At 45.9% G+C, this 72,089-nt stretch overlaps 2 protein-coding genes across 2 annotated transcripts; one reads left to right on the forward strand and one right to left on the reverse strand.

Annotated features, from left to right (window-relative positions):
- The first annotated feature begins 13,612 nt into the window (after positions 1 to 13,612).
- LOC109739304 (reticulon-like protein B6) lies at positions 13,613 to 16,350 on the forward strand. The gene is made up of 5 exons (XM_020298387.4): positions 13,613 to 14,022; positions 15,201 to 15,381; positions 15,484 to 15,625; positions 15,713 to 15,782; positions 15,877 to 16,350. The coding sequence occupies exons 1-5, from the start codon at positions 13,722 to 13,724 to the stop codon at positions 16,041 to 16,043; spliced, it is 861 nt and encodes a 286-aa protein (XP_020153976.1). The 5' UTR covers positions 13,613 to 13,721; the 3' UTR covers positions 16,044 to 16,350.
- A 571-nt stretch (positions 16,351 to 16,921) lies between these two features.
- On the reverse strand, positions 16,922 to 23,028 carry LOC109739305 (uncharacterized). The gene is made up of 14 exons (XM_020298388.4): positions 22,466 to 23,028; positions 21,677 to 21,798; positions 21,490 to 21,578; positions 21,382 to 21,417; positions 21,063 to 21,156; positions 20,354 to 20,396; positions 20,177 to 20,277; positions 19,075 to 19,636; positions 18,763 to 19,000; positions 18,103 to 18,671; positions 17,878 to 18,016; positions 17,738 to 17,806; positions 17,535 to 17,654; positions 16,922 to 17,390 (listed from the first exon to the last, which is right to left on the reverse strand). Exons 1-14 carry the CDS (start codon positions 22,678 to 22,680, stop codon positions 17,277 to 17,279), a joined length of 2,511 nt encoding a protein of 836 aa, XP_020153977.1. The 5' UTR covers positions 22,681 to 23,028; the 3' UTR covers positions 16,922 to 17,276.
- Between the last annotated feature and the right edge of the window lie 49,061 nt (positions 23,029 to 72,089).

Consider the following 72,089-nt stretch of genomic DNA (forward strand, 5'->3'; position numbering starts at 1 on the left):
TCGGAGTTGGAACATTCGCTTTGATGAGATGATCAAAGCGTTTGGGTTTATGCAGACTTATGGAGAAGCCTGTGTTTACAAGAAAGTGAGTGGGAGCTCTGTAGCGTTTCTCATATTATATGTGGATGACATACTATTGATGGGAAATGATATAGAATTCTTGGAAAGCATACAGGCCTACTTGAATAAGTGTTTTTCAATGAAGGACCTTGGAGAAGCTGCTTATATATTAGGCATCAAGATCTATAGAGATAGATCGAGACGCCTCATTGGTCTTTCACAAAGCACGTACCTTGACAAGATATTGAAGAAGTTCAATATGGATCAGTCCAAGAAGGGGTTCTTGCCTGTATTGCAAGGTGTGAGATTGAGCACGGCTCAATGTCCGACCACGGCAGAAGATAGAGAAAAGATGAGTGTCATCCCCTATGCCTCGGCCATAGGGTCTATTATGTATGCCATGCTGTGTACCAGACTTGATGTAAACCTTGCCGTAAGTTTGGTAGGAAGGTACCAAAGTAATCCCGGCATGGAACACTGGACAGCGGTCAAGAATATCCTGAAGTACCTGAAAAGGACTAAGGATATGTTTCTTGTTTATGGAGGTGACGAAGAGCTCGTCGTAAAGGGTTACGTCGACGCTAGCTTCGACACAGATCTGGATGACTCTAAGTCACAAACCGGATACGTGCATATTTTGAATGGTGGGGCAGTCAGCTGGTGCAGTTGCAAGCAAAGCGTCGTGGCGGGATCTACATGTGAAGCGGAGTACATGGCAGCCTCGGAGGCAGCGCATGAAGCAATCTGGATGAAGGAGTTCATTACCGACCTAGGAGTTATTCCCAATGTGTCGGACCCGATGACTCTCTTCTGTGACAACACTGGAGCTATTGCCCTGGCCAAGGAGCCCAGGTTTCACAAGAAGACCAGGCATATCAAGCGTCGCTTCAACTCCATTCGTGAAAATGTTCAAGATGGAGACATAGATATTTGTAAAGTGCATACGGACCTGAATGTCGCAGATCCGTTGACTAAACCTCTTCCACGAGCAAAACATGATCAACACCAAAACTCTATGGGTGTTCGATTCATCACAATGTAACTAGATTATTGACTCTAGTGCAAGTGGGAGACTGTTGGAAATATGCCCTAGAGGCAATAATAAAATGGTTATTATTATATTTCCTTGTTCATGATAATTGTCTATTGTTCATGCTATAATTCTGTTATCCGGAAATCGTAATACATGTGTGAATACATAGACCACAACATGTCCCTAGTGAGCCTCTAGTTGACTAGCTCGTTGATCAATAGATGGTTACGGTTTCCTGACCATGGACATTGGATGTCATTGATAACGGGATCACATCATTAGGAGAATGATGTGATGGACAAGACCCAATCCTAAGCATAGCACTAGATCGTGTAGTTCGTTTGCTAAAGCTTTTCTAATGTCAAGTATCATTTTCTTAGACCATGAGATCGTGCAACTATCGGATGCCGTAGGAATGCTTTGGGTGTACCAAACGTCACAACGTAACTGGGTGGCTATAAAGGTGCACTACAGGTATCTTCGAAAGTGTCTATTGGGTTGGCATGGATCGAGACTGGGATTTGTCACTCCGTATGACAGAGAGGTATCTCTGGGCCCACTCGGTAATGCATCATCATAATGAGCTCAATGTGACCAAGTAGTTGGTCACGGGATCATGCATTACGGAACGAGTAAAGTGACTTGCCGGTAACGAGATTGAACGAGGTATTGGGATACCGACGATCGAATCTCGGGCAAGTAACGTACCGATTGACAAAGGGAATTGTATACGGGATTGCTTGAATCCTCGACATCGTGGTTCATCCGATGAGATCATCATGGAACGTGTGGGAGCCAACATGGGTATCCAGATCCCGCTGTTGGTTATTGGCTAGAGAGGTGTCTTGGTCATGTCTGCATGATTCCCGAACCCGTAGGGTCTACACACTTAAGGTTCGATGACGCTAGGGTTATAAGGAAGGATTGTATGTGATTACCGAATGTTGTTCGGAGTCCCGAATGAGATCCCAGACGTCACGAGGAGTTCCGGAATGGTCCGGAGACGAAGATTTATATATGGGAAGTCCTTATTCGATCGCCGGAAGTGTTCGGGGGTATATCGGTATTGTACCGGGACCACCGAAAGGGTTCCGGGGGTCCACCGGGAGGGTCCACCTGCCCCGGAGGGCCCTATGGGCTGAATATAGAGGGGAACCAGCCCCTAGGTGGGTTGGGCGCCAAACCCCCCTAGGGCCCATGCGCCTAGGGTTTGGGGGAAACCCTGGAGGGGGCGCCCCCTTGGCTTGGGGGGCAAGCCTCCCCTCCTTGGCCGCCGCCCCCCTCTAGATCCATCTGGAGGGGGCCGACCCCCCTCTCCCTTGTCCCTATAAATAGAAGGGGGTGGGAGGGCAGCCGCACCACATCCAAGGCGCAGCCCCTCCCCTCCGCAACACCTCCTCCTCCTCCGCGTGAGCTTGGCGAAGCCCTGCCGGAGAACTGCCACTCCACCACCACCACGCTGTCGTGCTGCTGTTGGAGCCTTCTTCCTCAAACTCTCCCTCCTCCTTGCTAGATCAAGGCTCGGGAGACGTCACCGGGATGCACGTGTGTTGAACGCGGAGGCACCGTTGTTCGGTGCTTGGATCGGATTCTGCCGCGATCTGAATCGCTACGTGTACGACTCCTCCAACCGCGTTCTTGCAACGCTTCCGCATCGCGATCTTCAAAGGTATGAAGATGCACTCCCCTCTCGTTGCTAGTAAACTCCATAGATTGATCTTGGTGATGCGTAGAATTTTTTTAATTTCTGCAACGATCCCCAACAAGAGCATCATGAAGAATATGACTAGCACTTTTAAGTCTAACCCACTTCCTATGCATAGGGATTTTGTGAGCAAACAACTTGTGGGAACAATAATCAACTAGCATAGGAAGGAAAAACAAGCATAACTTTAAAACTTTAAGCACATAGAGAGGAAACTTGATATTATTGCAACTCCTACAAGCATATATTCCTCCCTCATAATAATTTTCACTAGCATCATGAATGAATTCAACAATATAACCAGCACCTAAAGCATTCTTTTCATGATCTACAAGCATAGAAATTTTATTACTCTCCACATAAACAAATTTCTTCTCATGAATAGTGGTGGGAGCAAACTCAACAAAATAACTATCATGTGAGGCATAATCCAATTGAAAATTAAAATCATGATGACAAGTTTCATGGTTATATTTATTCTTTATAGCATACGTGTCATCACAATAATCATCATAAATAGGAGGCATGCTTTCGTCATAATAAATTTGCTCATCAAAACTTGGGGGACAAAAAATATCATCTTCATCAAACATAGCATCCCCAAGCTTGTGGTTTTGCATATCATTAGCATCATGGTATTCAAAGAATTCATACTAACAACATTGCAATCATGCTCATCATTCAAATATTTAGTGCCAAACATTTTAATGCATTCTTCCTCTAGCAATTGAGCACAATTATCGGAATCCTTATTTTCACGGAAGACATTAAAAAGATGAAGCATATGAGGCAACCTCAATTCCATTTTTTGGTAGTTTTCTTTTATGGACTAAACTAGTGATAAAACAAGAAACAAAAAGATTCGATTGCAAGATCTAAAGATATACCTTCAAGCACTCACCTCCCCGGCAACGGCGCCAGAAAAGAGCTTGATGTCTACTACACAACTTTCTTCTTGTAGACGTTGTTGGGCCTCCAAGTGCAGAGGTTTGTAGGACAGTAGCAAATTTCCCTCAAGTGGATGACCTAAGGTTTATCAATCCGTGGGAGGCGTAGGTTGAAGATGGTCTCTCTCAAACAACCCTGCAACCAAATAACAAAGAGTCTCTTGTGTCCCCAACACACCCAATACAATGGTAAATTGTATAGGTGCACTAGTTCGGCGAAGAGATAGTGATACAAGTGCAATATGGATAGTAGATATAGGTTTTTGTAATCTGAAAATATAAAAACAGCAAGGTAACAAGTGATAAAAGTGAGCGTAAATGGTATTGCAATGTGTAGAAACAAGGCCTAGGGTTCATACTTTCACTAGTGCAAGTTCTCTCAACAATAATAACATAATTGGATCATATAACTATCCCTCAATATGCAACAAAGAGTCACTCCAAAGTCACTAATAGCGGAGAACAAACGAAGAGATTATGGTAGGGTACGAAACCACCTCAAAGTTATTCTTTCTGCTCGATCTATTCAAGAGTCCGTAGTAAAATAACATGAAGCTATTCTTTCCGTTCAATCTATCATAGAGTTCGTACTAGAATAACACCTTAAGACACAAATCAACCAAAACCCTAATGTCACCTAGATACTCCAATGTCACCTCAAGTATTCGTGGGTATGATTATACGATATGCATCACACAATCTCAGATTCATCTATTCAAACCAACACAAAGTACTTCAAAGAGTGCCCCAAAGTTTCTACCGGAGAGTCAAGACGAAAACGTGTGCCAACCCCTATGCATAGGTTCATGGGCGGAACCCGCAAGTTGATCACCAAAACATACATCAAGTGGATCACGTGATATCCCATTGTCACCACAGATAAGCACGGCAAGACATACATCAAGTGTTCTCAAATCCTTAAAGACTCAATCCGATAAGATAACTTCAAAGGTAAAACTCAATCCATTACAAGAGAGTAGAGGGGGAGAAGCATCATAAGATCCAACTACAATAGCAAAGCTCGCGATACATCAAGATCGTATCATCTCAAAAACACGAGAGAGAGAGAGAGAGATCAAACACATAGCTACTGGTACATACCCTCAGCCCCGAGGGTGAACTACTCCCTCCTCGTCATGGAGAGCGCCGAGATGATGAAGATGGCCACCGGTGAGGGATCCCCCCTCTGACAGGGTGCCGGAACAGGGTCCCGATTGGTTTTTGGTGGCTACAGAGGCTTGCGGCGGCGGAACTCCCAATCTATTCTGCTCCCCGATGTTTTTAGGGTATATGGATATATATAGGTGAAAGAAGTCGGTTAGGGGAGCCACGAGGGGCCCACGAGGGTGGAGGGCGCGCCCAGGGGGTGGGCGCGCCCCCCTGCCTCGTGCCTTCCTCGTTGCTTCCCTTATATACACTCCAAGTCTTCTGGATTGCTTCCGTTCCAAAAATAACTTTCCCGAAGGTTTAATTCCGTTTGGACTCCGTTTGATATTCCTTTTCTGCGAAACACTGAAACAAGGAGAAAAACATAAACTAGCACTGGGCTCTGGGTTAATAAGTTAGTCCCAAAAATCATATAAAATAGCATATAAATGCATATAAAACATCCTAGAAGGATAATATAATAGCATGAATACTTCATAGATTATAGATACGTTGGAGACGTATCAATGCATTATGGGCCTATAGAACTGCATATAAAAATCCTATGGGTATGTCTCTGTATAAAATGGTTTATGGAAAAGCATGTCACTTACCTCTCGAACTAGAACATAAGGCATATTGGGCCATTAAAGAGCTCAATTATGATTTCAAACTTGCCGGCGAGAAGAGACTATTTGACATTAGCTCACTTGATGAGTGGAGAACCCAGGCCTATGAGAATGCCAAACTGTTTAAAGAAAAAGTTAAAAGATGGCATGACAAAAGGATACAAAAGCATGAGTTTAATGTAGGTGATTATGTTTTGTTATACAACTCTCGTTTAAGATTTTTTGCAGGAAAACTCCTCTCTAAATGGGAAGGTCCTTACGTTATCGAGGAGGTCTATCGTTCCGGTGCCATAAAAATCAACAACTTCGAAGGCACAAATCCAAAGGTGGTGAACGGTCAAAGAATCAAACATTATATCTCAGGTAATCCCATAAATGTTGAAACCAATGTTATTGACACCATAACCCCGGAGGAGTACATAAGGGACACTTTCCAGAACGTTTCAGACTCCGAAAAGGAATAGGTATGTGGTACGCTAAGTAAACCGACTCCAAAACAGTTCTAATAGCAATTTTTCTTTGTTTTGGAATATTTAAAAAAATAGGAAAATAAGAAGTAGTTCGAAAGGGACACGAGGCATCCACGAGGGTGGAGGGCGCGCCCTACCCCCTGGGTGCGCCCCCTTGCCTCGTGGGCACCTCGTGTGCTCTCCGGACTCCGTTTTCTTGCACGATACTTCTTTTGGTCGGCAAAAATTCATTATATAATCTCCCGAAGGTTTTGACCACCGTACCATGACACAATCCTCTGTTTTTGTTTTGAGTTGTTTCTACAGCAGATTTAGAGCAAGATGTCTTCTCAAGAGTCAGTCGGGGAGAGTCGGGTGTCTCATCCGACACCGGGGCCAGGAGAAAACAGTGATGCTGACCACTTTGGGCCATCAATGGAGGAGGAGATGGAGGCCGACTTGAAAAGGATAGATGCCATGGAGGAGGATCAAGAAATTACCTCTCGTCTCCAAGCCAGATTCACGATGGAGAAACTTCAGAGCTCAGCAATTCCAAACTCGGTCATCCCTCCCAATGCTAGATTTCTTTCTTATGAAAATATGAAAAGAAGTGTTACTTGTTCTCCCGCGGCTATGCAACATCCATGGGTGAAAGGAGCTTTAGCCGTCACGGGTAAGCTCCGTAGGGAAATAATGGATCTCAAGCAGCAAGTCAATAAGCTCGAGGAAGAGAATCATATCCTAAGGGGCATCATCGCCAAGAATATCACATCACCACCTCCGAAGAAAGAGACATAAATACATGGGTAAGGGCACTTTTCTTGGCAACTGCCAAGCTTGGGGGAGGTGCCCGGTATCGTATCACCATCACACTTCTATCTTTACCATTTTTCTTAGTTCGATCCTTTTGGTTATATCTTGATCTAGTAGAATAAAGTTTAGTATGATCTAGCTTTGAGTTTTTGTGTTTATCCTTATCTATGTAATCGAGTTCGTGAGCTATATATAATAAAGATTAGTCTTGAGTCGAGGGCTTGGTTATCTTGCTATGATCTTGAGGGAATAAAAAGAATAAAAAGAAATAAAGAGATCATATTGATCATATGGAGAGTAATGACTTCACATATAAAGAGTATGATGAATAAAAGTTGTTGGGAGTTAAGAAACATAGTTTTGGTCATCGTTGCAATTAATAGGAAGTAATAAAGAAAGAGAGGTTTTCACATATAAATATACTATCTTGGACATCTTTTATGATTGTGAGCACTCATTAAAATATGACATGCTAAAAAGTTGATGTTGGACAAGGAAGACAACGTAATGGGTTATGTTTTCTTATATCCGAAATAAATTATATTGTCATGGATCATCCAACATGTTGAGCTTGCCTTTCCCCCTCATACTAGCCAAATTCTTTGCACCAAGTAGAGATACTACTTGTGCTTCTAAATATCCTTAAACCCAGTTTTGCCACGAGAGTCCACCATATCTACCTATGGATTGAGTAAGATCCTTCAAGTAAGTTGTCATTGTTGCAAGCAATAAAAATTTCTCTCTAAATATGTATGATCTATTAGTGTGGAGAAAATAAGCTTTATATGAGCTTGTGATATGGAAGAAATAAAAGCGACGGACTGCATAATAAAGGTCCCTATCACAAGTGGCAATATAAAGTGACGTTCTTTTGCATTAAAATTTTGTGCATCCAACCATAAAAGCACATGACAACTTCTGCTTCCCTCTGCGAAGGGCCTATCTTTTATTTTCGTCTTATACCTTATACAAGAGTCATGGTGATCTTCACCTTTCCTTTTTACACTTTATCCTGATATATATATATATCCAATTGGATGTGGGTTTTCATAAAGCATTATTGTTGATGTTACCCTTGAGGTAAAAGGTGGGAGGCAAAACTATAAGCCCCTATCTTTCTCTGTGTCCGATTAAAACTTCATACCCATAAGTATTGCGTGAGTGTTAGCAATTGTGAAAGACTAAATGATAGTTGAGTATGTGGACTTGCTGAAAAGCTCTTATATTGACTCATTCCGATGTTATGATAAATTACAATTGCTTCAATGACTGAGATTATAGTTTGTTAGTTTCCAGTGAAGTTTCTGATTCATACTTTACATTGTGAATAGATTGTTACTTTAGCATAAGAAATCATATGACAATGTGAATAGATTGTTACTTTAGCATAAGAAATCATATGACAATATATATATATATATATATGTTGCTATTCTAAGAATGATCATGATGCCCTCATGTCCGTATTTTATTTTATCGACACATCTATCTCTAAACATGTGGACATATTTTTCGATATCGGCTTACGCTTGAGGACAAGCGAGGTCTAAGCTTGGAGGAGTTGATACGTCCATTTTGCATCATGCTTTTATATTGATATTTATTGCATTATGGGCTATTACTTCACATTATGTCACAATACTTATGCCTTTTCTCTCTTATTTTACAAGGTTTACATGAAGAGGGAGAATGCCGGCGGTTGGAATTCTGGGCTGGAAAATGAGCAAATATTAGAGACCTATTCTGCACAACTCCAAAAGTCCTGAAACTCCACGAAAGTCAGTTTTGGAATATATTAAAAATATTGGGCGAAGAAAGCACCAAAGGGGGACCACCACTGTCCACGAGTGTGGAGGGCGCGCCCTACCCCACTGGGCGCGCCCCCTACGTCGTGCCACTTGGAAGCCCCCCGATGCCCACCTTCTGGTATAAGGTGTCTTTTGCCCTGAAAAAAATCAGAAGGAATCTTTCGGGACAAAGCGCCGCCGTCTCAGGGCGGAACCTTGGCGAAACCAATCTAGGGCTCCGGCGGAGCTGTTCTGCCGAGGAAACATCCCTCCGGGAGGGGGAAATCATCACCATCGATCCTCTCATCGGTAGGGGGTCAATCTCCATCAACATCTTCACCAGCACCATCTCCTCTCAAACCCTAGTTCATCTCTTGTATCCGATCCTTGTCTCAAAACCTCAGATTGGTACGTGTGGGTTGCTAGTAGTGTTGATTACTCCTTGTAGTTGATGCTAGTTGGTTTATTCGGTGGAAGATTATATGTTCAGATCCTTTATGCACATTAATACCCCTCTGATTATGAACATGAATATGATTTGTGAGTATTTATGTTTGTTCCTGAGGACATGGGAGAAGTCTTGTTATAAGTATAGTCATGTGAATTTGGTATTCGTTCGATATTTTGATGAGATGTATGTTGTCTTTCCTCTAGTGGTGTTATGTGAACATCGACTACATGACACTTCAACATTGTTTGGGCCTAGGGGAAGGCATTGGGAAGTAATAAGTAGATGATGGGTTGCTAGAGTGACAGAAGCTTAAACCCTAGTTTATGCGTTGCTTCGTAAGGGGCTGATTTGGATCCATATGTTTCATGCTATGGTTAGGTTTACCTTAATTCTTCTTTCGTAGTTGCGGATGCTTGCGAGGAGGGTTAATCATAAGTGGGATGCTTGTCCAAGGAAGGGCAGTACCCAAGCACCGGTCCACCCACATATCAAATTATCAAAGTAACGAACGCGAATCATATGAGCATGATGAAAACTAGCTTGACGATAATTCCCATGTGTCCTCGGGAGTGCTTCCTTTATATAAGAGTTTGTCCAGGCTTGTCCTTTGCTACAAAAAAGATTGGGCCACCTTGCTGCACCTTGTTTACTTTTGTTACTTGTTACCCGTTACGAATTACCTTATCATAAAACTATCTGTTACCGATAATTTCAGTGCTTGTAGAGAATACCTTACTGAAAACTGCTTGTCATTTTCTTCTACTCCTCGTTGGGTTCGACACTCTTACTTATCGAAAGGACTACGATAGATCCCCTATACTTGTGGGTCATCAACCTCGTCCTGGAAAGAATATTTAGTACGGGGAACTTTCACACCATTTGATGCAGAAGCTATATTGAGCATTCCCTTGTATAATAGGAGGGTGGAGGATTTTTGGGCTTGGAGCAGGGAAACCCGTGGAAATTTTACTGTTAGGTCTACGTACAGGATGATTCAGAAGACAAAACTACAACGTGAGAGTTGGCTGTATGAAGTAGGAGGAACTTCAAACTTGGACGAGAGCAATGGCTGGTCGTCCCTTTGGCATACATAGGTTCCCAACAAGATTCGGCTTTTCTTGTGGCGACTTGCAAGGGAGTCAATTCCTACATGTGATCTACTACACCACCGTAACATGGCGAGCTCGCCGGCGTGCATGTTGTGTGGAGCGGCCGACTCGTGGAGGCATGCGCTGCTCTAGTGTAACATGTCGAGGAGTGTCTGGGCGTTATCATCAGAGTCTCTTGTGGATCAGATGAGCATGGATGCTAATCTGTGTGCCAAGCAATGGCTTTTTAATATGCAGACACTATTATCGCATGCGGATTTTACAAAGCTGGGAGTTACACTTTGGGCAATATGGAGTTCGAGGAGGAAAGTGATACACGAGGATATACACCAGACACCATTCGCCACCGTGTCCTTTGTAAATTCTTTCATTAACGATTTGCAGACTCTCAGCAAGCCACTGAGTGAGCAAGCAAGGACGGCCCTGGTTCGGCCAGATGGGTGGAGTCCACCACCGGTGAACGTGAGCAAAATTAATGTAGATGCAGCATTAGTGAGGAACACTTCGGTTCGCTCAGTGGCAGCTATATGCAGGGATCAGAATGGACTATTCATCGTTGCATCGGCTATTACTCTCATTGGAATAGATGATCCCACAACGCTGGAAGCCTTGGCAGTACGGGAATCACTCGCTTTGGCGGAGGATCTCTATGAACGAAGTGTCTTTGTAGCGTCTGATTGCAAGATTGTCATCGACGATATTAAGAAGAGGAGTGCTGTTGTGTATGGAGCTATCATTAGGGAGATTTTAGACCGATCTAGTTCTTTTAATTGTTGTTCTTTTAGCCATGAATTTAGGAGCTCGAATTTCGAAGCTCACAAACTAGCGAAGCATACTCTCTCACTTGGGATTGGCCCCATGTTTGGTTAGGCAATCCGGGTGATCTGTCTTTTGTTCCTGTAAACATTGTGACGACTTAAATAAAGAGCTTCGTGAGTTTGTCTAAAAAAAAAGCTGTGAATTCTTCCTTGGCTCAAAAAAGAAGCTGTGCTATACTAGTACGTGTGATTCCCTTGGAACCTGTAGTTTGCGTACTCGAACGTGTTCCCGCTCGCGTAGTTTTGGCCTCGTCGTTTGCTCAGCAAAAGCGTCGCACGTCTGCGATTTCCTTCAAACGCAAAGTGCCAGGGCAGGCCAGGATTCCCGTGGTGCATCTCCACGCAAGGGTGCGCAAACAGCTGATTCCGCATGGGACCCGCGCGGCTAGAACAAATCAAAAGGGCGCAGAGATTCCGAGTGCAAGCAAATCGCGTGGCCCCAGTCCAGCAGAAAAGTGAAGGGGGTGCAGTGTGGGGTGGTGCCCGCCACGTTGATTCCACGGCCCTTTCCTGCGGCTATATCAACGGCTGGTCCTCCTCCCGTGCTCTTGTGCTAGGTGTACACCAGTCCTTCCCACGTTTTTTATTGATTAGAGAGAATCTCTCTTATACCATGGCTCTCCTATCAGATGGCAAATATATTATTTTACAAATGATGTTTTTTTCGGCGGCATTTTAGTTTAAGATAAATCACGTCACATGTTTTAATTTAACAAGAGTTTACACACATTGCATGCCTCGGATAGGCTTCTCGAGTAAAAAGAAATGGTTTGTTGTGTTTTTCTCTAAACAAGATAAACAACCGTATTATGAATTACATTCATACGACATGATGTGTTTTGAGCTATATGATCATGAAACATGGAGCACTATGTGAATCTTTTTTTTTCAAGATAACAGAAGATGATCCTCCTCAATCTCCAAACCCAATAATACAGACAAATGTCTATGAAATATACAGTTTCAAAGTAAAAAAGAAAATCCACTAGTTTAATGCATCCCAAACACTTCCTATTGAGTATCCTAGAATTTCTCGTGTCACATGCATCTAGGGTTATACACGTGTACATGTTTTTAACTTAACCTTTTTTATAAGCTCACTGCCCCTCTCTCCCTCCCTCCCTCCCTCCCTCCCTCTATCTATCTCCACACACATGCGCGCGCGCGATTGTGGGAGATCGTGATGAGTTATCAGGCTATGGATGCCCATTATGCTCCAGAAGTGTGTGGGCCGGAGGGTGTTAGCACTCGTCTCTTCGACCTGGATTGAATTGTTACGGCACGGGCAATGGAAATAAATTTAAATTAATTAGGCCTTAGGCTTATAGTTTCACTTAGAGTTTAGGCAGTATTTTTCCCTTGCGTCTGAAAAACGAGTCAAGAAACACTAATGACAACCCTTCAAGTCAATGAAATTCATAAAAGCAGGGAGGTGAATAGGATATTGTTCTCATGGCAAAGTGGACGAACGGCTTTCGCGGGACTAGCCACACACATTTTGCAAGACATCTGGGCCAATCCTATGATTGAAAACCACACACACTAGAAGAATTTTCCAACGTAACACCGTGGTGAAACAAACCCAAGCTAGATTTTGGCATAACCAAATGCAAAAAATCATCTCCACATCCAACCAACTCAAGGCTGTTGGGAATAAATGACCACTGCAAAATTATCAAAAGCCAATAACTACCCTGGTACGCACGCATACCCCTTGGCGGTTGTCCTCTAGGCCTCTAGCGTCTCGGGCGGCTAGGGTTGCTCGCCTCTTGTCGGCGCCGGCAGGTCTACTCCGTCTACTATGGCCTTAGGCCATGGAGGCGTGGTGGATCTCGGTCCTTGCAGGCGGAAGGGCTTCATTTTCTTTTCAGATATCTTTATGTGCTTGTTTAGGGTTTGTGTCATGTTCAGGAAGGAGAGACGACAGCAGCTCCCTGAAGATGGAATAATGTTCGCCCCGCCTAGCCCCCGTCCCAACGGTGCGTCTAGCCTTGTCGGAGGGCGTGTGGAGGTGTGTCTTCGGTGGATCACGTGGGATTTTGTCGACACTTGTCTTCGGTGCATCTGCTTGGATCCAGTCTTTGTTCGCCTGCAGTCTTTGTTCGCCTGCGTTTGCGTGTCTGCCGGTTGGATCCTTCCAATCTATACTTCTCTTCATCAACGGACAATGGTGGTTGTTGTTATGGTGCATTGGCCCTATGGAGCGTTAGCACAACGACTTTCGGATTGTCTGCTACAACAAGATTTGCACCTCCGGTGAGGAAGGCGTAATGAAGGCAGCGTGCCTTCGGCTGGCTACAGTGATTGTAGTCGTCACTAGGTGTAGTTTTTACTTTTAGTGCCCTCTGTACTATCTTGACAGTTGATGAATGATCGAAAGTTTTCAAGAGTAGAGAAAAAAAAGGCAATAATAACTTCCCAAAATCCATGTCCACGGTTCACCAAACCTACTGGAGTACTTGCTTGTGGATTTTGGTTTTCCTTGTGTGCTCGTGTACACGAAGCATTTTCTTCAAACTCTACCAGGGGACATGTTGGTCCGTGGCAAAAGCACCCCGCCGTCCACCCCGAGTCCTCACCCCGCCCGCTCTCCACCGTCCAATCCAAATCCAACGTCCCCGATCTTCCGATCAGACCTAAACCCCATCGCATCTATAAAACCCCACCACGCTAGAAATCCTCCTCCCCCGCATTCTCTTCCCCCTCAACTCCCACGCGCACCGGCACCACCCCTTTTCTTGCGGAGCAGCGTGAGGGTTTCGGAAAGCTAAGCTATGGCGGAGCAGCCGCACGCCGAGGACGCGGGCCACAAGCCGGAGACCCTGATGGAGAAGATCGCCGACAAGCTCCACGTCGGCGGCGGCGACCACTCCTCCTCGTCCTCCGACTCCGACAAGGAGGAGCACCCGCGCCCCTCGGCGCCGCCCGCTCCCGCCCCCGCCCCCGCCGCCTCCGAGGTCACCACCGCCTCCTTCGCCGCCTCCGCCTCCGCGGCGGCGGCCGATGCCAAGAACAAGATGTTCCGCCTCTTCGGCCGCGAGCAGCCCATCCACAAGGTCCTCGGCGGAGGCAAACGTATGGCCCCATTACCGATCTAACTGATGCTCGTTTTTTAGTGCTTTTGCTTGAAACGCGTAGATCGGATCGGAGTGGGTGGATCTGGACGGGCTTGGACCTTGGGTTTCGTACTAGATCTGGTATAAGGCACTGATTGGGCAGTGCAGGTGAGGTTTAAGCCTTCCTTTTTGGGCGGCTGGGTTTGTTCAGATCCACAGGGGCGGTGCGTCGCCAAAGCCAACGCTCCAGTAGCGACCTGATTTACGCTGGTGGTTTCGAATTTGGTCAGTGCAAGCTGTCTCCATATGAGTTTTGCCGTGGTTGTGCGATCTGATCTTTAAGATTCCCCCCTTGTATTTATGGTGCTAAAATGGACACTGTCCATATGTCTGGGCTGCTAAAATAGGATTTTAATATTCCATATGGCTGGGCATCTAAAATAGGATATTACTATTAATAGTACCATTGAGTATTACCCGCGCTTGAATGTATGTTTGTCAGTTTGTGGCAGAATCATCCTCAGGCGCTCAGTGAATTCTCTGCTGTGTCCTTGCCAAGTCGCTAGTGTATAGAAACATTGTTTCTTGTATGAGAATTATCACCATATATGTCTCTTAGGTTTGTTTTCTCTGAATTTTAAATAAAGAAACAATAAACCTTGTGGTGTTATTGCTATTTCCTCCCTTTCTCAAACTTACAGACATTTTGGAATTATTGAAGTTCAGCTTAAGATTCTCTATAGAATTACCATGATTTTGGAGGACCTATGCGCCATTAGTCGTTACACATTGCAATATAACTAATACTCATGGACTAAAGAAATAGAACTACGATGTGGTTTCTGTGTATGGTACATTTGTGTCTTTTTTTTTGCTTTGAACTTGAGCTGTTAACCATAGGCTGAAAACATGCAAATCTAGAGGGCATCCTTACTCTGTTGTGAATCCTTAACGGGTAGCAGAGGTTAAACAACTAGTTGTGTTTTTTTGCCTTCCATTGTCACTCCATAAATTTTCGCAGACCATCCTGCAACATTTTTGAACTGTTATATTCTGTTTCTACTCCTTAAGCACTGCCAAATTTTATCTCCGTCTTGTATTATATCGTGACTAAGATGTCATTTGTGAGCACATGTTATGTAATTTCACGATCTGCCAATCTTGCTGTTGTATTCACTTTGTTTCTCTATTCTGCAGCTGCTGATGTGTTTATGTGGAGGAACAAGCACATCTCTGCTGGAGTACTAGGTGGTGCAACTGCAATCTGGATCCTTTTTGAATTGCTTGGCTACCATCTTCTGGCTTTCCTTGGCCATGCTCTCATATTCTCTCTGGGTGTTCTCTTTCTCTGGTCTAATGCCTCATCATTCATTAACAAGTAAGCTATCTTCATCCCAGTATCACAGATTACATGTGCGTACCCTTGCACGTTCAAGAGCTAGTATTTAAAAATGAGTTCTAAATTCTGCAACCATTTCAGGTCTCCCCCAAAGATTCCCGAGGTGATCATTCCTGAAGATCTGGTTGTCAACATTGCGCTATCTACGCGTCATGAGATCAACAGAGCCTTCGCAAACCTTCGTCAGATTGCTCTTGGCCGCGACATAAAGAAGTTCCTTATAGTATGTCTGTTCTGCCATTGTTTACCAAGCGTTGTTCCTACATCAATCTGGATTTGTCTCGTTTAACTTATTTTTACAAAACTGTAGGTGATTGCTGGTCTATGGCTGCTTTCCATTCTCGGCAGTTGCTGCAACTTCTTGACGCTGTTCTACATTGGTAAGGGATCTCAACTGAGCATACCATTTTTAGCACCTCTTCTTCCCAATATGGATTTGGCTAACAGTGGATCTTTCTCTTCTATGTCAAACAGTTTTTGTGGTTCTGCACACAGTTCCCGTAATCTATGAGAAGTATGAAGATCAGATTGATACCTATGGTGAGAAGGGGTGGATTGAGGTTAAGAAACAGTATGCTGTGTTTGATGCCAAGGTTCTGAGCAAAGTGCCGAGGGGCCCCTTGAAAGACAAGAAGAACTAGAAACGAGTGATACCGTGTGCCATCGGTATGGAATGATGGCGACTGGTTCGTGGCTGCCCTTGTGGTATGAGCACCAAATTTCTCACCAGTTGTCTTGTGTTATGTGTAAGACTGTTTTCGTTGTTTGCGACTTTGATGAGAGTAGCCTGGGTAGCTTACCCTCCAACAGTAATGCAGAGGCAGCACTTGTTTCGCTGTACCGCTGTTTGATTTTTGATCTGTTAAGGTGTCGCATGGGTACGGTTTCTAGACGCTGATTTTGCTGCTTGCATTGCTGCAGTTTGGAGTATTGATGATGTTTTATCAACTCGTTGGGCTTTAGATGTCATGCACTACTCGTTTCTATTGTACCACTATCACTGTTATTACTGAAATCAAACAAACGATGTTAGCATTTAATTGTTTGCTTACTTTTGAAGGCAGAGCTACTAATAGCGATGTCGACAGGTTAGCCAAGTTTGCTCATTCACTAGATCAGGGTCGCCACATGTGGCTTGATGCTCCCCATGACCCTTTTTGTATCCCACTACATGTGGAATTTGAGTAATAAAGCTTGGTTTAACCCCTAAAAAAAACCACTATCACTGTTGAAAAACAACTTTTTGTGCTATTAAAGCCCAGTCTGCGTATGTGCTATATATTCAGAGTGCATCGTTGGCACATAATCGCTGGAGTTTCTCTACCACATCAAGTAGGAGTGGAAACTTACCGACTAGTGTCAGTACTCACAAATTGTACTGTAGTGAACTTCAGACATCAAAGGGACCGCTCATTCACATTACAAGGATTAACTATAAATCTTTGAGAGATTTATTATTTACAGTACACGATGAAATCCTAGAAATCTCTGACATTGCATTATTTTAAACAAAGAAACATAACTAAGGAGTTTCACTAGATTCATGAGAGAAGCATACTGATACAGACTGGCACGCTGATACTGTTTTGTGGCCAACCACAACCTACCAAGTAGTATGAACTACCTATACACAAGACATGGTAGATTGAGAGATGCACACAAAGGAGCAAAACTAAAAGAAAGAACAAAATCAAAAGGATCTGCCCTGCAGATTCATTATTAGTGTAGTGGTACAACAACCGAACACAGGCAAACTACAGTTTTACGTGGCGATAGGCTGTCCTTTCATGTGTTTGACAAAAGAAACCGGGCCTATTTTCTCGTACTTGTTCGCCATCTATTCTACTTTCCGAATTATGTTCATACACTTGTGTTCACAGGAAGTACGTCAACTGCTCCTTCTTCCTCGACCCGCCTTCACCATACAAATCATTCCATTGCTTCAACTCACCCATTATGGAACCTTCAGCAGCAAAGCTCGCCGCCACCTGCAATTCCAAGTTTGTGAGACATTAGCACGTTCTAATGTGTCGAAGTTATCAGCTTTCAGATCCACTGTTATATATTAACGGCTTCTACTACATGCTTGCATTTGCGAATACTATTTGCATTGTACTAGAAAACCAGTTCACCTGGGTCTTTGCTTCTTTCAAATCTGCCATGTTTAATGGCCTTAGAATGACCTCCTTGTCTTTTTCTTTCATCTTTGAAGGATCTAGTGGAGTGCCGCCTTTTTCCAGTTTCTTCTTCTCCTGGAGATATTTGAGTGTTAGCTTCAGAAATTTGACAGGTTTTTTCATCGATACAATGCTTAGTATGGTGATGATTAGATTACCAGTTCCTTCTTCCTTTCCTTCTGTATCAGTTCCCTCACAGGGCGATATGCCGCCGTTGTGCAAAGGTTCTGTGCAGAGCAAACTGAGTTAGCCAAGAAGTGTTTTAAGTGGAGAAAGATTCATGTCTCATGATACTAACCTTGAGATCACTGCCACTGTATCCTTCAGTCATGGTTGCTAGTTCCTTATAATCTAGACCTTCATCAACTTTCTCCTTTGACAGAAGCCTCTTCATGATCATTTCCCGATTTTGCACTGATGGTAAGCCAACCATGATTCTATGAAACCAAAGGAGCATGCGCTTCAGGCAAAATGGTAAACAAAAAACAACGCTAGGGATCGATTTCAAGGAAGGGATGCCAACCTGCGCTCAAACCTTCTGATGATAGCCTCGTCAAGATCAAAAGGACGGTTGGTCGCAGCAAGAACAAGAATTTTTTGATCGGGTCTTGATAGGAGACCGTCCCAGTGTGTCATAAACTCATTCTTAATCTTCCTCATTGCCTCATGCTCTCCAGCTCTGTTTCGCTGCCCAAGCATGCTATCAACCTCATCGACGAAAATGATAGTGGGCGATACTTTAGCAGCTAAAGTGAACAGTGCTCTAACATTCTTTTCGTCTTCACCAAACCACTTTGATGTGATAGTCGACATTGATACATTGATGAAACTTGCTTGAGCTTCATTTGCAATAGCCTTGGCTAGCATCGTCTTGCCAGTTCCAGGAGGACCAAAGAGTAATATACCTCTACAGGGCTTAAGAAGACCCCCCTTGAAGAGATCTGGCCGTCGGAGGGGTAGCATGACAAGCTCTTGAAGGGATTCTTTGATATCTTCCAATGCACCGATATCATCAAATGAAACTCCAATTTCATTCGCGGGTATCACTTCTGGTCTGATGCGCTTTTCAAACTCATTATCTGGGGGCACTTCCTAAATGCAATAAAAGAGGAATTGCAGATGGGTAAATTAGTTTCCTGGAACTTGCACAAAGTAACATTAAAGTGGCCAATAGTTATCTTACTGGTAGTTTTGCAGGTGGAGGTGGATTCTCTGGTTTCTTTGGTTCTGTTTTGCTCTCAAGAGGAGGAGCTGGAGTAGCGGCAGCAGGAGCTGCTGGTGGCAGCAAAGTTGCAGGTTTTGTTTCCAATTTTGCAGCAGTCGGTACAATTCCCTTTCGAGCGTCAGTATGCCTTTCCAACTTCATGGTGTCCTTATCGCTCATCTTGTTCTCTTGAAAAATTTCCAATGCATGGGACAAGCTGCACAATTGAAGAGTCATAAACCAAGGCAGAGATGATGAAGCCAACAGACAACTATACCAAAATGCAATTACCTTTTAGCAGATAGAATTAGTTTTCCGTTCCGGTACTCTGGGTCTTTATGATTCATCAAGTGGTAAGAAACTGCAGATACCACAATCTCCTCAATATACTTACTGAGGCCCATTGTATCGGATAGACATATTGAGCCTAAATCAAGACACTCGAGATCATTCTCTGCAAGGACTTCCGTGATATGGTTCCGATTATCTTGAAACTGAATAATCTTCATATCTTCTTCTAACTGGGAGTTCCAGCTTACAAGGCAATTCTCATTTTCGGGCGGCTTGATGTCTATGCTATATGGGAACAAAGCAGATAGCCTGTCATCCAGCTCGTCATCATCAAAGTCCATATCCACAATTCTTGAGCCGAGAAGTAGCACTGGCCCTTCAAGCTTGGTCAGTAGTTTCTCAAATAAGAGATACATTTTGGGGGACTTGTGAAGAAACTTCTCGACATCTCTTATGTAGAGGACAATAGGGCTCTTCTTAGATACTTTATGCAGAATCTTGTACAACGCTTGTACCAACATTTTCTCATCAAAAGTCCAGCTACTAGCACGTCTGAGAGGAGCTGCAGCGCAAAAAGAAAAAAATATATGCATAGTGTGAAGCAGCAGCGCAACAAGAAATAGTGAAGTTAACCTACAGCAGGAGAAGCAGTGGAAGTGTGGAACAAACTTGGCAACAAAGTGATACAGCTCATATATTCTTCTCTGTTCATTTTGATTCCAACTTTGTGCATGAGATAAGTGTTACTGATCTGAAGGGTACTAGACATGCAAGCATGTGTGTCCATACCTTCCAAGTAAAAATGTTGAGTGTGTATCACTGAACACTGAGGTACATCGACAGAAAGAACATAAACAAACTACTTCTCGTCGATTTGTGCATCACTTCCATTGTGGCAATAGTTGCCCTTAGATCTAATTCACTACCTTGCAAGTCGGAAATTAATAACAGATCACCATTTGACATGCTAAGCAAGTAAACAGCATAATGAGGAAATGCTCAAATACACACAAGGCATAAATACATGAAAACTAATAGTTTCCTCAGGGTCACGAAATTTATTTTGTGCCACTGCAAGTCTTTCAAAAGGACATGCTATGACCTGAATTACTTGGAGGGCCTTGCGATGCCAGGCTACTCATATCGGATGAAGTAGATGCATTTCTTCTGAGCCTGGGTATGCTGTTTGTACTTTCAGAGCTCCTGGAAATTTTATAAGGAAATAAGTAAATGCTTTTTGTTTCTGTAATGGGTCCACTATAGTGAAATTTTCTCACACCTTAATTTCATGTCGGTCATACTGTTTTGCCTACGCATACCTCCTGCAACATAAAATGAAAGTACATCAATGAATATACAGATACAAATTCTGCAAGTAGATACACACAATGGGAATCATGTTCTACAGTGCATGCATGCAACTGAATTTAGTTATGCCCAAGAGCGAGTATTGATATTCCTTCACAGCATTCAGTCTAAATGAAGGCCAAGTTAGGTAAAGTCAGTATAGTGGTCAATGCTTTATTCGCAGGAACTGCACCGGGTGAGGAACTTCATTTATGTTCTAAGATAAAACATGAAGTTCATTTATTTTTCAAGTAAATTCAGGAACTTAATTTAGTCTATCAGTTCCACAGATCTTCTGATCGTCTAGAACTCTGCTGTTTGAGTACTTGTTTTATTAATCAATGAATTCAAATGCACACGACATACATAGTGTCAATATATGAGAAAAAGGCATACACCCTCTTTTTCTTCTATGAATAAGAATGGACTCATGATTTGAGGCTTCTAGTATGTGTGGAATCACTAAATCAGTGTATTGATATGAAAATACATGTTCCATCCAGTTTGCATAAATAGGATTGTACATGGATGTTCTCATCAACTGTTAATCATTGACCTGAGTTGAACATATTTAGATAAAAACTGAAGTAGGTTACTACCACTACAGAAGAACGAATACAAACTAAATGCTGAAGCATCACCTCTGGATTGCTCCTTCTGTGGAGTCATCGTAAAAGACTGGAGTAATCCAGACATCTTTTCAAGAGTCGTCTCAGAGATGGATCTTGTAACAGACTGATGAGAAGAAAAATACTCTCCAGTTAGCAGCTATTAGATAAAATTTACCAATATTTTCCGTCGACAGACTAAAAAGAATCAGTGAATGATGCAGAACAAATTGTGCCGACGTATCAAAAATAAGCTCATGGGAGTATTCAGAAATGGAAACATCGGAAACAGTATGCAACTATGGCAAATTTGAAGATCAAAAGCAGAACCAGTGGTATGCTAACGTCTTACCTGTTCGCTGCCTCCGGTGCCGTATTTGCCGTGAAGCTGCAAGGAACACCACTGCATTACAACATATCCAGAGATGCGTAAGGACTCAAATGCTCCGGTGAAACTCACCTTTATGAGAAAATCTGTAGGATCCAGCAGGAGGATTTTCGCCTCGAAATAGTGCGCGAGCGCCTTGGCGAGCATCTGCTGGTAAAGCTCTTCAAGAGAGGAACTTGGCCTTAGATTACTTGGTCCGAAGCAGCGGAAGTATGGTCAAGCAAAGTCCTTGAGCTGCTGTGATGAAGATGGTTTTTACCTGCAGGGCCTGACAGCAGAATCGCACGGCTAGCCGGAGCAAGATTCCTGGTGTATTTGGAGATCTCTGCTTGCTTCAGGTGAACGTATGCGGCGCTCGTCAGCACGACGCGTGTTTGCTCACTGCAAAGGGGCGATTGAGGGGGGAAAAAGACAGGCATGGATGAGGACTGCATGAGGTGAAAAGCAGAATTGTACACGCGAAAACAGAGCTTAGGGCGTGTAGTCTATCAGTGAGCTAGTGTCGTGCATGGTTGGCTGATCCAAGCAGGTTTTGCTCATAAAACTGACAACTACTCCCTCCGTTCCCAAATATAAGTCTTTCTAGAGATTCCAATAAGTGACTATACACGGAGCAAAATGAGTGAACCTACACTCTAAAATATGTCTACATACATTCGCGTGTTGTTGTTCTTTTGAAATGTCTAAAAAGACTTATATTTAGGAACGGAGTGAGTAGCTGTCACCACCTTTCATGGACATTTCAGAAAGGAGAAAGAGAAGATATTTCACTTCTTTCAGAGACGCAAAGCTCCATGAGGCCGAAAATTACACCCAAACTCCGGATTTCTCTTCTTTTACATGCAAAATATGCAGTTCATATGTAAATCTAATTCATGCACATCTCACAGAAATGAAGGGATTTTCCCCACCAAAAGATCAGCCCAAAAAAATCCGAGACGATGGAAGGTGACGGGACAGCTTCTACAGTCCCATGAAAGGAACAGCCGAGAGTCTCACTCACATCGTTGAGAGATGAACGTTTTTGCGACGGAAGGAGAACGTTTACCTGAGGTAGTAGGGGAACTCGTCGAAGGTGACCTTGCTGTCCCTGCCGTCGACGACGAGGCGGCGGAGCTCGTGCTCCACCCGCTCCAGCGTGACCCCGGCCCGCGCCGGGCCTCCCGACCCTCCGCCCGACCACGGCGCGGACGCCAGCCCCAGCCCCACGCCGACGCCTATCCCGATCCCCACCGCCGACATCACCATGTGCTTCCCCTCCATGCCGGCCGGCCGACTGAGCCGGGTCTCCCTCCGACGGCGATGCGAACCAACGTTGAGCTAGCGTCTCCTCCTCCGCGGACCGCGCGCGGTGTCTGCACGAGAGTGGCTAAAAGAGATTGGAGAGATCAACGGGGGACGGACGACGACGACGACAGCATCTGGCTAATAATGGATGGTTTTGGCGACATGGATGGGAGGGGGAGCGGGAGGGGGTGGCGCAAGTGTCGGGCCTCTCTGCTCGTTGCGGGTGTGTTTGTGCAGCGCTGTGCAGGTTTCTCGTATGTTCTTGGCTGCTTAGCCGCGGGAGGGGCAATGGGGGCTGGGCACGCGGCCGCGTACGTGTGCAGTGTGCAGTGTGCTGGAGTATATGAAAGGAGGCGATGAGGATGGGCATGGGCGCGTGTGTATCATTGCTGCGATCGTTGGAGAGGTGGCAACGACATGCAGCATGGCGCTATTGGATACAGGGACTCTGGGTTTCACTGAATTATGCGCCGGTCTTCAGTTCCTCAAGCCTCATTTATTTGTAGGATTTTTAAAATAATTCTAAAGGATAGGATTTTTAAAGAAAAAAAAATCTTTGGAGTCTTTGGTCTGTAGGAATATATTCCTATTCATACCTAGGATAGGAACTAATCCTTCACATTTAAAAAAAATATTAGTCTAAACTCAATTGAAAAATTTCTATCCTATGCATCACATAACATCTCTTGCTCTATCGGAATTGAGACTTTTTCCGATTTTCCTGTTCCTATGATACCTCTATTGTGTGAACTAAAGGAGGCCTCACCCGCAAAAATAATAATAAAGGAGGCCTCAAACTTCAATGTAGTACTACCTTCATTCCTAATTACAAGATATTTTGGATATATAAAATATATACAGACCGAAAAGAGTGAACACTAAAACACATCTATATACAACCGGTTAAAAAGAAAGTTAGGACATCTTATAGTTTTGAATGGAAAGGGTAGTATTTTGGGTTGAACTTTGATCGTAGATTTAAGTAAAAAAATGCAAGTCATATGTATAACTAAAATAATATTGGTGGAAGTTCTTTTTTTTAGAAAATTTCCGATCTATTCAAGGTAGTATAGATAACGTCAGAAGCAAAATATTATGACCCTAAAAAATATATATTATATCCAGATCCGTGGACCACCGAGCGACGACTATAAGCACTAGAGCGAGCTGAAAGCTGGTGGACACGAAGTAAGATTTTAATCATCCATGCACACGTAACCAGCCAGTCGACCATTGCATCCAGAGAGCCGAAACTTGTAACCAAATGTTGTGCGTCTATTTTTGCTCAGCATGGCTGAAGGGGATGCACACAACCAAATTGGATGCAGAACATAGTTCAGAGGTTGTTTTTCCTAGTTAAAAAAAAGAGGTTGTTTTTTCTCAGACATAGTAACTTCATAAAATCTTAAAATACTATATCAACTCAGTTTCTCGGAGGTGCTCACAGGGGTAGGATTTGCATGTGCACGTTCATAGTAATGAGTAAAAGTTGTTTTTCCTCATCCAATCTCCACCGAGCCAAGCTCATCAAAAACGTGAAAATGATGCGAGTAACCAAACAGACATTTACAGATCGGAAGGGAGGGAGTTCAAGTTAAACGTCTAGGATTCTTCTTAAGTGGATTGTTTTTCTTCTTCTTTAAAGTCTCAACTAATATAGAAAATATAATTTGAGTATATACTGTAAAAAACTGTGAATTTTGTACACTTTTTTGCGGGTTGAATTTGTACACTTTTACCTCGGTGCAAATTTTTGAATCAATTGAGACCGTGAATAATCTCAACCAATTGAGACGTAGCAAAATTGAAAAGTTTAAGTTTAGTACGGTGTCTTTACCAACTCAAGTAGTAGTATGTGCCATGTCCGTAACTCATATTTTGCGTTGACTTCTTCCAATATCCCGGGAGGAGAACGTGCGTTGCAATGGACGCACAACCTTGCGTTCCGGTGTATGCATCTTTGGTTAAAGAGAAAACAAACATGCACGCATCTCAACCTCGGTTCTGACTTTTGAGAGGCGGATGGTGCGGTCAGGATGCGGCGATGCCTGTGCTGCCGTGCTCCCCATCGTGCCGGCGTGGAGCAACTCGCCACTCCTCATCGAGCTGCTCTTGAGCGGCGAGTTGCTGAACCACGCGCTGGCTTGGGTCGACAACTGACTCCGTCGGGCTAGGAGGTGGAGCAACGAGTTGCCTCGCTCGTATCCGGCGGGTTCGGCGGGCCAACCAGTCGGCATGTATGCTGGAGAACTGCTATTCGGAAGCCGTCGGAAGAGTGAAAAAAATGGTGAAGGAGGAGATGGGGGAGCGGTGGAGGGGTGCGATACCCGACGTCTGGCCTCGTTTAAATAGAGGACAGGCGGGAGGAGCTCGACCTGTGTTGCGTTTAATGTCGGTCCGCTTATGAACTGACGTGTGGTCGGAGTAGGTTTCTCGGCTTTTACGCGGGTTTTATGGAGACATTTGAATGCAGCAAGGAGACGTGTTCAGCCGGGCGTGCAACGGGCGGCGCCCTCGATCGACGCGCCACTTCAGTGGCGGAGGCAGTGAGAGGCCGCGTCCGCCCTGAGCCGTCTTCATTGTGGAGCGGCGCGCTCTACAGTGGCATGAATACAGGCAGTTAGCGCCGGGTGAAAAGCGCGGAAGGGTTGTTTTTGGTGGGTCAATCAGAAACGGGCTTGGAATCAGTTCAGACTCCTATAAACCTCTCTCATATTTGTCTATGGTTTGCGGGAGAAAACGTGTTCAGACTGCTTTGCGGATCAATACAGAATCACGTTAGATATTACCGCTGTTCGGACGATTGCGGGAGGTTCGAGGGTCCGCGTTGAAGATGCCCTCGTCTCATTGGCTCCAAATCGCAGCACGTACTAACGTGCGTGTAAACCCCTGCCATTTCGTTCTAGTAAAAATTAACTTTTTGAGGTGTCGATCGACTGGCCTCGAACGAAGGCACGAATTGACTGGCTCTGAGTTCTGACTGGCTGCAACCCGTACGCCCGTCGCCGGTCCTTGGACGTCCCGTCCCATCCCATGCACCGGTGAATCTGTTTTGCCTCCGTCACTGATGAGTGCAGCTCGCACAAGATACGAAGCAACAGTTCATGCCAATGGGTGCTGGTGGTGTGCCGCGCGCGTACTCGAGGTACGGCGCCCGCTGCGCCGCCGGCTATGTGCCACCACCAGAGGTGAACACGCGCACGATGGAGCTCGTGACGAGCACGGTTCCTGTGATCTGCCAGATTGAGCAATCGCCGGCTGGGTTTATCTAACTGCAGTGACCAACTGGTCCACGTTTCGTTTATTTTTTAGCTCACAAAAGCAGTGAGCAGCGACTTTGTTTTGGTTTTCAAGGACAGGGGTGACAGTGACCCGGTGCGACGTGGCCGCTCGGCACTGGCTGGAACGCCTACGCGGCGCGCATGCAGGGCGCGTTGGGCGGCGAGATGGACCTGCCGGTAAATACCTCACGTGCAGCGGGGCCCATATGCTGCTGCCCACGAAAATGTACGCACCGTCTGTTGCGTGGAGGCCCCTGAGAAAGGGAGATATGCCGCACGTAATACTCGTGAGCACCGGAAAGTTTCAAATCAGCGCGGTGCCCATGAGAAAGCAATATATTGTCTGAAATCACCTTCATCTATTTTTTTAACACAGTGCAAATAAAGTCGCTCTCTCTCACATACACGAGTATACGCTCACCCCTCAATGCGATTAATGAGATTGAATTTTTTCTAAATACATGTCCAAATATTTTCAAACTTTATATAGACACATTATTGCTTGATGTATAGCCTTAAAAAGTTCCAGCTCCTAAGTCAACTTACATTAAAAAGAAAAGAAACAGAAAATCGGATGTGAATAGTGTCAAAGTACTTTTCACTCCAAGCTGCCGCTATTCACATTTGAATTTGTATTTTTTTTAATCCCTAAATGTCCGACGAGTTTGGTTCAGGAACAAAGTGTAATGGAATGTCATGGGTTCCGTTTCACAAGAACGGAATGGCTTCATCTCCGTGTTTGATATGAATAATGAGGTGGAATGTAACGGTTACGTCTCACTGTTTGATTGGTGGAATGGAATGAAAACTATTCAAATTGGTGTTTACTCTTCAGTTAATGTATGCAACATTGATTGTATTTTCAGAAGCATTTTATTTAAATTCCAAAACAACATTTTTATTTGTCTTTCATCACCACTAATTTGTAATTTGCTTCACAATCATTCCAAATAAATGACATCATTAGTCTATATATAACATACATGCACAAATTTACAATTGCAAAAGGCAACACAAAACATGTACAAATAGACAAAAAAAATTGTCATCAATCTCAACAAGCATGAACAAACATGTCCAAATAGGCAAGAACAATTGCAAAAGGAAAGAACCTCCGCTAGCACCCAAGCCGGCCGCTGTCGCCCGCCTCTCCAACTGCAGCCTGAGCGTTGGATGCCGGCACCCCTCTTCCTGGCCATGCCCACGGTGCCACCCACGTCTGCCACTGTTGCCTGCCTCTTTCAGTTGCCGATTGAGCGCTAGACGCTACCGTCATCTTCCCGGCCATGAGCCGCGCGACCGTTGCCGCTCGTCTTCCCGACCGTGAGCCGAGCACCCGCCGCCTCTCTGTCGGCTGAGCGCTGGATGTCGGCGCTAGTCTTCACGCCCGCGAGCCACGCATCCGCCACCCTGAAGCCAATTGAGGAGGAGACGGCGAAGAGGAGCAGAGGACGGCGTGGAAGAAGGAAAGGAGAAGAGGACGACGCGAGGGAAGGAGATGATGAAGGAAATATGCCCTAGAGGCAATAATAAAGTTGTTATTTTATATTCCCTTATATCATGATAAATGTTTAATATTCATGCTAGAATTGTATTAACCGGAAACTTGATACATTTGTGGATACATAGACAAAACACAGTGTCCCTAGTAAGTCTCTACTAGACTAGCTCGTTAATCAAAGATGGTTAAGTTTCCTAACCATAGACATGTGTTGTCATTTGATGAACGGGATCACATCATTAGGAGAATGATGTGATGGACAAGACCCATCCATTAGCTTAGCATAATGATCGTTAAGTTTTATTGCTATTGCTTTCTTCATGACTTATACATATTCCTTTGACTATGAGATTATGCAACTCCCGGATACCGGAGGAATACCTTGTGTGCTATCAAATGTCACAACGTAACTGGGTGATTATAAAGATGCTCTACAGGTATCTCCGAAGGTATTTGTTGGGTTGGCATAGATCGATATTAGGATTTGTCACTCCGAGTATCGGAGAGGTATCTCCGGGCCCTCTCGGTAATGCACATCATAATAAGCCTTGCAAGCAATGTAACTAATGAGTTAGTTATGGGATGATGCATTACGGAATGAGTAAAGAGACTTGCCGGTAACGAGATTGAACTAGGTATGAAGATAACGACGATCGAATCTCGGGCAAGTAACATACCGATGACAAAGGGAATACCGTATGTTTTCATAACGGTTTGACCGATAAAGAGCTTCGTAGAATATGTGGGAGCCAATATGAGCATCCAGGTTCCACTATTGGTTATTGACCGGAGAGGTGTCTCGGTCATGTCTACATAGTTCTCGAACCCATAGGGTCCGCACGCTTAACGTTCGATGACGATTTGTATTATATGAGTTATGTGATTTGGTGACCGAATGTTGTTCGGAATCCCGGATGAGATCACGGACATGACTAGGAGTCTCAAAATGGTCGAGAGGTAAAGATTCATATATAGGACGATAGTATTCGGACATCGGAAGTGTTCTGGGGTTATCGGGTACGTATCGGATCACCGGAAGGGGTTCCGGGCTACCCCCGACAAACTATATGGGCCTTATGGGCCAAGAGGGGAAACACACCAGCCACTAAGGGGCTGGTGCGCCCCCACCATATGGGCTGGCCAAATTGGAGAAGGAAAGGGGAAGGGGGAAAGGAAAAAGGGAATAGGATTCCCCCTTCCCCCTCTTCCCTTCCTACTCCGAATAGGAATAGGAAAGGGGGGAGGCCGAATTGGGAGGTGCCCAAGTAGGATTCCTCCTACTTGGGGCGCCCCCTTGGCTGCCTCTCCTCCCCTCCAACCTATATATATGAGAGGGGGCAGGGGCACCGCTAGAACACACAACAAACATTATTAGCCATGTGCGGCGCCCCCCTCCACAGTTTACAACTCCGGTCATATTCACGTAGTGCTTAGGCGAAGCCCTGCGTGGATCAATTCACCATCACCGTCACAATGCCGTCATGCTGACGGAACTCTCCCTCGACACTTTGCTGGATCAAGAGTTCGAGGGACGTCATTGAGCTGAACGTGTGCAGAACTCGAAGGTGCCGTACATTCGGTGCTTGATCGGACGAAACGAGAAGAAGTTCGACTACATCAACCGCGTTGTCAAATGCTTCCGCTTTCGGTCTACGAGGGTACGTGGACACACTCTCCCCCTCTCGTTGTTATGCATCTCCTAGATAGATCTTGCGTGAGCGTAGGATTTTTTTTAAAAATTGCATGCTACGTTCCCCAACAGTGGCATCCGAGCCAGGTCTATGCGTAGATGATATGCACGGGTAGAACACAAAGAGTTGTGGGCGGTGATCATCATACAGCTTACCACCAATGTCTTATTTTGATTCGGCGGTATTGTTGGATGAAGCGGCCCAGACCAACCTTACATGACCACGTTTGTCATGGAATTGTCACGGCAGATGTCCTCGTGCTAGGACTTAGTCGTGGAGCCATCGCAGCTAGGAAGCTTAAAGGGGTTAAACGGGACAAGGGACACGATGATTATACTGGTTCGGCCCCTTACGGTGAAGGTAAAAGCCTACGTCCAGTTGAGGTGGTATTACTTAGGGTTTCGATGACCAGGGAGCTTAATCGCTAAGCCTGGCTATCGATCTGTTGTCTCTCGTCCTGAACCGCCGCTGGGTCATCCCTTTATATAGAGAGGTTGACGCCCCCGGCGGCTCTCAGAGTTCCGGCCGGCTTATAACAGTGTCCGGCTCGGACTCTTAGCTATTCTTGCCTTACACTACAAGTCTTGCCATAACGGCGGTTCATCACTACGGGCCTTGAGCCGCCTCCGGGTCTTAAGCCCATTACTGACCCGCCTTCCGCAAACTTGGTACTGGGATTCGCGTGATGATCATTATAACGTAACCCGGCCCCTCCTGGGCGGGTGACTCTAATGGTTATATCCTCAACATTAGGCCCCAGATTGATTTGAACCGGTTCACGTCAATCTTCAAAATCTTTCGGCTTCTACTTGTGCAAAAGTTATAACCCGCCATGACGTCATCTTCTGGATTCTTGGTAACCCGCCATGATGTCATCTTCCATTAAATTCATTTTTTTATTCTGTCATATCTCAATGGATCTTATCTTTAATGACCATCCCGAAAATCGAGGCGTTTCTGCGGCAAGATAATCATGTCTTCCGCCTCCTCTTTTCCCGCGCCCATTTACCAGTCGGCCCTTATAAATAGGCCCGGCCCATAGGTCTTTGTCACTCTTCTCGATCCATCGTCTTCCTCCTCTGACGCCCCAGAGCCCGAGCTCCGCCGCCGCCGCCGCGCACCTCGTCTTCACCGACCAAGGCCGCTGCATCAACCTGTCTTGACCAGAAACCTGCGGCGCGCCTCCGCTGCTCATCAGCACCAGTAAGTCCTCGCCGTCCCGTACCTTAGATCCGCATTAGGGCTCGCAAGTTCTCTGTGTTCTTCGTAGTTCATCGCGATTTCTTCACAGTTCCGCCACCGAGGTTCCTTTTGATCCAAAGCGGTACAGACTCCCCGCGGTAGTAGTTTCTCACCCATTTTTATGCTAGTAGATCCCTTTTGTCCGCAAAAGACCTCATTTAGAGCTTATGAACTTCTCTGTATCAGTTTTTAGGTCTTGAAATTTTTCCTTTCCAGACGATCGTTTGATCCAAAATAATCCCTGCAATCTGTGAAACTTGTTTGTGCAACACTTAGGCAAAAAACTGCATCTGTTAGCTATGGCGGCTCATATCGCCGGCTCAAAAGAGGCCATGCCTTGTGAAATTTCCGGCTCATTCATAATAGAGTTTTAAACAACTTGAATTACTTATGATATCCACAGCGGCTTAGATAACCCGACACAATTAGCCATATATTATTAGGCCCCTTCATAAGCTGCCATCGTGAATACTGAACTGAGATCTTCCTCCGGCTTAAATTTGAACCGGAAATTTTCTTTTGTCATAGGCTTCCGTCTTTCACAATGCCGCCCAAGGCTCCCAAGGCGCCCATTACGTGCAACTGGGTGAGATCCAACGTTACTGATAATACCTTAAATGACTTCGTGAAAACGGGTTACCTGCCTAAGAAGGAGGTCATGTCCTATCGTGCCCCTGACCCGTCCGAAGAAAGACCTCAACCAAGAGACGGAGAGGTTGTTATATTTGCTGATCACATGAGCCGGGGTTTTGCACCTCCCGGCTCAAAATTCTTCAGAGATGTTCTGCACTTTTTCGATCTGCGACCTCAAGACATTGGACCCAATTCCGTGTCGAACATTTGTAACTTCCAAGTGTTCTGTGAGGTGTACCTTGGAGAAGAGCCCAGCCTACTGCTCTTTAGGGAGCTGTTTTATCTGAACCGCCAGAACGAGTGTGCCAACGGGCCTAGCTTGGAACTTGGCGGAATCTCAATTCAACGACGGAGAGATTGTCTCTTTCCTTATGCTGAGCCGCCAAGCCACCCAAAGGACTGGAACCAGACATGGTTCTACTGCCAGGATACTTCTCCGGCTGATGAGAACCCTCTGCCCGGCTTTCGTGCCCTGCGTCTGGAGTCAAATCACCCCCTGCCAGACAAATTATCTCAAGCTGAGCGTCAACCACTTATCCCCACCATCAACAAAATCAAAGCTCTTCTGGGAAACGGCCTTAACGGCGTTGATCTGGTCCGGGTCTGGATTGCTTGGCGGGTGATTCCTCTAAGCCGCCGCCCCGGCTTAATGTGTGATTACACGGGCCGGAAGGATGATCCTCTTTGGCACAGCCCCAACGAATTACCTGAGGACATCGTTGATGACATGACCAAGTCCCTTCTGAACGAGAGCTTAGCAGATTGCGGGAGGACAGGCTTAAGTCCCTTCTGCAAAGCTAACCCGGCTCCGGCGGTAAGCTACTGATCTGAACACCTTACTTTCCATTCTAACAATTTTCGTCTTAACTTCAAGAAACCTTTGTTGTATTTTTCAGGCTAATGATAAATTCTGGAAGGTCAGGTATGACCATGAGGCTGCTAAAAAAGCCAGGAAGGTTAAAAAAGCCACCAGGAGAGCCGCTCCCCACAAGAAGGGGAGTAAGCCTAGCGCCTCAGACCTGCTTCAGCTGGATGACACCTCCGAGTCAGAGGTAGCCCTTGATTCTTTAGGCTCTTCTTTTGTTTTTTGTTTGTTTTTAACCACCTTATTGACACTGATTATCAGCAGGAGGATACCGGAGCGAGTAACCCGGTGATTGAAGAGGTAACTATACTTTCCTCCGACTCGGAGCCCTTGCCAAGGCTGAAAGTCCGAAGAGTAACCCGAAAAGTAAGATTTTCACATCCTTTAGCTTATCAAGATCCTCAATTTCTTTTGAAGCGACAGATTCATGAGAGCCGGAGGCAAACCCGGACCAACAAGGATGCAGACCTCTCCTCCGGCTTACCTGAAGCATCAAGGAAGCGCCGGACCGAGGTTATCTCCAACTTATATCCTTTTCACCCTTTGGCGGGCGTCACTCGTCAACCACTCAATTCTTCTGATTCAAACTATCAGGAAACTTCACCTTCCTCCGGGGACTCCATGCAATCTAACTTGCCGGCTTTCAAGACCGCACCCGGGTAATAATGATCAGCTTGTTTTGTGCCTATCTTACTCATGTTTTTGCACTAACCTTTTGACTTTCAGTGCACAAGCAAAGCTCAGCAAGAAGGCAAAGAAAAGTAAACCGGTCGAAGAGCCGGTCTTAACTGAACCGGAGGCTTCTACTCATGAGCCGTCGTCTGCCTCAGCTCCTGAAACCACTGTTCCAACCGAAGAACAAGCCATGGAGGGTTCTGATAACCCGGAGATCCCCAGCCCAGCTCAACCGGCCGATGACCCGGACGTTGTAATCACCCGGACAGAGTTTGTCGAGCCGGGAAGACCCACTGTGTTGGCTAGATGCTCTGCCAAGGAAGAACTCTGGAGCGCCACAGGGCCAGGCTGGATATCACTGGCTATGCTAACTTGAGCATTGGAGATATTGTCGCTGGTTATATTGGTCAAGTGCACAACAGCCGAGACCTGGAAATTGACATGGTGAAGCAGATACAACAAAAATCTGAGGTACAACTCTCTTGCTTACTCCATAGTCATCCTTACCATGCTAGCCCCCAAGTCTATTACTTATGATAGAATATGTTGTAGACTTAATACCGGCTTAATAACTACTGCAAGAAAAACCGGCTTTACCTGGTACCACTCAAAGGCCGGCTTAAACCGCATAGTTCACCTGATTCTTTCCTTATTTTAACCAAGTAGTTGAGCAACTTGACACATTAGCCCCCAAGTGCCAAGTACCTTTGCCTGCAAAGTGCTTGGGACTTTATTTGCATGAACCGGCACTGTAAATAGAGCTTCTCAGCCTACATTAGCCCCCAAGTGCCAAGTGTCCTTGCTTGCAAAGTGCTTGGGACTTTAATGTTGCATGATAATCACTCAAACTGTAACCCGGAATTTGTACAGGCTGCCTGCAAGAAATTTGAATCGGAAATCTCTGATCTGAAGAACCGCCTGAAGACTCAGGAAAATGAGACCCAGAAGGCCAATGCCAAATTTGAGTTCAGTGTCTCTGCACAAGAAAAACTGAAGAAAAAATTTGAAACAGAAAGAAAAGCCTGGGCCGATGAGAAGACTGCCTTGCTCAGCCGGGCCGAACAAGCGGAGGCCACTCTTAATGAGAGAACTGCCGAGCTGTCCGGCTTAAAACGCCATGTCTCCCAGATGGTCTCCGCAATCTTTGGTAAATTTCTAATCAGCTTACATCATTTAGTTCCCAGAAACATCTCAATTGCCAACAGTTCACTTGACTTTGTAATGCAGGTCCCAGGAGTTCCAACCTCAACCAGAACGTGCTGACCAAGTTGAAGGCGGTTTACACTTTGGTGGAGCAACTTTACACCGGGTCACAACGTGCTTTAGCCGTTGTGGCTCTGTCCAATGAAGTTCCCACTCACCTGGCAGATGTACTCAGGCGGCTTGCCGTACTTCCTCAGCGCTTCCAAGAACTGAGACGGGCTTCTGCGAGAGCCGGAGCTATAGCTGCTCTGAGCCGGGCCAAGGCGTTTCTACCGGAGCTAGACCCGGCCGACATCGCTCTTGGATACCCCAGCCTGAAGGAAGACGGCACCCCCTTTGACCAGAAAGACTTTGCCGCCTGTGTGAAGAGCGTACGCCCGGTGGCCACCTTGATTGGGAATGATACAGACCTTACCAAGTATCAACCAGGCTATGACGCGGAAACTTAGAGGATCCCAACTCCACGCTATGAAGCAGTCAGCCTGATCCCTCCGACTCGTAAGCATACCTTCGCCCCAGAAGTTGACCCGGCCGGGTTAATTGATGATGAGGCTCAATTTGAAGCCTTGAGTGGCATTGATTGGAAATCATCAACCTTCCAGGTCATGGAAACAGCCGGAGGAGCGGAGAGGGATGAGCCGGGAGCTTCAACCCAACAAGCACCTTGATTTCTTAGGCGGCTCATGGGTACGCCTTAAAAACAATGCCTCACCTTTTGGACTCGGGGAGTCATGTAATAGAGTAGGACAAACACTTAATTTTGTCGTGCCATCGTGCACGTGTGCAGCGCTTACCTCCGTTGAAGCTGCTCTTTTATATTCCTCCGGGTTATGTTTGATCATTTACTTTCCTTAAGCTTAAAGAGCTATCTTTAATTGTCCTGCATAGGAAAACAAATCATAAGTCTTTAGGCGGCTTACTGCATGGAGAGTCATATATTTTACATATAACCCGGAATATGAATCAAGGTCATAAAAGACCGGCTCTCAATTATGTCTTCAAGATAACCATAATAGCATACCTGTAAGCCTTCAAGTACACTTCCGGCTTATGTAACCCAAATAATGAGGTTGAGAACTCAACTCCGGTTCACCAGCACCCATAAAGCTTATTGTGTGCTCTCAACTTTATTAATCAAAGTTAAACCATTGGAGTAAGAACCATCCGTGCAGACTTTTGATATGATCAAAAGAACTTGTTGCAAACCAAAAGATCAAAAATTTAGGGGCTTATGATTCGAATACGACCATAGAACCGTTCCAAAGGGGTTAAGCTAAGATTCGAATGCGATCATATAGCCCCCAGTGGCTTTGGCGTTGCCGATCAAGAGGGTACCGACAGCTATGTTCTCTTAGGTTCGAATACGACCTATGTTTGAACAGGAAGCCCCCAAATGACCTTGAGAGTTGTTTAACGACGCTGATTCGAATACGATCCACGCCGGTTCCCAAAGGGGGTTGAGCTATGATTCAAATATGATCAAGAAAAACTCCCCAATGAGCTCGGCAATTTGCCAATCAAATGGGTATCGACAGCTATGTTCTCTTTGGTTCGAATACGACCTATGTTTGAACAGGAAGCCCCCAAGTGATCATATTGTTAACGGCTAGATTTGAATACGATCATAAGCCGGATCAACCTCCAAGTGACCATGTAATGTTGTAATGGAAATAACAATAACACATTTACCTTTGGAGGAAAAAAGGACAGAGGTCCTGCTTTATTATTTATCATAATATATACATGGCTATAGAAATATGTACATTATGAGAGCCGGTGGCTCAAGTGTAATAAGGCCGAAGCTGAGCTATGTTCCACGGCCGACGGCTCTCTTCCTCCGACTTACGTGAATCTTTGTGCTCCCGAACATCGATAAGGTAGTATGATCCGTTGTGCAAGGTCTTGCTGACCACAAAGGGCCCTTCCCAAGGCGGGGATAACTTGTGCGCATCTGTTTGACCTTGGATAAGCCGGAGCACCAGATCACCTTCCTGGAAGACCCTGGACTTAACCCGGCGGCTATGATAGCGGCGCAGGTCTTGTTGGTAAATCGCCGAGCGAGCTACTGCCACATCACGTTGTTCATCCAACAAGTCAAGAGCATCTTGACGCGCTTGCTCATTATCCGCCTCAACATAAGCCGCCACTCGAGGCGAGTCATGACGGATGTCGCTAGGGAGGACCGCCTCCGCTCCATAAACCATGAAGAAAGGCGTGTAACCCGTAGACCTGTTAGGAGTAGTATTGATGCTCCATAACACGGAGGGTAATTCCTCCACCCAACAACCCGGCGTCCGTTGCAAAGGGACCAAAATCCGGGGCTTGATGCCCTTCAGGATTTCCTGATTGGCTCTCTCAGCTTGACCGTTGGATTGAGGGTGAGCCACTGATGAAACATCAAGCCGAATATGCTCTCGTTGACAAAACTCCTCCATGGCGCCTTTAGATAGATTGGTACCATTGTCAGTTATAATGCTGTGTGGAAAACCAAAGCGAAATATCACCCTTTTCATGAACTGAACCGCTGTGGCTGCGTCACACTTACTAACTGGCTCTGCTTCAACCCACTTTGTGAACTTGTCGACCGCCACCAAGAGGTGGGTCTTCTTATCCTTGGACCTTTTAAAAGGCCCAACCATATCAAGCCCCCAGACCGCAAATGGCCAAGTGATTGGAATCATCCTCAACTCCTGAGCCGGCACATGAGCCCGTCGCGAGAACCTCTGACAACCGTCACATTTACTGACCAAGTCCTCTGCATCAGCATGAGCCGTCAGCCAATAAAAACCATGACGAAAAGCCTTGGCCACAAGGGATTTTGAGCCGGCATGATGGCCACAATCCCCCTCGTGAATCTCACGTAAAATTTCTTGACCTTCCTCAGGGGAAACACAACGTTGGAAAGTTCCAGTGACACTGCGACGATGCAGCTCGCCATTGATAATTATCATTGACTTAGACCGCCGGGTTATTTGTCTGGCCAAAGTTTCATCTTCAGGCAATTCTCCTCGGGTCATGTAAGCCAAGTATGGTACAGTCCAATCTGGGATAATGTGGAGAGCCGCCACCAACTGCGCTTCCGGGTCAGGAACAGCAAGTCTTCCTCTGTAGGCAACTTAACAGAAGGGTTATGCAGAATGTCCAAGAAAGTATTAGGTGACACCGGCTTTCGCTGAGAGCCCAGCCGGCTTAACGCATCAGCCGCCTCGTTCTTCCTGCGATCGATGTGCTCTACTTGGTAACCCTGAAAATGTCCAGCAATGGCATCAACTTTGCGGCGATAAGCCGCCATGAGGGGGTCCTTGGAATCCCACTTGCCTGATACTTGTTGGGCCACCAAATCTGAGTCACCAAAGCATCTTACCCGGCTTAAGCTCATCTCCTTAGCCATCCGAAGACCATGGAGCAAGGCCTCGTACTCAGCTGCATTGTTAGTGCAGGGAAACATCAACCGTAGCACATAGCAAAACTTGTCACCTCGAGGGGAAGTTAATACAACTCCAGCCCCCGAGCCCTCCAATTGCCTAGACCCGTCGAAGTGAATAGTCCAGTATGTATTATCCGGTTTCTCTTCAGGCACCTGCAACTCTGTCCAATCGTTGATGAAATCCACCAATGCTTGAGATTTGATAGCAGTGCGTGGCACGTACTTTAGACCATGAGGCCCAAGCTCTATAGCCCACTTAGTAACTCTTCCTGTGGCTTCTCTGTTTTGGATGATATCTCCTAGGGGAGCAGAACTAACCACAGTGATAGGGTGACCCTGGAAATAATGCTTAAGCTTCCGGCTTGCCATGAATACCCCATACACAAGCTTCTGCCAATGTGGATACCGTTGTTTGGACTCAATGAGTACTTCGCTGACATAGTAAACCGGCCGCTGAACCGGATACTCCTTACCCACTTCCTTACGCTCCACCACCACAGCCACACTGACGGCTCGTGTGTTAGCGGCTACATACAGCAATAAGGGCTCCTTGTCAACAGGAGCAGCAAGGACTGGGGGCTCAGCCAGCTGTCTCTTCAAATCCTCAAAAGCTGCATTAGCAGCATCATTCCAGATAAAGTCATCTGTTTTCTTCATCATCTGGTACAGTGGCATGGCCTTTTCACCCAAACGGCTTATAAACCGGCTCAAAGCAGCGATGCGACCCGCCAGACGCTGGACGTCGTTTATGCACACCGGCTTAGCCAGAGAGGTGATTGCCTTGATCTTTTCCGGGTTAGCTTCAATGCCTCTCTGAGAAACCAGAAAACCCAAGAGCTTGCCTGCGGGAACACCAAAAACACACTTGGCCGGGTTAAGCATCATCTTGTAAACCCGGAGATTATCAAAGGTTTCTCTCAGGTCATCTATCAAGGTCTCCTTCTCCCTGGATTTAACCATGATATCATCCACATAGGCATGAACGTTGCGCCCAATCTGGTTATGAAGACAATTCTGCACGCAACGCTGGTAAGTCGCCTGTGCACTCTTGAGCCCGAAAGGCATAGACACATAACAGAAGGCTCCAAAGGGAGTGATGAACGATGTCTTCTCCTGGTCCTTAACTGCCATTTTAATCTGATGGTATCCAGAATAAGCATCCAAAAAACTTAGACGCTCACAACCCGCCGTAGCATCAATAATTTGATCAATACGGGGGAGAGCAAAAGGATCAGCCGGACAAGCCTTGTTTAAATCCGTATAATCCACACACATCCGCCAGGTGCCGTTCTTCTTGAGCACGAGCACCGGGTTAGCTAACCATTCTGGATGAAAAACTTCAACAATAAACCCGGCCGCCAAGAGCCGGGCTACCTCCTCACCAATGGCTTTCCGCCTCTCCTCATTAAACCGCCGGAGGAATTGCCTGACCGGCTTAAATTTCGGATCAATATTGAGAGTGTGCTCAGCGAGTTCTCTAGGTACACCCGGCATGTCAGAAGGTTTCCATGCAAAGATGTCCCTGTTCTCACGGATGAACTCGATGAGCACGCCTTCCTATTTCGGATCCAGATTGGCACTGATGCTGAACTGCTGAGATGAGTCACCTGGAACAAAATCAACAAGTTTAGTCTCATCAGCTGATTTAAATTTCATCACCGGCTCATGCTCCGTGGTTGGCTTTTTCAAAGACGTCATATCTGCCGGGTCAACATTGTCCTTTTGGAACAATTCTTTATTTTCTTGTTGGTTCCTTCTTTATTATTTATTCCAAGTTTTTGTAAAACTTCAACTCCTCTGTTGCACAAACAGATTCCGCGTAAGCCGCGTCACCTTCCTCACACTCCAAGGCTATCTTTCGGCTGCCATGAACCGTAATGGTCCCATTGTGACCCGGCATCTTGAGCTGCAAATACACGTAACACGGCCGTGCCATGAACTTGGCGTAAGCCGGCCGCCCAAATAAAGCATGGTACGGACTTCTTATCTTAACCACCTCAAAGGTTAGTTTTTCCGCCCTATAGTTGTACTCATCTCCAAAGGCCACTTCCAGCTCGATCTTACCGACCGGATACGCCGACTTACCGGGCACCACCCAATGGAAAATAGTATTAGACTGGCTGAGGTTCTTATCAGTTAATCCCATACGACGGAAGGTCTCATAATAGAGGATGTTGATGCTACTGCCTCCGTCCATGAGCACCTTAGTGAATTTATACCCCCCGACCTGAGGAGCCACCACCAAGGCCAGGTGACCCGGATTATCAACCCGGGAGGATGATCTTCCCTACTCCACACAATAGGCTGCTCAGACCATCTTAAATAGCGTGGAACCGCCGGCTCAACAGCATTCACAGCCCTCTTATGAAGCTTCTGGTCTCGCTTGCACAGACTGGTGGTAAACACATGGTACTGTCCACCATTGAGCTGCTTTGGATTGGTCTGGTATCCCCCCTGCTGCTGCTGCTGATTACCCTGGCCAGATTGCTGATTAAAGCCCCCTTGAACATTCTGAGAATTGGAATTTGAGCCGCCACCCGGGCCATGAAAGCCGCCGGCGCCTGAGCCGCCGCCCGGGCCATTGAAAGAATTGGAATTTTTAAAGGCCTTCATGATTGCGCAGTCCTTCCATAGATGAGTGGCCGGCTTTTCCCTAGAGCCATGCCTTGGGCAAGGCTCATTCAACAACTGCTCAAGCGTCGGGCCTGACCCGCCGGCTCGGGGAGGTGGTCTCCCCTTGCGCCGGTGGTTGTTACCCTGTGAATTGGCGCTGGCCACAAATTCCATACTGCCATCAGCCTTATGCTTGTTACCTCCCTGGTTCGCCGGGTTATGCTGGGGGCCCTTGCCATTGCCATTCCGTTTTCCCTTCCATGTCCTTTCATCATCCGACGCGGGATCCTTGGTACTATCAGAGTCGGCGTACTTGACCAGAGCCGCCATCAGCGTACCCATATCATTGCAATCGCGCTTGAGCCGCCCGAGCTTCATCTTCAGGGGCGCAAAACGACAATTCTGCTCCAACATTAAGACTGCAGAGCCGGCATCCATCTTATCAGATGAATGTATTATCTCTTTGACCCAGCGAACCCAATGGGTTGTAGACTCACCCTCCTGCTGCTTGCAGTTAGTCAAATCCACAATTGACATAGATTGCCTACATGTATCTTTGAAGTTCTGGATGAACCGGGCTTTTAGCTCCGCCCATGACCCGATAGAATTAGGCGGCAGTCCTTTCAACCAAGTGCGGGCGGTCCCATCTAACATCATGGTGAAGTACTTGGCCATTGCCGCTTCACTGACCTCCAGCAACTCCATAGCCATCTCGTAACTCTCGATCCATGCTCCGGGTTGTAAATCAGCCGTGTAATTAGGCACCTTCCTAGGCCCTTTGAAATCCTTGGGCAGACGTTCATTACGGAGAGCCGGCACCAGACAAGGAACACCTCCAGTCCTCGTAGGTATACCCGCATCGATAGAAGCCGTCGGATAAGCCGGGAGTGGCTGGTAAGCCGTCAACTGAGGCACCTGCTCTGCCTCTTGCCGTGCTCTGTCTTGGTCTATCACGTTAAAGGATCCATTATGAGCCAGGCCGTGGCCCGCTGGCAAGTCACGGCGCCGGACGTTGCTTGAGCCGGTCGCTGAGACCATGTGTCTGCTGTAACTTGGGCTCCGGCCTGGACGAGGGGTTGAATGAATCCTGTCCTGGCTATATAAATATGCCTCCTGTTGCGCCAGAGCCGTCTGAAGAAGTTCTCTGACCCGGCGGGTTTCGACTGCCGTTGGAGAGTCGCCATCGATTGGGAGAGCCGCCAGTCGCGCCGCCGCGGCGACCATGTTTTCCAACGGGTTGGCATAATGACCCGGTGGTATTGGCACGTACTGAGGCGGGGCAGTGTTCACCCGGGGAGGCCCCATCACTTGGGGCTGAATTGGCGTTCCAGCCCCGGGCGCCGTGATCTCTGGCGGGTTACTGGGCCCTACACCAGGCGTGTTGAAGAGGTTTCGAGGATCGTAAACCGGAGGGAGTCGAGATTGAGCCTTTTGATGCCTCCTTCTCATGATCTCATTGGACGTGTTCTGATCCATCGTGAGCCGGAAAGACTGCGCCTGAATCAGCTGAGTCTGGGCGTCGAGAGCCGCCCTCTCTGCAGCCATCCTGATCCCTTCCGCCGCCAGATCCTCCTTGGCTTTTGCTAGATCCAGCTTTAACTGTGCCACCTCCGCGTCATGCTGAGTTTGATCCGCTGGGGCGACCGTAGCGGTTAACAGAGCCGTCATCTTGTCTGTGAGATCCATCAGCACCTGAGCCGGCGAGTGCACCGGGCTTCCTGCCCCGGCGGCGGGGTTTTGAATAGGTTGTGCGCCGGCCATAAAGATACCAACCCGGCTTGGCGGCTCAAAGGGGTCCGGAATACTGTCGCCATCGGAACAATCCCTGGGCCTGCCATCTTGAAGTTGGTATAACGAGTCAGTCTCCTCTGTGGATGACTCGCCGTCAGAGCGAGCGGCCGTCTCATCGCCAGATCCAGATCCTTCAGAGAGTCCTCCATGGACGCATCCCACGGAAGCACGCTTCAAGGCAGGCAGAGTCCGGGCGGGTCGTGCACGCTGAGCCGTCTCGATGAGATCGGCGCAGAGGTCCGGCTCAGGGCCCGGCTCACCAATCTTGCCAATGAAGACATGGATTCCGCCGAAGGGGACCCGATACCCGTACTCGATTGAGCCGACGTCGGGGCCCTAGTTTGCATCGTCGATGTAGAGCTTGCCGCGACGACTCTTGGTCATCCGGCCCACAGCGTATCCCTTGAGCCCTTCGAAGCTGCCCTTCAAGAACTCAAATCCACCGTGCGCTGGCCCCACGGTGGGCGCCAACTGTCGTGGAATTGTCACGGCAGATGTCCTCGTGCTAGGACTTAGTCGTGGAGCCATCGCAGCTAGGAAGCTTAAAGGGGTTAAACGGGACAAGGGACACGATGATTATACTGGTTCGGCCCCTTACGGTGAAGGTAAAAGCCTACGTCCAGTTGAGGTGGTATTACTTAGGGTTTCGATGACCAGGGAGCTTAATCGCTAAGCCTGGCTATCGATCTGTTGTCTCTCGTCCTGAACCGCCGCCGGGTCGTCCTTTTATATAGAGAGGTTGACGCCCCCGGCGGCTCTCAGAGTTCCGGCCGGCTTATAACAGTGTCCGGCTCGGACTCTTAGCTATTCTTGCCTTACACTACAAGTCTTGCCATAACGGCGGTTCATCACTACGGGCCTTGAGCCACCTCCGGGTCTTAAGCCCATTACTGACCCGCCTTCCGCAAACTTGGTACTGGGCTTCGCGTGATGATCATTATAACGTAACCCGGCCCCTCCTGGGCGGGTGACTCTAATGGTTATATCCTCAACAACGTTCATGAGACCGGTTCCACCGACAGACATGCAACTAGTTTTGCATAAGGGTGGCTGGCGGGTGTCTGTTTCTCCAACTTTAGTTGAATCGAATTTGACTGCGGCCGGTCCTTGTTGAAGGTTAAAACAGCAAACTTCATAAATCACCGTTGTGGTTTTGATGCGTAGGTAAGAACGGTTCTTGCTAGAAGCCCGTAGCAGCCACGTAAAACTTGCAACAACAAAGTAGAGGACGTCTAACTTGTTTTTGCAGGGCATGTTGTGATGTGATATGGTCAAGACATGATGTGATATACGTTGTTGTATGAGATGATCATGTTTTGTAAAAGTTATCGGCAATTGGCAGGAGCCTTATGGTTGTCGCTTTATTGTATGAAATGAAAACGCCATGTAATTGCTTTACTTTATCACTATGCGTTAGCGATAGTTGTAGAAGCAATAGTTGGCGAGACGACCACGACGCTACGATGGAGATCAAGGTGTCAAGCCGGTGACGATGGAGATCATGACGGTGCGTTGGAGATGGATATCAAAGGCACAAGATGATGATGGCCATATCATGTCACATATTTTGATTGCATGTGATGTTTATCTTTTTATGCATCTTATTTTGCTTAGTACGGCGGTAGCATTATAAGATGATTCCTTACTAAAATTTCAAGGTATAAGTGTTCTCCCTAAGTATGCACTGTTGCGACAGTTCTTCGTGCTGAGACACCACGTGATGATCGGGTGTGATAAGCTCTACGTTCACATACAACGGGTGCAAGACAGTTTTGCACATGCGGAATACTCGGGTTAAACTTGACGAGCCTAGCATGTACAAACATGGCCTCGGAATACTAGAGACCGAAAGGTCGAACGTGAATCATATAGTAGATATGATCAACATAGAGATGTTCACCATTGAAGACTACTCCATCTCACGTGATGATCGGACATGGTTTAGTTGATATGGATCACGTGATCATTTAGATGATTCGAGGGATGTCTATCTAAGTGGGATTTCTTAAGTAATTTGATTAATTGAACTTAATTTATCATGAACTTAGTCCTGATAGTATTTGCATATCTATGTTGTAGATCAATACTCGTGTATAGCTCTCCTGTTTTATTTTTGATATGTTCCTAGAGAAAACTAAGTTGGAAGATGATAGTAGCAATGATGCGGACTGGGTCCGTGATCTGAGGATTATCCTCATTGCTGCACAGAAGAATTATGTCCTTGATGCACCACTAGGTGACGAACCTGTTGCAGGAGCAGATGCAGATGTTATGAACATTTTGCAAGCTCGGTATGATGACTACTTGATAGTTTAGTGCACCATGCTTTACGGCTTAGAACCAGGACTTCAAAAATGTTTTGAAACGCCACGGAGCATATGAGATGTTCCAAGAGTTGAAATTGGTATTTCAGACTCATGCCCGTGTCGAGAGGTATGAGACCTCTGACAAGTACTTTGCCTACAAGATGGAGAAGAATAGCTCAGCCAGTGAGCATGTACTCAGAATGTCTGGGTACTACAATCGCTTGAATCAAGTGGGAGTTAATCTTCCAGATAAGATAGTGATTGACAGAATTCTCTAGTCACTATCACGAAGCTACTAGAACTTTGTGATGAACTATAATTTTCAAGGGATGACGAAAATGATTCCTGAGCTCTTCGCGATGCTGAAATCGGCGAAGGTAGAAATCAAGAAAGAGCATCAAGTTTTGATGATTAACAAGACCACTAGTTTCAAGAAAAAGGGAAAGGGAAAGAAAGGGAACTTCAAGAAGAATGGCAAGCAAGTTTCCACTCCCATGAAGAAGCCCAAAGCTAGGCCCAAGCCTGAAACTGAGTGCTTCTACTGCAAAGGAAATGGTCACTGGAAGTGGAACTGCCCTAGATACTCGGCGGATAAGAAGGATGGCAAAGTGAACAAAGGTATATTTGATATACATGTTATTGATGTGTACTTTACTAGTGTTCATAGTAACCCCTGGGTATTTGATACCGGTTCAGTTGCTAGGATTAGTAACTCAAAATAGGAGTTGCAAAATGAACAGAGACTAGTTAAGGGCAAGGTGATGATGTGTGTTGGAAGTGATTCCAAGGTTGATAAGATCACCATCACACACTCCCTATACCTTCGGGATTAGTGTTGAACCTAAATAAATGTTATTTGGTGTTTGCGTTGAGCATAAATATGATTTGATCATGTTTATTGCAATAGGTTATTCATTTAAGTCAGAGAATAATTGTTGTTCTATTTACATGAATAAAACCTTCTATGGTCATACACCCAATGTGAATGGTTTATTGAATCTCAATCGTAATGATACACATATTAATAATATTGATGCCAAAAGATGCAAAGTTGATAATGATAGCGCAACATATTTGTGGCACTGCCCTTTAGGTCATATTGGTGTAAAGCGCATGAAGAAACTCCATGCGGATGGACTTTTGGAGTCACTTGATTATGTATCATTTCATGCTTGCAAACCATGCCTCATGGGCAAGATGACTAAGACTCCGTTCTCCGGAACAATGGAGCGAACCACTGACTTATTGGAAATACTACATACCGATGTATGCAGTCCGATGAATGTTGAGGCTTGCGGCAGGTACCATTATTTTCTAACCTTCACAGATGATTTAGCAGATATGGGTATATCTACTTAATGAAACACAAGTCTGGAACATTTGAAAAGTTCAAAGAATTTCAGAGTGAAGTAGAGAATCATCGTAACAAGAAAATAAAGTTTCTATGATCTGATCGCAGAGGCAAATATTTGAGTTATGAGTTTGGCCTTCATTTAAAACAATGTGGAATAGTTTCACAACTCACGCCATCTGGAACACCACAGCGTGATGGTGTGTCCAAACGTCGTAACCATACTTTATTAGGTATGGTGCGATCTATGATGTCTCTTACAGATTTATCACTATCATTTTGGGTTATGCATTAGAGACAGCTGTATTCACATTAAATAGGGCACCATCTAAATCCGTTGAGACGACACCGTATGAACTATGGTTTGGCAAGAAACCTAAGCTGTCATTTCTTAAAGTTTGGGGTTGTGATGCTTATGTGAAAAAGGTTCAGCCTGATAAGCTCAAACCCAGATCGGAGAAGTGCGTCTTCATAGGATACCCAAAAGAAACTGTTGGGTACACCTTCTATCACAGATTCGAAGGCAAGATCTTTGTTGCTAAGAATGGATCCTTTTTAGAGAAGGAGTTTCTCTCGAAAGAAGTGAGTGGGAGGAAAGTAGAACTTGATGAGGTAATTGTACCTTCTCTCGAATTGGAAAGTAGCTCATCACATAAAACCGTTACTGTGATGCCTACACCAACAAGATAGGAAGATAATGATAATGATCATGAAACTTTAGATCAAGTTACTACCGAACCTCGTAGGTCAACCAGAGCATGTTCCAAACCAGAGTGGTACGGTAATTGTTGGGGAACGTATTATTTAAAAAAATTCCTACGATCACGCAAGATCTATCTAGGAGAAGCATAGCAATGAGCGGGGAGAGTGTGTCCACGTACCCTCATAGACCGAAAGCGGAAGTGTTTAGTAACGTGGTTGATATAGTCAAACGTCTTCGTGATCCAACCGATCCAAGCACCGAACGTACGGCACCTCCGCGTTCAGCACACGTTCAGCTCGATGACGTCCCTCAAGCTCTTGATCCAGTTGAGGCCGAGGGAGAGTTTCGTCAGCACGATGGCGTGACGACGGTGATGATGAAGTTACCGGCGCAGGGCTTCGCGTAAGCACTATGACGACATGACCGAGGTGTGTAACTGTGGAGGGGGGCACCGCACACGGCTAGGAACAATTGATGTGTGTTCTAGGGGTGCCCTCCTCACGTATATAAAGGAGGGAGAGGGAGGGAGGCAGCTTAGGGCGCGCCCAAGTAGGAGGAATCCTACTTGGGCCCCTAGTCCAATTCGCCCGCCTTACCATATTTGGACAAGGGGGAAAGGAAGGAGGGGGGAGGGGATGGAAGTAGGAGTCCTACTTCATACTTTCCTTTTCCTCCTCTCCTTTCCCTTTCTCCCCACGTGGCTGGACCTATAGGGGGCGCACCTGCCCCTTGTGGGCTGATGTGTTCCCTTACTTGGCCCATTAAGCCCATATCTTTGCCAGGGGTTGCCCGGAACCACTTCCGGTGACCCGGTATCACTCGGAACACTTCCGGTGTCCAAATACCATCATCCTATATATGAATCTTTACCTCTCGACCATTTCGAGACTTCTCGTCATGTCCATGATCTCATCCGTTGCTCCGAACAAACTTCGGTCATCAAATCACATAAATCATAATACAAATCGTCATCGAACGTTAAGCGTGCGGACCCTATGGGTTCGAGAACTATGCAGACATGACCGAGACACATCTCCGGTCAATAACCAATAGCGGAACCTGGATGCTCATATTGGCTCCTACATATTCTACGAAGATCTTTATCGGTCAAACCGCATAACAACATACATTGTTCCCTTTTTCATCGGTATGTTACTTGCCCGAGATTCGATCGTCGGTATCCTCATACCTAGTTCAATCTCGTTACCGGCAAGTCTCTTTACTCGTTCCGTAATGCATCATCCTGTAACTAACTCATTAGTCACATTGCTTGCAAGGCTTATAGTGATGTGCATTACTGAGAGGGCCCATAGATACCTCTCCGATACTCGGAGTGACAAATCCTAATCTCGATCTATGCCAACTCAACAAACACTATCAGAGACACCTGTAGAGCATCTTTATAATCACCCAATTACATTGTGACGTTTGATAGCACACAAGGTGTTCCTCCGGTATTCGGGAGTTGCATAATCTCATAGTCAGAGGAACATGTATAAATCATGAAGAAAGCAATAGCAATAAAACTAAACGATCATTATGCTAAGCTGACAGATGGGTCTTGTCCATCACATCATTCTCTAATGATATGATCCCGTTCATCAAATGACAACACATGTCTATAGCTAGGAAACTTAACCATCTTTGATTAATGAGCTAGTCAAGTAGAGGCATACTAGGGACACTCTGTTTTGTCTATGTATTCACACATGTATCAAGTTTCTGGTTAATACAATTCTAGCATGAATAATAAACATTTATCATGATATAAGGAAATATAAATAACAACTTTATTATTGCCTCTAGGGCATATTTCCTTCAGTCTCCCACTTGTACCAGAGTCAATAATCTAGTTCACATCGCCATGTGATTTAACACCAATAATTCACATCGTCATGTGATTTAACACTCTATAGTTCACATCGCCGTGTGACCAATACCCAAAGGGTTTACTAGAGTCAATAATCTAGTTCACATCGCCATGTCATTAACACCCAAAGAGTACTAAGGTGTGATCATGTTTTTCTTGTGAGAGAGGTTTAGTCAATGGGTCTGCCACATTCAGATCCGTATGTATTTTGCAAATTTCTATGTCTACAATGCTCTGCACGGAGCTACTCTAGCTAAATGCTCCCACTTTCAATATGTATCCAGATCAAGACTCAGATTCATCCAGATTGGTGTCAAAGCTTGCATCGACGTAACTCTTTACGACGAACTCTTTATCACCTCCATAACCGAGAAATATTTCCTTAGTCCTCTAAGGATAATTTGACCAATGTCCAGTGATCTACTCCTAGATCACTATTGTATTCCCTTGCCAAACTCAGGGCAGGGTATACAATAGGTCTGGTACACAGCATGGCATACTTTATAGAACCTATGACTGAGGCATAGGGAATGACTTCATTCTCTCTCTATCTTCTGCCGTGGTCGGGCTTTGAGTCTTACTCAACTTCACACCTTGCAACACAGGCAAGAAATCCTTCTTAGACTGTTCCATTTTGAACTACTTCAAAAACTTGTCAAGGTATGTACTCATTGAAAAAACTTATAAAGCGTCTTGATCTATCTCTATAGGTCTTCATGCTCAATATGTAAGCAGCTTCACCGAGGTCTTTCTTTGAAAAACTCCTTTCAAACACTCCTTTATGCTTTCCAGAAAATTCTACATCATTTCCGATCAACAATATGTCATCCACATATAATATCAGAAATGCTACAGAGCTCCCACTCACTTTCTTGTAAATACAGGCTTCTCCAAAAGTCTGTATAAAACCATATGCTTTGATCACACTATCAAAGCGTACATTCCAACTCCGAGATGCTTGCACCAGTCCATAAATGGATCAATGGTTCTTATACATTTTGTTAGCACCTTTTGGATTGACGAAACTTTCTGGTTGCATTATATACAACTCTTCTTTAAGAAATCCATTAAGGAACGCAATTTTGACATCCATTTGCCAAATTTCATAAAATGCGGCAATTGCTAACATGATTCGGACAGACTTAAGCATCGATACGTGAGAAAATCTCATCGTATTCAACACCTTGAACTTGTCGAAAACCTTTTTTCGACAATTCGAGCTTTGTAGATAGTAACACTACTATCAGCGTTCGTCTTCCTCTTGAAGATCCATTTATTCTCTATGGCTCGCCGATCATCGGGCAAGTCCACCAAAGTCCACACTTTGTTCTTATAGATGGATCCCATCTCAGATTTCATGGCCTCAAACCATTTTGCGGAATCTGGGCTCATCATCGCTTCCTCATAGTTTGTAGGTTCGTCATGGTCAAGTAACATGACCTCCAGAACAGGATTACCATACCACTCTGCTGCGGAATGTGCTCTGGTTGACCTACGTGGTTCGGTAGTAACTTGATCCGAAGTTTCATGATCATTATCATTAGCTTCCTCACTAGTTGGTGCAGGCATCATGGGAACGGTTTTCTTGATGAGCTACTTTCCAATTCGAGAGAAGGTACAATTACCTCATCAAGTTCTACTTTCCTCCCATTCACTTCTTTCGAGAGAAACTCCTTCTCTAGAAAGGATCCATTCTTAGCAACAAAGATCTTGCCTTCGGATCTGTGATAGAAGGTGTACCCAACAATTTCTTTTGGGTATCCTATGAAGACGCACTTCTTCGATTTGGGTTCGAGCTTATCATGCTGAAGCTTTTTCACATAAGCATCGCAACCCCAAACTTTAAGAAATGACAGCTTAGGTTTCTTGCCAAACCACAGTTCATACGGTGTCGTCTCAACGGATTTAGACGGTGCCCTATTCAACGTGAATGCAACTGTCTCTAACGCATAACCCCAAAGTGATAGTGGTAAATCGGTAAGTGTAAGTGCATCTAGTGCCACCCCTAGTTGGTTTTGGAGTATTGACGACAAACCTGGTTGAGGGACTAATGTGTTTGTGAGAATTGCAGGATAACACAGGTAGTAGTCCCTCATTGATTCGGTTTACCTACCAGAGATGACCCCTAAAATTGTGTGAAGACATTGGAGACAATGGTGGCATGTGAAGATATTCACAACGAAGATTATGACTCGAGAAGACATTCACGTGAAGACTATGGAGTGCGAAGACATAGCTGTTTCATAGTTTCCTTTTCTTCTTTGTTTAGTCATAGGAACCACCGTATTGCTAAGTGGGGTCCAAGTGAACAAAGTCAGAGTGACTGAAGTGATGCTCAACCAAATCCTTTGTCTTCGAGCGAAGACAATGAGAGCAAATCTTATCCAGAGCTGGATGAGTCAGCTTTACTTGTAGCCCAAGTCAAGCTGTCGCGTGTGTTTAAAATCTGACCGTTGGACACGTGTCAGTTCCTTAGTGACCCAGGGTCATTTCGGACAAATCAGGTCAGGTTGCCTCCTGGCTATAAATAGCCCACCCCCTACACCATAAATTGGTGGCTGCTCAGAGTTAGTGCACGACTTTTGTCATTTGAGAGCAACCCACCTCCGAAGCATTTAAGAGAAAGATCCTTGCGAGGACAAAGCCCAAAAACACCCAGAGCCAAAGAGTGTTAGGCATCACTGAAGTCTTTCTGTCCATGTGACCTGAAGACTTGTTACACTTGAGGACTGTGAATCCTCCAGCCGGTTAGGCGTCGCGTTCTGAGCATCCAAGAGTCATTGTGGATTGCCGGTGAACGAAGTCTGTGAAGGTTCGGTAGTCTACCTTCAAGACTTACCAGAGTGATTGGGCGAGGACTAAGTGGTCTTAGCTCAAGGGGAATAAGGTGAAGACGCGGTCTTCTGAGTTGAATCTCAGCCTCCCTATCCAGACGTACAGTTGTCACAGCAACTGGAACTGGTCGAACAAATCCTTGTCCTCACCAAGCAACTGGTTCTATCTCCTTCCTCTCTTTATTTACCGTTTGTCTTCGTGAAGTCATTTGCCTGCTTGCCTGATCTGATTGACTTCACTATGTGACGACTATTGTTGTTTGGCTTCATACTATCTTCCATCCTGATCTATACTACCTAGCTGCTAATACTCTTCGTGCTTTCACCGCATTGCTTACTTGAATATGGCTTGTCTAGTGTAGTCTACCTTCCGCTGCATGTCAATAGGTTCATTTCTATCGTTTGTCTTTAAAGCCCCCGTGTTTTGAAGATTCTGATAAAAATCGCCTATTGACCCCCCTGTAGTCGATAACTAGCACTTTCAATTGGTATCAGAGCTTGGTGCTCCCTTGTTCTGTGTGATTCGGTTTAACCACCTGGAGTTTTAGCTATGTCGACTGCAGGGATAATCAAAGTCTCTGCTGCGTGCCCTGTCTTTGATGGCACTGATTACCCCTACTGGAAGAATAAGATGCGCATGCATCTTGAAGCCATTGATGTCGACCTCTGGTATGTCGTCAAGAACGGCGTTCCCAAGGCCGGTGAAGGTGTCACCCCTGCTGATGTCAAGAAGTTCATTCAACTGGATTCTACTGCCAAGAACATCATCTGTGGTCATCTGACCAAAGGACAGTATGGCCGTGTGAGTGCTCTGAAAACTTCGAAGCTAGTCTGGGACTGGCTCTCCAAGGTCAACAAAGGCGTCTCAACCCAGAGAGACTCAAGGATCAGTGTTCTTCGCAACCTCTTCAACCGCTTCAAGAGAAACGACAATGAGAATGTCCAGCTCACATTTGATCGCCTCACTGATATCACAAATGAGCTTCATGCACTTGGCGCCACTGAGATCACCAATCATGAAATCGTCAAGACACTCCTGAGATCACTTGACAACTTGTTTGACACCCTAGCCCTGATGATTCAAGAACGCCCTGACTTCAAGACTCTCGATCCGTCTGACATACTTGAGTGGCTCAACACACATGAGTTCCAGTTATCTGAGAAAAGAGATATTTATGGTCCCAGTTATGGCCGTACTCGTGCTTTGAAGGCAAAGGCTGTTTCCTCATCTGAAGAACAATCTGACTGCAGTTCTAGGGATCCTTAAGACATTGGAAAGGAGCTTGCTATGCTTGTGAAGAAGTTCCAGAAATTCACCAAGAAGAAAGGCTTCAAAAAGTCTTCAAGATCCAGCTCGAGAAATGATGAAGCTTCTACTCATGACCACAAGAAGAGAACATGCCACAAGTGCAAGAAACCTGGTCACTACATCTCTGAGTGTCCTCAGTGGGACAATGAGAACAATAAGAAGAAGAAGAGCAAGGAATATGATTCTAATGACAAGAAGAAGAAATCCTCAAAGTCTTCTTCCAAGTCTTCGTCCAAGTCTTCATTACACAAGAAGAGCTCATCTGGCAAGGCTCGCGCTTTTGTTGGCAAGGAGATGGATTCAGAGGAGGAGTCTGCTTCTGAGGAGGCAGAGGTGGAGTCTGAGGAGGAGTCCGACTCTGGCGTTGCAAGTCTAGCTCTAGCTACGGCCTATGTTGCCAAGTCCATCTTCAACACTGAAGACAATGGCTCCATCACCAACGCTGATGCTAATGACAAGGATGACTCTGCTCCCACCTACTGCTTCATGGCACGTGGTGACAAGGTAAACTCACGCGATGCTTACTTTCAAACATCAAGTGAAGATAGCAAGCATGACTCTGATTGTGAATCTAAACCTAGCTACAAAACACTTGCTAAAATTGCAACTGAACAACATAAAGCTATGGAACATATTCAAAAATTGTGAGACAAAAGCGATGACCTGTTGGACGCGAAAATGACCCGATCTCAGTCCTTAATTGAAGACATAAATAATCTTCATGTTAAGTACGAGGAACTTGAAAGTCGTCATGAAATGCTCTCAACAACTCATGAAAAGCTTTCCTACGATTATCTTCAAAGGAAGCAATAACTTGAGAAATTGAGAGCTGCTCATGAAGATCTTCAAAAAGAGAACGAGTCACTTTGCGGTCAACAGATCAGTCCCGCTCAGGAAGGATTTCAACCACCATGTCTAAAATGCCTTGAGCGTGCTAACACTACTTCTGTTGCTGAATGTTCCACTACTGCCACTGTTGCAATATCTTCAACTGCTGATGTGGTAACTAACCTCTCTGCCGAGGATACCACTACTATTGCTGATAAAAATGCCAGGCTGAAGACATTGCTTGAGATAGGGATGTATAAAAGTCTCAAAGGGCATCAGACACTATGTGATGTCCTCAAAAAGCAGATTCTGAATCGAAACCCTAGGAAAGAGGGTGTTGGGTTTGAGAGGAAAATGAATGTTGATTTACTGGAAGCCTGAGCAGTACCCCAAAACCACATTGGTTGCTACAAAGGGACCTTCAGCGGATCCATCCACCTTATCTGGCTTCACTTGTGCTAACCCGATTATCATTGATGAATCCTTTGATGCAAACTATAAACTGTTTAAGAATCAGAAGGGTGAAGTGTTTGCCAGGTATATTGGTACTAACTGCAGGAATGGACCACCCATGAAGAAGATCTGGGTGCCCAAAAGGTGTCTTGAGAATCTTCCCGTGAATGTCATCATGACACCACCAGGGAAGAAGACAAACCCCAGACCAAAGGCTTCATATGGTCCAAAGGTTTCATATAGACAGAGGACTCACCAAAGACACCCTAACGCCAATGTTTTCCAGGGAAATCATACTCAGTCTCATGAATATGAGCGTGTATCATCAAACCGCTATGTTCATAAGACTAAGAACTATTCTGCTTATTCATATGAGTATTATTCACCTCCTGCAAGGCTATTTGCTAGGGCTCCAAAGCCGAAGTTCTCAGATGCTGCACTTAGACTCATTGCTTCGAAGCCACCTCTGAAAATGTGGGTGGTTAAGAAAACTTAACTCTCTTTTGCAGGGAAAGTTCTCCAGCCGGAAATCAAAGGCATCTGATGCTTATGCTGGGGACCTAAAACATCTTGTGGGGCGCAAGATAAAATGCCCAAATGGTCTTACTATGTATTTTGTTCCTGAATCGCTTGCCAATCATCCTATCAGTCCTAACCTGGATCTGAGCTTTGATAATCCGCTTGTTCGTCAAATGTTTATGCTTCACAATACCCTTGGTGAAGCCTATCCCCCTAACTGTACTGTAGGGTATGACACCACATGCTTCAGAATGGATTATGGACAGTGGATGCACTAATCATATGACTGGTGATCGAAGTCTTCTCATGGACTCAACCTTACGTCCATCTGACAAGAGTCACATCACATTTGCTGACACTGGTAAAAGCAAGGTATTGGGTCTAGGTAGAGTTGCAGTCTCAAAGGATCAGCACATGGATAAAGTGATGCTTGTTGAATCCCTTGGTTTCAACTTAATGTCTGTCTCAATGCTTTGTGATTTGAACATGATTGTGATATTTGGAAAATATCGTTGCCTTGTTCTAATGGAATCTGACAAGTCTCTAGTCTTTGAAGGGTATCAGAAAGATGATCTGTATATGGTAGATTTCTCAGCAGGACCACAGTTGGCAGTATGTCTTGTAGCAAAAGCTTCAGAGTGCTGGCTCTGGCATCGGAGGCTAGGGCATGCTGGCATGAGGAACTTGTACACTCTCACGAAGAAGAAACATGTCGTAGTCATCGAGGGCGTCAAGTTCAAGAAGGATCATCTGTGTGGTGCCTGCGAAGCTGGAAAGATGACTAGGGCCAAGCATCCCTCGAAGACAATCATGACAACATCTCAACCCTTCGAGCTGCTTCACATGTACTTATTTGGCCCTACTCACTACTCTACTCTTACTACCACTGCTTGCCTCTATGGCTTTGTCATTGTTGATGATTATTCAAGATATACATGGGTGCATATAATCCTCTACAAGAATGAAGTGGAGGATGTCTTCAGACGCTTCACCAATCGTGCCATGACGAACTATGGCATCAAGATCAAGCACATCAGAAGTGACAACGGCATAGAATTCAAGAACACAGGCCTCGACACTTATCTTGATACATTGGGCATCACTCATGAGTTCTCTGCTCCATATACACCTCAGCAGAATGGCATCGTGGAGCGCAAGAACAGGACACTCATTGAGATGGCTAGGACAATGCTTGATGAATACAAGACTCCAAGGAAGTTCTGGCCCGAAGCCATTGATACTGCATGCCATGTCATCAACCGTGTTTATCTTCACAAGCTTCTGAAGAAGACATCCTATGAGCTCCTGACTGGTAAGAAGCCAAACGTAAGCTACTTCAGAGTATTTGGTGCTAGGTGCTGGATCAAGGTTCCACATCACACTTCAAAATTTGCACCGAAAGCACATGAAGGTTTTATGCTTGGTTACGGAAAGGATTCGCACTCCTACAGAGTCTTCAACCTCTTTCACTATAAAGTGGTTGAAACTGTGGATGTGCGGTTCGATGAAACTAATGGCTCACAAAGAGAGCACCTACCAAATGTGCTAGATGAAGTTCCACCTAGTGAATCCATCAAGCTTATGGGAACTGGAGAAATCATACCTTCTGAGGCACAAGCTGAAGAGGAAGTTATCATTTCTGCGCCTAATCAACCTGAAGACAATGCTCAGCCTGAAGCCAATGTTCAAAATAAAGACAATGATCAACAAGGGCAAAATCTTCGTCTAGTTCATCCTCGTGTTGCAAATGAAGTACAGATTGAGAAGATAATTGATAGCATCAATGCACCTGGTCCACTTACTCGTTCAAGAGCAACACAACTAGCAAATTTCTGTGGGCACTTTGCATCTGAACCCAAGAAAGTTGCTGAAGCCTTCATGGAACCTGGATGGATTCAAGCTATGCAAGAAGAGCTTCAACAATTCGAGCTGAACAATGTCTGGGAATTAGTCAAGCGTCCTGACCCTCGCAAGCACAATATCATTGGCACCAAATGGATCTATTGCAACAAACAAGATGAGCATGGTCAAGTTGTCAGAAACAAGGCTTGTCTCGTTGCTCAAGGATACACTCAACTTGAAGGGATTGACTTCGATGAAACATTTGCTCCAGTGGCTAGGCTTGAAGCCATTCGCATACTGCTAGCCTATGCTAACCATCACAACATCCTCCTGTACCAAATGGATGTGAAGAGTGCCTTTCTCAATGGCAAGATTGAAGAAGAAGTGTATGTTGCACAACCACCTGGTTTTGAAGATCCAAAACATCCTGATATGGTATACAAGCTCAACAAGGCACTGTATGGCCTCAAACAAGCCCCTCGTGCTTGGTATGACACACTCAAAGACTTCCTGAAGAGCAAAGGCTTCAAACCTGGTTCTCTAGATCCTACACTCTTCACGAAGACATACGATGGTGAACTGTTTGTGTGCCAAATCTATGTGGATGACATTATCTTCGGCTGCACTAACCAGAAATACAGTGATGAGTTTGGGCACATGATGCAAGAGCAATATCAGATGTCCATGATGGGTCAGCTGAAGTTCTTCCTAGGTCTTCAAATTCGTCAGCAAAGCAACGACATCTTCATATCTCAAGAGAAATACCTCAAAGATTGCCTGAAGAAGTTTGGAATGCAAGATTGCAAAGGATACATGACGCCAATGCCAACCAAAAGTCATCTGAGTCCCGACGCCAATGGTAAAGAGTTCGATCAAAAGTTATACCGCTCCATGATTGGTTCTTTACTCTACTTATGTGCATCTAGGCCAGATATAATGCTTAGTGTTTGCATGTGTGCCCGATTCCAAGCGGCACCAAAGGAATCGCATCACTTAGCTGTGAAGCGAATTCTTCGATATTTGGCTTACACCCCAACGCTAGGATTATGGTATCCAAAGGGCTTAGAGTTTGGTCTAGTTGGATTCTCAGATGCTGATTATGCTGGTGACAAGGTTGATCGCAAGTCCACATCAGGCACATGTCACTTTTTGGGACGATCTCTTGTCTGTTGGTTTTCAAAGAAGCAGAACTGTGTATCCCTCTCCACTGCTGAATCTGAATATATTGCTGCTGGATCTTGCTGCGCTCAGCTTCTATGGATGAAGCAAACTCTCAAGGACTATGGCATCCATCTGAAGCAAGTCCCCCTTAATGCGACAATGAAAGCGCCATCAAGATTGCCAACAACCCAGTTCAGCACTCGAAGACAAAGCACATTGAAATTCGTCATCACTTTCTCAGAGATCATGTCATGAAGGGAGATATTGATATCATTCACGTCAACACTGAAGAGCAATTGGCAGATATCTTCACAAAGCCCTTGGATGAGAAAAGGTTTTGCAAGTTGCGGTATGAGCTAAATATCTTAGAATCCTCAAATGTCCTGTAATTGGACACACATCCTAACACTTATGCATGTTGATGACTTAGATGTGCAACACACGAAGTAACGTATATCTTCAATCAATGAAGACATACACTCTAAGTGTGAATACATTAACGCAGAATTTGACTTCAGAGCGCCATGATAATTGTGCGCCGTGTCTGGGTCTAATACTTCCTATACGGTGGGTAACGCCACCACCAAACCCTTGTTTGAAGTGTTTCATTGGGCGTCACGTTTGCAAAGTCTTCACATTTGGTTTGTCTTCAACATTGGTTTATCTTCATGTTTATCTTGTCAATGTTCATTTGGTCTTTTTCAGATATATACATATATTTGTGTTCTATCCTCTACATCATTCACTTATAGCTATGTCTTCATGCTTGAATCTTTTGATCTAAGTGAATGTGATCGGACCCTAACCTCTTCTATGCTTCTACCTCAAATTCTATCTATCCAAATCATATGCATTCTATTGAAATTGTCAAATGTCTTCTCTGCGTCCTTGTCAGCAGAAGATACAGAGACAAAAGTTGAATCTGTTTTAAATGCTATATCCTTATTTCCTGAAACCCGGAGAAGCCAGAACGACCACCCGACAGTCCAGGCGTGCGTGGGAACATGGAACAACTTCCAATGTGTTGCATGCTTGACACGTGTCCCTAATGTGAACCGCTAGGGGCACCTGCGTAATTGCGCTCTGCAGTCCCTTTCCTTATAAATACTCAACTCACTGCGGTCACAATCTCCTCTTCCACCTCACCATCTCACACAAACCCTAGCGCCTTCGCTAGCTCACGTCGACGCCGGAGAAGAAGCGCTTAGCTGCCGTGACCTCTTCGACGCCGTCCTCACGCCGGCCGCGGACTTCGTCCTCTCTGCCGCCACCGTAGGTGTCTTCCGTCGCCAAGTTAGGGCACGGGGATTGAACTGCTCGGCCTCCCTCTTATCTTCGTCTAGCAGTTCTTCGTGTGGTAATTATATCTTACTTTTACTACCTTTTTTGATCCATCAGATCCATCTACTTTCACCAAAAGTAGTTTCTTGACTTCCATATCTGAATCTATCTTGTTCTGAATCTCATATCATGCCTAGTATATTCACTTATGCTTCACAACTAGTTAGATTCCTCACTTGTACCTATTCTTGGATTCATACAAATCCGGAACCAACTCGCACCATATAAGTGAATGTCTTCGCGCTATGAGGTCAATGTCTTCAAACTGATTTATCTTCAAAATCTTCTGAGAATGCATATGACCTCTTCCCTTCCCTCGCACCTCTAATGCTGTCACAGGTACATGTCCGTGGGAGAATCCCTTGGTTCTCATAGTCTGCATTCATTTGCAGAATTCTTACAGCATCACATCAATTCTCCTGAAGCCAGTTCCTATCTGACCAGCAGACGGAAGCCTTTGACAGTTCTGAAGCCATTCAGTTTGAACTTTATGGCCACTGAAAAGTCAGCAAGAAAGGGCGGCAGGCAGCACCGTGGGAATACATCCACAGATCTACCACCGGATCTGTATGAATTGTACAAGACAGACCCTGAAGAAACCTATGGCGAGCGCAAGACTCGAATCCAATGGATTCACAGATACTGGGCAGAACAATGGTTTCTGTACAGATATGTGACTGCTGAGTATGCGGAGAAGAATGCCATCAAGCGACCATGGGGAGATATTCTCTTCAAAAATCTTCCACCCAGGTCCAGAACCAAAGCCAGTGCTCAGGGCTTCTATCCTTGCATGGTTCGCGGACCACAGCCAGAGAATGCCGACCCATCTTCTCTGCTATGGTGTCGTGACGACAATCTGTTCAAGCGCAACTATAAGTTTGCCAAAGATTCTACTGCAAAGAACAAGAAAGCATTTGGACTTGACTTCAACCCTGGTCCATCTGCTCCAAGGGCTGATGGCACTCGTGATGCTGAACTGAATGTCATCGGGCCCTTCTGCAACCTCGAAGGTCTCCTTACTCACATTGCTGTTCAGGGGGCAGCCGTGGAGCACTCTGATGACGACCCTGATACTGATGAAGCGCCAGATCCACCTAAGCCGCAAAAGCAGAAGAGAATGAAGGCTTCAAAGCCCCCTACCACACCAAAAGCTTTGCGTGCGAAGCCACTGGCCACTACACCTCCCAGTGTGCAGTCTGAAGATCTTTCTCGTGTCTCCAAGAAGACGAAGAAGCCCAAGAAGAAGAAGCCCATCAAGAGTTCCGGGCAAGAACTGACCCCAGCCGCCGTTCTGAGAAACAAAGATGAAACCATTGATCTGTCAAGTGACGAAGATCTTAGCGATGATGCTCTTGAGATGCTGATAAAGAGAAAACAAGAGGCAGAGATCTTCAACAATCCGCCCCTCTTTGACGTGGATATTTTGAATAACTTCATTGATGAATGGTTTGACAACCCAAATCTCAGCATCGATGATCTTCAACTTCCAATTGGCATCAATGTCACTTTCCATAGAGCCATTGCTAATGAGCTGGCTCTGGCTCAGAAGATCGTCGAACTGAAGAACAAGATTGACCATGAGAAAGCTCAATTCAAGAGGAACATGGCCAAGCTCAGTGTGGCTGATGTTCAAAGCTTCAAGCAGACGCTGCATGACCTCAAGGAGGAGTTTCACAAGAAACGTGAAGAAGCAAAAGGATCACGAGAGCGGATGAAACTCTCTGCAAGTAAATGTGTTCAAGTTCATAATGAGGCCGAAAAGCGCAAGGCACTTGGGCGTCCAGGCATCGACCCCAAGATGGCTGCCAAGAATAAGAAGCCTGCTGTGGCCCAAGCTGAAGCCTCAGGATGGGAAGGACCTCACATTGTCTTCCCTGCCAGCATGACAGGCTCGAAGCCTAAGGTCCCCACAGCTGCTTCCGAACTTAAGAAGACAAGGGCAGCTGAGGTTGAAGCCAGGAAGCGCAAGAACAAGAATGCCACTGATGATGCTCCACTGACCAAGAAGCCGAAGACAAAGTCTTCGCGGAAAAATCAGGCTACTGCCACAGAGCCACTTGTTGTCGAGCCCATCTCAGTTGCTCGTCCTGCCTCCACAAATCAAGAGCGTCAGCTAATTGTTCATGAGCCTGCTTCCATAGAGGCTCCTGAAGCTGAAGACATTCCAGCTGTCGACCCCATCACAGCTGAAGACATTGGTCATCACGACAATGTAGAAGATGATGAAGTCCTTTCTCAGATCGAGCACCAATCGGCATCATCGCCTGTTCTCACGAACAGCAAACTCATCAGCATTGGTCATCCCTTGACGCCAATCGCTCAGGATGCATCGTGGGCTGATCACCCCCAATAAGACACACCAAGCCAAGACACACCCCGTACTCCCCCACCTCAAGTCACCACTCCGGTGCTTGAAGATGACAATTACGTGGTGCAGACCACCCCATCACCAAAGGCGTCGCCCGCGTTTCACAGGCTTCACAAAGGCCCTAGGCCACAGGTCGCCATGCCGAGCGTTCCAGAAGGAGAAGTGCAACACAACTCAGTAGCACGTCAAGTGTTTCCTGAAGCTACTCCAACTGCAATCGTCTCTGAGTCTGAAGCAAAAGCTGCTGAAGACATTCCGGCTGCATCAGCCGATGACAACCAAGAACCACGTCATGAAGAAGAGAGAGTTGCCACACCCCCCATCACTCAAGAAAATGTTCTCGAGGAGAACGGGTTTGTGCCCGACCCTCCAGCTACTCAAGTGGAGGTTGAAAACACTGAGGCGGCCACCAACAATACTACTGAAGCCAATGACGTAGTCATGGCTGAAGCCAATGTGGCGCCTGAAGCGAATTTTGCACCTGAAGCCAATGTGCAGTTTGAAGCCCATGTCAATGCCAATGCTCTTGTACCGCCTCCAAGGCCTCACACCATTGAGCAAGCATTTGACCGCGACCAACTTGTGACTGTTCGATGGCCTATTCTGCTTCCTCCGCCTGCTCCCGGACCACAATTTGACTACCATGTGGAGCATAGGCCTCAGGTCCAGAAGCCAAAGCCCCGACCGCCAAGATTTCCCGGTGCTGCAACTTCCCCAGGATCATTCAATGTCAACAGCTTCAGGGCTCACAACACCTTCTTTGACAGTGCAAAGAACCCTTACTCAAGGCCAAGAATCTCGTCTGATCGCTTCTGGAGCTATCAGCAGCACAACTATTACTCATGCATCTTATACAATCAAGGGCGAATCTTTCCTCACATGCGTCTGGATTGTGAAGCCATTGCTGGTCTGCCCTGCTTGGAAGAAGCTCTAGACTGCTTCAGAGATGCTGGACTTCTGCAGTTTGTCACTGACAAAGAGCATTAGAATGAGGAGCTTCTGCTACAATTCTATGCCACTCTTCACATTCGCGGCTACAACAGGGATTCGAAGACTTGGGTCCTTGAGTGGATGACAGGTGATGTACACCATGAAGCCAAAGCCCAAGATATAATTGAGCTTACTTCCCTGCCCACTCCAGGTGAACTCTATGAACCTGGTTGTCAGCTTCACCGCAATGCATTGGAGAGCATATTTCAGAAGCCTGAGCCAAACATGAGTCAAATGCTCAGCATGATGAAGCCACTGCCACAAGATGCTGAATATCCAAAGGAATTCTTTGTTGAAGACCTAGAGTATCTGCCCCGCACCATTTATCATATTATACGGCGAACCCTATGGCCTGTCAAAGGACATTCTCCTACAGCCAAGCCTGAAGGCTCCATGAAGACATTGGTTTTCTATATCCTCAATGGCATCAGCTTCAATGCTCAAGATTTCTTCATCAGGCAACTTGCAGCTTCGGGAGTTGATCTCTTTGGCCTGAAGTTCTATGCTCCATGGGTAATGCGCTTAATCAAGCTTCACTCTTCTGTCAACTATCAGCCCTCTGCACGCAACCACCTTATTTTCTTGCCAGAGGTTGATATGTCTGTCGAAGCCATCTACCTTGAACCAGCAAAGGAGCCAATTTATCTTCACAACATTGATCGCCAAAGCTTTTCGCAACCAATTGAAGGGGTTCTTGCTGCAACTCATGTTTATCCTCTGGCTGGTAACACTCGTGCACCTCATCGGGCAACCACTGAAGCCACTGAAAGCACTATTGCTCAAAGGCCTCGAAAGCGATCTCGCGTTCTCAATGACCGAGAGCTTCTCGTGGCATTGCATCAGAAACAGGATAAGCACCACGACTGGCTGAAGCGTCAGATGCAGAGCCTCTTGGTGGATGTTAATCGCATTCGAAATCTTGCCACCAAGAATGCCTTCATATCTCATGAAGCCTGTCGGAGGTCATGGAAGAGTCTGACTTTGCTAAGCTCCAAAGATGATCTTTGCGAAGATGGCTTCACTGAGCGCTATAAGTTTGATTCCACGCCTCCCCGCAATGCCATCTTGCGACGTACTCCTTCCTTAGAAGACTCAGAAAGTCAGAATACTCATCTTCGGCTGCAACGGTTAATGCAAGAGTCGTCGATGACGAAGATGATGCCACATCTCCAACCACTACTTCGCCGTGTCTCGACACTGCACCAGGCCCCTCTGCACCACCGGACTCCAACATCGACCCTGCACCTTCTTCTACTCCCGATGGGAACGAGTAGATGCTCTATGTCTTGAAACCTTTTTGGTCCTTACTGACAAAAGGGGGAGAAGCATATGAGTTGATAGTCTTCAAGCGGGTCCATATGGGTGGTTGCTTTATATTTTGCCGAGTGGTTACAACTCTCGTTTTGATACTTTTGGTTCTTTGGGTTGTAACACTTAAACTTGATGGTCGTCTGCTACTTTGTTTGCTATTCTGTGATACGATGATAAATTCCGCATGAAGTCATTCCGCAGACGTCCATTTTTCATTATACATGTCATTATCTTCTTTACATCTTTATTTGCATAATGAATTGTCGACATAAGTTGAAAAGGATCTCCGCAAGTAAAACCTGCCATGTGCATTTGCATTCAAGAGAAAACTACTTATATGCACATCTTCAGGGGGAGCCTTTTGCTACTTATGAAGACAATGCCTCAACCCTGACAATTTCACATACTTTTATCCCCGTTGAAAACTTCAACCAGTTTGTCATCAATCACCAAAAAGGGGGAGATTGTAAGTGCATCTAGTGCCACCCCTAGTTGGTTTTGGAGTATTGAGGGCAAACCTAGTTGAGGGACTAATGTGTTTGTGAGAATTGCAGGATAACACAGGTAGTAGTCCCTCATTGCTTTGGTTTACCTACCAGAGATGACCCCTAAAAGTGTGTGAAGACATTGAAGACAATGGCTGCATGTGAAGATATTCACAACGAAGATTATGACTCGAGAAGACATTCACGTGAAGACTATGGAGTGCAAAGACATAGCTGTTTCATAGTTTCCTTTTCTTCTTTGTTGAGTCATAGGAACCACCATACTGTTAAGTGGGGTCCAAGTGAACAAAGTCAGAGTGACTGAAGTGATGCTCAACCAAATCCTATGTCTTCGAGCAAAGACAATGAGAGCAAATCTTATCCAGAGCTAGATGAGTCAGCTTTACTTGTAGCCCATGTCAAGCTGCCGCGTGTGTTTAAAATTTGACCGTTGGACACGTGTCAATTCCTTAGTGACCCAGGGTCATTTCGGACAAGTCAGGTCGGCTTGTCACCTGGCTATAAATAGCCCACCCCCTACACCATAAATTGGTGGCTGCTCAGAGTTAGTGCACGACTTTTGTCATTAGAGAGCAACCCACCTCTGAAGCATTTGAGAGAAAGATCCTTGCGAGGACAAAGCCCAAAAACACCCAGAGCCAAAGAGTGTTAGGCATCACTGAAGTCTTTCTATTTGCGTGACCTGAAGACTTGTTACACTTGAGGACTGTGCATCCTCCAGCCGGTTAGGCGTCGCGTTCTGAGCATTCAAGAGTCATTTTGGATTGCTGGTGAACGAAGTCTATGAAGGTTCGGTAGTCTACCTTCAAGACTTACCAGAGTGATTGGGCAAGGACTAAGTGGTCTTAGCTCAAGGGGAATAAGGTGAAGACGTGGTCTTCTGAGTTGAATCTCAGCCTCCCTAACCAGACGTACAGTTGTCACAGCAACTGGAACTGGTCCAACAAATCCTTGTCCTCACCAAGCAACTGGTTCTATCTCCTTCCTCTCTTTATTTACCGTTTGTCTTCGTGAAGTCATTTGCCTGCTTTCCTGATCTGATTGACTTCACTATGTGACGACTATTGTTGTTTGGCTTCATACTATCTTCCATCCTGATCTATACTACCTAGCTGCTAATAGTCTTCATGCTTTCACTTCATTGCTTACTTGACTATGGCTTGTCTAGTGTAGTCTACCTTCTGCTGCATGTCAATAGGTTCATTTCTATCGTTTGTCTTCAAAGCCCCCGTGTTTTGAACATTCTGATAAAAATTGCCTATTCACCCCCCTCTAGTCGATAACTAGCACTTTCAGTAAGAGACGTCATAGATCGCACCATATCTAATAAAGTACGGTGACGACGTTCGGACACACCATTATGCTGTGGTGTTCCAGGTGGCATGAGTTTGTGAAACTATTCCACATTGTTTTAATTGAAGGCCAAGCTCGTAACTCAAATATTCGCCTCTGCGATCAGATCGTAGAAAGTTTATTTTCTTGTTACGATGATTCTTCACTTCACTCTGAAATTCTTTGAACTTTTCAAATGTTTCAGACTTGTGTTTCATCAAGTAGCTATACCCATATCTACTCAAATAATCTGTGAAGGTCAGAAAATAACAATACCCGCCGCGAGCCTCTATACTCATCGGACCGCATACATCGGTATGTATTATTTCCAATAAGTCAGTGGCTCGCTCCATTGTTCCGGAGAACGGAGTATTAGTCATCTTGCCCATGAGGCATGGTTCACAAGCATCAAATGATTCATAATCAAGTGATTCCAAAAGTCCATCCGCATGGAGTTTCTTCATGCGCCTTACACCAATATGACCTAAACGGCAGTGCCACAAGTATGTTGCACTATCATTATCAACTTTGCATCTTTTGGCATCAATATTATGAATATGTGTATCACTACAGTCGGGATTCAATAAACCATTTATATTAAGTGTATGACCATAGAAGTTTTTATTCATGTAAATAGAACAACAATTATTCTTTGACTTAAATGAATAACCTTATTGCAATAAACATGATCCAATCATATTCATGCTCAACGCAAACACCAAATAACATTTATTTTAGTTCAACACTAATCCCGAAGGTAAAGGGAGTGTGCGATGGTGATCTTATCAACCTTGGAATCACTTCCAACACACATCATCATCTCACCCTTAACTAGTCTCTGTTTATTTTGCAACTCCTGTTTCGAGTTACTACTCTTAGCAACTGAACCAGTATCAAATACCGAGGGGTTGCTATAAACACTAGTAAAGTACACATCAATAACATGTATATCAAATATACTTTTATTCACTTTGCCATCCTTCTTATCCGCCAAGTATTCGGGGTAGTTCCGCTTCCAGTGACCATTCCCTTTGCAGTAGAAGCACTCAGTACCAGGGTTAGGTCTAGCTTTGGGCTTTTTCACGGGAGTGGCAACTTGCTTGCCATTCTTCTTGAAGTTCCCTTTCTTTTCCTTGCCCTTTTACTTGAAACTAGTGGTCTTGTCAACCATCAACACTTGATGCTTTTTCTTAATTTCTAGCTTCCCTGATTTCAGCATCGCGAAGAGCTTGGGAATTGTTTCTGTTATCCCTTGTATATTATAGTTCATCACGAAGTTCTAGTAACTCGGTGATAGTGACTAGAGAATTCTGTTAATCACTATCTTATCTGGAAGATTAACTCCCACTTGATTCAAGTGATTGTAGTACTCAGACATTCTGAGCACATGCTCACTAGCTGAGCTATTCTCCTCCATCTTGTAGGCAAAGTACTTTGTCAGAGGTCTCATACCTATTAACACGGGCATGAGTCTGAAATACCAATTTCAACTCTTGGAACATCTCATATGCTCCATGTCGTTCAAAACATTTTTGAAGTCCCGGTTCTAAGCCATAAAGCATGGTGCACTAAACTATCAAGTAGTCATCATACCGAGCTTGTCAAACGTTCATAACGTCTGCATCTGCTCCTGCAATAGGTCTGTCACCTAGCAGTGCATCAAGGACATAATTCTTCTGTGCAGCAATGAGGATAATCCTCAGATCACAGACCAAGTCCGCATCATTGCTACTATCATCTTTCAACTTATTTTTCTCTAGGATCATATCAAAAATAAACGGGGAGCTACATCGCGAGCTATTGATCTACAACATAGTTATGCAAGTACTATCAGGACTAAGTTCATGATAAATTAAAGTTCAATTAATCCTATTACTTAAGAACTCCCACTTAGATAGACATCCCTCGTCATCTAAATGATCACGTGATCCATATCAACTAAACCATGTCCGATCATCACGTGAGATGGAGTAGTTTTCAATGGTGAACATCACTATGTTGATCATATCTACTATCTGATTCACGTTCGACCTTTTGGTCTCAGTGTTCCGAGGCCATATCTGCATATGCTAGGCTCGTCAAGTTTAACCCGAGTATTCTGCGTGTGCAAAACTGGCTTGCACCCGTTGCATGTGAACGTAGAGCTTATCACACCTGATCATCATGTGGTGTCTCGGCATGACGAACTGTAGCAACGGTTCATACTCTATACCTTGAAATTTAGTGAGGGATCATCTTATAATGCTACCGTCGTACTAAGCAAAATAAGATGCATAAAAGGTAAACATCACATGCAATCAAAATATGTGACATGATATGGCCATCATCATCTTGTGCCTTTGATCTCCATCTCCAAAGTACCATCATGATCTCCATCGTCACCGGCATGACACCATGATCTCCATCATCTTGATCTCTATCAATGTGTCGTCACATGGTTGTCTCACCAACTATTGCTTTTGCAACTATTGCTATCGCATAGCAATAAAGTAAAGCAATTATATGGTGCTTGCATCTTATGCAATAAAGAGACAACCATAAGGCTCCTGCTAGTTGCCGATAACTTTAACAAAACATGATCATCTCATAGAACAAATTCTATCACATCATGTCTTGACCATATCACATCACAACATGCCCTGTAAAAACAAGTTAGACGTCCTCTACTTTGTTGTTGCAAGTTTTACGTGGCTGCTGTCGGAGTAATTGCCACGGGTAGCCTCATCAGCCACCCATGGCGCTTCAAGACATCGGGGCTGGCTGCTCCCACAAGATTCAAAGATCCAAGCGCTGCCTCCTCGCGGCCGGCTGGTCCAAGCGGCCGGCTGCCAGGAGACGGCAAAGCCCAGCAGGCGGCCACGAGGTGGGCCGGCTCCTAGCAGGCGGCCTCCGGAGAGGCCGGCTCCTAGAAGGCGGCCCTAGGCATCCTCAAAGTCTGCATCCACATAAATGCGATGAGACAGGGCGTGGCTACAGCACGCCCTGCCACCCCCAAATCTAGGGCCAAGCGTGGCCACAGTGCATCGTACTAGATGGAGATCTCCCGCCCGGCGCGGCACTGTTGCCACACTGCCCATGACATCGCCCCTGTCAAAGGGAGCCATGCTCCCACGACGGGCCGTCGGTACGGCCCGCAGGCGGCGGGCCCCACCTGTCTGCGAGGAGCCAGAAGGCGGCGAGCCTCTGACTAGTCGGCTCGTGGAGAGGTCGGCCCCTTACCAGGCGACCCTCCCTCCTTGGGATTTGTGCGCCATTAACCAGAAGAGACAGGGAGTGGCTACAGTGAACGCCGCCAGGCGGCGGTACTGTAGCCACGCCTCCCCCGACAAAGCATGCATCATTAGCTGCACGGCTACAGTACTGAGAAGCCGGCAAGACCCGCGAGCGGCGGGCACAGCCTGTCGGCCAAGTACGAGACAGCCGGCGGGGCCCACCAGGCAGCGGGCCCTATTAGCCAGCGGAGAAGCCGGCGATCAGAGACACTGACAGCCGGGTCCTACACCCGGCTAGATTACCTTTGTACCCCTGGGGGGTAGGCCTATATAAACCCCCAGGGCACCCATGCAAAGGGTTCAGATTTTAGTCCATCTACACCCACGTATAGAGAGGGGAAACTAGGGCTAGCCCTGCTCTTCTTCCCGTCCAAAGAAACAGCTCAAGGAGCAAGCTTGTAGCCACCATTGTTGCTTGAGTTATCATGTGGAGACCCCGCAAAGCAGGACTAGGGGTGTTATCTTCTAGGAGAGCCCCGAACCTGGGTAAGATCCGCCGGTGGGCATGTTTGTGCCTTATCCCGTTTCCAGGCACCGGCGACGTACTATTAGCCCCCTCCATGATAAGCCATCCTTTGGCATATGTCGCACGACACCCCTGATATTTGGCGCCCACCGTGGGGCTAGGTGCACCGTCGTCCGGAGATCTGTTCTGGATGGGAACCTTGTTCCTCCCTAGCGAGCGCAGCCAGCCCGACACGCCTGATGGCGTTGACGCCGGCGCACTGCATGGCGCTGAGCTTGCCAGCACGGCGAGCTGCCTCGCTGACCTCATAGGCGAGATCCGCCTCCCCGACGAACCCGCGCCCGACACGGGAGTAGCCAGCTCCGAGAGCTGCCTGTTCGACCTCCTTGGCAAGCTCGACATCACCAACGAGCCGGCCTCCGACCTAGAGTCGATCGGCTCCACCGACCCGATGCTTGTCGACTCCGACACGACATCGCTTGACGCCTTCCCCGCCAACATGATGATCATCGATGACCCGCTCCCTCGCGCCGACAGCGGTGGTAGTACTGTCACGGAGGTGCTCGTCATCAGCCACGACGGAGCCTCTAGTGGGGACGCCCAAGACCCACTCCAGGCGGCGCTGCGAGATATCTCTGCACCCATTGCAGAAGATGCCGACACCGAGACGCTGGAAGCCTGCTGCGTCTCGCTCGTCGAAAGCACCAAGAAGCTGGCCACCATGAGACGCCTCTTAGAGGCCTACTAGCGCGAGATCGACCACGCTGTTGGCGGCACACCGGCTGCTGGTGGGCCCAGCCGCATTGGCACGGTCCGGCAGCGTGGCGCAGCCGTCGCCAGCACATTTGGGGTAGACCGCCCTGTCTATGCCACGCCCATGGAAAACATATGAGCTGCCCAGGCGGCAGCAGACGAGCATTGCTACACACTACAAAAAAAATACACTTCCGTGATGATACGTGTTTGTCACAGTAGGTCGCGTTTTTTGTCATGCATGTACATCCATGACGATTTTATGACAGAATCAAGATAGTCATACCTGTGCTGTCGTAGAAGTGTTCCATGACATTACCAAAATTATCATCACGGAAGTGTCCACTTCCATGACGATAAATCGCGCGTCACAGAAGTGCTTTCGTCAAGGGTGACCGACACGTGGCATCCACCGTAACGGAACGTCGTTAAGCTATCGGGTCGGGTTTTGGATCCGATAACCCGTTAACAGCCCCGACCAATGGGAAATTTCCACGTGTAAAATTCTTATTGGCCGGACGAAACACGTGTCATCTCGTCAGTGGGTCAGTAGGCGCCTATGATATGTCGACACGTGCCATGGCCCACCACTGGCCCATTTAGCTTACAAAGCCGGCCCGTTTGACTTGGTCAAAAGTTAACGGGCTGGCCCATGAAAAGCCTGTTAACGGTCTCTTCGCAAATAGCCCATTTTACGGCCCGTTAACTCACGGCCCGTTAGGCCCTAAAGGAAATCGGCCCAACAACGTCATGTGAGCCGTCGAATATAACACCAGCCCATTTCACTTTCGGCCCATGTATGGCCCACGACGTCTTTCGGCCCATATGAGGCCTTCGTATCTTTCGGCCCTTTACAGGCCCACGATGACTCTAGCCCATAATGAACAGTAATTTTATTTATACCCGTTAACGGCCCGTGATTTACATGGGCCGTTTCCAGCCCGTGTTAGCTTCCGGCCTATTGACGGCCCATATGTTCTTGGGCTCCTTTTCGGCCCTCGATTACTTCCAGCCCGTTACTGGCCTGTTCCCCTAATGGGCCAAATTTGGCCCATGGCAAGAGTCGGCCCGTTACTGGCCTGTTCCCCTAATGGGCCAAATTCGGCCCATGGCAAGAGTCGGCCCGTTACTGGCCTGTTACCCTAATGGGCCAAATTCGGCCCATGGCAAGAGTCGGCCCGTTTCTGGCGTGTTAACCCATTGCGCCGTTTCCAGCCCGTCCTATATTCTGGCCCATTAACGACCCGTTATGCCTGTGACAGAATTAAGCCTTTGCTGTCCTACGGCCTGTTAACGGCCTGTTACCATGCTGGGCCGATACCAATTATGCCCGATTATGGCCCATGTAGACCCATTTATCCGATGGCCTGAGGCCACCGATTACAGGCCCATTTATCGACGGCCCGTGGGAGACCCATGGATCCTACGGCCCGTATATGGCCCATGGTAGTTGCGGCCACTAGCAAACCAGGGAAAAAGAAGACTAGGAAATAAATAAGGCCGAAACTAACGCTAGGCTATTAAGGCGATTGCACAGATTATATCCACTCGGCATAAAAGATCGCCACCAATGCAAATATAGGGAACACCCTACACTATACAAAAATGGCTTGCTGTTTTCTTCAGCCGGTGGCTGCACGTTAAGAATAAATTTTGTATCGCACCAAAACAAATTACAACTATATAACAAAAGGAAGGTTGGCATAAAACTTAACAGTCTAGCAGATAAATGCACCACCAGAAGTTCAGAAGCTCAGTTCATTTGACCTGACTGTTACGTTTTCATGTTGTATTGTCCGATGGAGCACCATAACCCTTGCCTTCATTTCCCCTAGGCTCCTGAACAACATAGCAAATGTCTGATAGTCTGGTTTCAAAACCATGCATATCTTGACGACATTGAGCAATGTTTCTCCTTGTTTCACAAAGGGTCTCTGTTAGGGAATGGACTTGTGTCTGGAGCGCAGATACAACATTGCTTTGAGCTTGCATATCTTGATCATGAGGCAGTTTGGACGATATTGCCTTAACAACCAACCCAGTATTACGCAGGAACGTGCTTTTGGCACTGGTAGTGGACAGGTACTGACCCAGTGCAGCAAGAGCTGACATTGCGGTTATAGTTGCCTCGCCACCTTCAGAAGGTGGCGGTTCCACCATTTTTTCCATAGCTCGCTGAAAAGTTGAGGTTTTACATTAGTAGTACTAGAACAGAAGATATTAAGGAGGCAGCAAAACCAAACAAAATAGCTTTGGTCTATATACAGAACTTATTCTGGTGAACCCATGTAAAATATTAGTTGTATTTTATTGCAAAGTACATAATAAAACCAGGTTCCAAACATATGACCATGTACCATCACTAATGTATTGTCTATTTCTTCACATTGTATTGAGGGCTAAGGATAAAGAGACGAAGTTTATAATATGGTAAGCATAGTATGACATCATTCATATCACAAAACAATTGAGAATAGACAAACAGGCAATTCTAACGTTGTGTGGGCAAGTCCAGCACGGAACTAGATTACGGGTCAAGATCAAAGGAACATCACTCCTCTCTTTTAAACCTTGTAAGGTGCAATGATACGCTAAGACAATTGTGTATAAAATTGAAAAGAGTAATAGACATTGGCTGCAAACCATGCAGTTCAAGGCACAAGTCAGAGTAAGTAGTAGTTAAAAGGCATGAGGATTAAGGACTTACAACAGCGGCTTTGACTGGTGTAGTCATGCCCTTCTTCTTGCTAGTGTGACAGTCCTTGAAGATTTCCACATCATTTGGTTCAGGTACTTTTTGGTCCTTGCTGGCTTTCCTCTGCATTTCGAACAAGTCAATATAGATCTGATAATATGGTACAGCGAAAAGAGTGAAACAACAACTCATTACAAGAGCCTCCCAGTGTGTAATATAGCTACGAGATCCTGTCGTCTGTTGGAATTTCAAT

This window comes from Aegilops tauschii, chromosome 3, assembly GCF_002575655.3.
Source record: "Aegilops tauschii subsp. strangulata cultivar AL8/78 chromosome 3, Aet v6.0, whole genome shotgun sequence".
Classification (NCBI taxonomy): Eukaryota; Viridiplantae; Streptophyta; class Magnoliopsida; order Poales; family Poaceae; genus Aegilops; species Aegilops tauschii.

Coding starts and splice junctions, on each gene's coding strand:
- LOC109739304 (XM_020298387.4), top strand. CDS start 13,722: ATGGCGGAGCAGCCGCACGCCGAGGACGCGGGCCACAAGCCGGAGACC. Junction 15,382..15,483: donor GCCTCATCATTCATTAACAA/GTAAGCTATCTT, acceptor CAACCATTTCAG/GTCTCCCCCAAAGATTCCCG. Junction 15,626..15,712: donor ACATAAAGAAGTTCCTTATA/GTATGTCTGTTC, acceptor ACAAAACTGTAG/GTGATTGCTGGTCTATGGCT.
- LOC109739305 (XM_020298388.4), bottom strand. CDS start 22,680: ATGGAGGGGAAGCACATGGTGATGTCGGCGGTGGGGATCGGGATAGGC. Junction 21,799..22,465: donor GAGTTCCCCTACTACCTCAG/GTAAACGTTCTC, acceptor GCCCCTTTGCAG/TGAGCAAACACGCGTCGTGC. Junction 21,418..21,489: donor CTACAGATTTTCTCATAAAG/GTGAGTTTCACC, acceptor TGTTCCTTGCAG/CTTCACGGCAAATACGGCAC.